Source organism: Vulpes lagopus, chromosome X (assembly GCF_018345385.1).
Source record: "Vulpes lagopus strain Blue_001 chromosome X, ASM1834538v1, whole genome shotgun sequence".
Classification (NCBI taxonomy): Eukaryota; Metazoa; Chordata; class Mammalia; order Carnivora; family Canidae; genus Vulpes; species Vulpes lagopus.
The window spans coordinates 88,106,944-88,179,032 of NC_054848.1; the positions used below are offsets into that span (position 1 = coordinate 88,106,944).

At 40.7% G+C, this 72,089-nt stretch overlaps 3 pseudogenes; all 3 read right to left on the reverse strand.

Annotated features, from left to right (window-relative positions):
* Nucleotides 1–13,642: 13,642 nt before the first annotated feature.
* On the reverse strand, nt 13,643–14,101 carry LOC121482827 (annotated as a pseudogene).
* Nucleotides 14,102–34,536: 20,435 nt separating this feature from the next.
* LOC121483541 lies at nt 34,537–35,651 on the reverse strand (annotated as a pseudogene).
* A 5,279-nt stretch (nt 35,652–40,930) lies between these two features.
* On the reverse strand, nt 40,931–41,718 carry LOC121483178 (annotated as a pseudogene).
* Nucleotides 41,719–72,089: the final 30,371 nt, after the last annotated feature.

A 72,089-nucleotide genomic window follows, 5' to 3' on the forward strand; every position in this document is an offset into this window, starting at 1 on the left:
CTGCATGTCCATCTGCCTTCTACAGCGGTGAGGGGCCCTCTCTGCCTTCATCTGGCTTTGGGGCAAAGCTTGTCACATTTGATCAGATTAACATTTCATCAAGAGCCTAGGTAATTCTGGGAAATGCTTTGCGTTAGCCTCTTGACCTCTGATTTGGGATATAGGGGAATCTGTACGTGGGTGAGCCAAGGGCAAGGTCGTCATGAGCAAATACCACAGGAAAAAAGTGTCAAGAACTGGAGGTGCAAATTAGTATAGGTTCAGAGAAACTGGACGATTTTTCTCTTCTTTGGAATAAAAATCAGTTAAAACTTCTCTAATCAGTTCAATCCCTTCCTTTGCCTTCTCTGTAGCACCCTCTTCCCAAACCTTCACCCTGCCTCCCCAAACACATTCACATGTACACTTATATATACCCCCTCATGCCCACATATGTGCACCAAAGAATGCAGGGATAAGTTGGTTGAGAGTAAGAAAAGGAAGGAGTTCAGAATTCAAGTTGTTGAAGACCCTTTGAGAGATCTTGAGACAAATGCTAAAAGCAGTCTGGTAGGCAATGGAATCTTGACCAGTCCCTGTCATCCAGTAGAACAAACTGAGCTACATGAGGTTTCCTTTTTTTTTTTTTTAAGATTTTATTTATTTATTCACGAGAGACACAGGCAGAGGCACAGGCAGAGGAAGAAGCAGACTCCCTGTTGGGAGCCTTATGTGGGACTTGATCTCAGGACCCCGGGATCATGCCCTGAGCCAAAGGCAGACGCTCAACCATTGAACCACCCAGGTGCCTCTGCGAGGTTTCTGTTTTAAAGTCAAAGACTATGCCTGCCCTTAACCTTGCTGAATTCAATATCACCATTTACTCAGACCTATAAATCCTTTATTTCCCTAAGAAATTCCATGAGTTAAAAAGCCAAATACTTGGCCCTTATTAGATCCAGACCTTCCTTCATCTATATTTTCAAGGACTTGTCTGCACTTTGGGGTTTTATTTGCTAAGACCTGATCTGACTTCAAATGGGAATGGACAGGATATAAATATTGGAAACATTTCATTTATTCATTCTCTGCCTCTGTTTAGAGGGTAGATGAGGATAACTACATAGCACAATTTGTTAAAGCTAATGATTCTCTGAGGCAAGTGAATCAAAATTATGGCTCCCTTCCTTAAGTCTAGGGAACTCCTAGTATAGGATAATCCAGCCAGTGTTTATCGGGTGCCTCAAAAGGAGATGCTCAATTACCATCTGAATCAAACTGTTATTAGCTAATTTTATCAGTTAAGAACCTAGATGATTAGAAAACATTATTGGGATGCCTGGGTGGCTCAGTCAGTGAAGTGTATGACTCCTAATTTTGGCTCAAGTCATGATCTCATGGTCGTGAGATCGAGCCATTGAGTGGGGACCCTGCTTGAGATTCTCTCCCCCTCTGCCTCTGCCCCTGCCTCCTTCGCCTCTCTCTCTCTCTCTCCTCTCTCTCACCTCTTTCCTCTCTCTCTCTCTCCTCTCTCTTGGAGGGAAGAAAGGAAAGAAAGAAAGAAAGAAAGAAAGAAAGAAAGAAAGAAAGAAAGAAAGAAAGAAAGAAAAAAAGAAAGAAAGAAAGAAGAAAGAAAAGAAAGAAGAAAGAAAGAAAGAAAGAAGAAAGAAAGAGAAGAAAAAGAAAGAAAGAAAGAAAGAAAGAAAGAAAGAAAGAAAGAAAGAAAGAAAGAAAGAAAGAAGAAAGAGAAACCTTCATCTCTTTGGCTGGCATAGGAAAAGTTGGTAAAGAATCAGGATTCAAGGGCGCCTGGGTGGCACAGTTGGTTAAGCATCTGCCTTTGGCTCAGGTCATGATCCCAGGGTCCTGGGACCCAGCCCCAGGTTGGACTCCCTGCTTAGTGGACACTTTGCTTCTCCCTCTCTGTCTGCCCATCCCCCTGCTTGTGCCCTCTCTCTCTCTGTCAAATAAATAAAATCTTTTTTTTTTTTTTTTTTTTTTTTAAGAATCAGGATTCATTCTTAGAAATGGATATGTCTGCTAATCAGGATTCTGGAGTAAAAAGAAAAAGTTGCCGCTTAGACCAGATTAATAGGTGAAGCTTGTTTGACTTCCCTTGACTATTTGCTGGTAGTCTTATGCTGCTCTCTCCCTTTAGTGCACAAGGAGCAACATTAATACACTCCTCTCTGCCAAGTTGGATGGGTGGAGTGATAGAGATAGAAATAAAAATAAACCTGGAGAATTGAAACTTGGTAGAATTGATCCATAATAAATGGCCCTGGTTGCCTTGGCAGGGGTTTTCTTAAGGAGAAGTCCTATAAATGTGTCATAGATAGAAAAGATGTCACTGGAATCTTGTTAGAAAGGCTTGAGTCTTCTTCAAGGTCAGCGAAGGAATGAGAGTGACTGGAATGCAAGAGCGGTAAAAAGTTGTGATCTATTCAACTGAATTGGAATGTCCCCGGCATGACATGAGGTCATGGTGAAAAATATTAAAGGGGAATGGGAATTAAAAACTGGGAATGGGGGCGCCTGGGTGGCTCAGTCGGTTATGCATCTGCCTTTGGCTCAGTTCATGATCCCCGGGTCCCAGGATGGAACCCCACATTGGGCTCCCTGATCAGCAGGGAGTCTGCTTCTCCCTCTGCCCCTCCCCCTGCTATGCTCGCTCTGTCAAATAAATAAATAAATAAATAAATAAATAAAATCCTTTTTAAAAACTGGGAATGAACAAAGTGGGGGGAAATGGAAATTAAAATATGGGGCACACCTGATTGGTTCAGTCAGAACATGTGACTTCCGATTTCAGAGTCATGAGTTCAAGCCCATGGTTGGCATACTTAAAAAAAATATCCTAGGGGAAGGGAGGGGGGAAAATAAGACAAAATCAGAGAGGGAGATAAAGTGTAAGAGACTGAACTCGAGGAAACAAACTGAGGGTTCCTGGAGGGGAGGGGGGTGGGGAGATGGGGTAACTGAGTGATGGGCATTAAGGAGGACACGTGATGTAATGAGCACTGGATGTGATATGCAACTGATGAATCACTAAACTCTACCTCTGAAACTAATAATATACTATATGTTAATTGGTTTTAAATAAAAAAACAAGGGAAGTCTGAGGAACTTCTACAGCCAAGAGAAGCCTAAAGAGATATGATAACCAAATGTAATGCGGTATCCTGAATGGGATCCTGGAACAGATAAAGGACATTAGATAGATAAAAACTAAAGAAATCAGAATAATGTATGGACTTTAATAACAACATATCAATATTGATCCATTAGTTGTAACAAACCCATGATAATAATGTGAGATGTTAATAGGGGAAATTGGGTGTAGGGTATATGGGAACTATGTACCATCTTTATAATTCTTCTATGAATCTAAAACCTTTCTAAAGAATAAAGTTTATTTAAAAAAGAAAAAAGATGGAAATTAAAATGTGGGAATAATTTGCTGGTTTTCAGAGAAGAGGGGGCTCTGGCTTTGGCTATAAGTTACTGAGAGAAAATAACCCTGCAGTAGAGAAGAATATTCATCTAGCTATGTTTATTTGATGAAAATAAAACTATAGAATTCAAGAACAACCCTCATCATTTGTTCAGATTCTGTGCTCTCCAAGCAATCTTCCCATCTATAATAGGTTCTCAAAGTGACGTGCCCATCCAGAGGGAATGCCCTGAATAGACAAATGTGTCTTATTCCACTAGATCCAGCTATAAATTAATAAATGACTCCCTGGTTTATATGTCCACCTTTTTCAAGCATAGTTAGCATAAAGCAGTCTCCCAGGACGTGACTATTTTGGGTGCACTAAATAAACTGAGTTTCTCGATCTGCAAAGCTGAAGTCTGACCTTGAACCCATGAGGAATTTGCAGTCAGCCTGTCCATTAAGCTTTGACAAACGTGGCATATTAAGCATTCTCATAGTTAACATGTCGCTCTCACATGGCCTATAGGTCACACTTCTGCTGGAAATCAATATGCAAAAAACCCAGAGTGTTGCGGGATTGGGGGGCAGTGTGCAGGGGAGGCATGCGGGGAGAGTTGACGTAGTAGAAAGAGAAAGGGCTTTAATGTCCTAAGATCTGAATGTGGACAAGATACCCATTTGGTATACTCCATTTGTATATGGTAAATGGAGAGTGTTCCATAAGATACAAGTTTTGTTACTGCCATCCCAGGCTAAATTTATATTTTACACATACCTGAAAGTTAACCCAAAGGCATAAATGTCTTGGGGAGACATTTTGGACCCCAGCCAGGAAGTAAAGTGGCAAAAGAAATTGGGGGACCCAGGCCCCATCAGGATTTTTGGAAATCACATTCCAGTGGCGCCCAAAACTAGGTCTTCTATTTGTCCACTAAGCCCACTCAAGGGGGATGAAGCAATTAGGGAAGTGCTGGTGGCATATGTTTTGAGTAACTCCGTGGTTCATGGAAACATGGGACTCCCAACGAAGTGTCACAAGATATCTTCAACTCTCATCCAGGGAAAGTTTTCTGGAAGCAATGAAGATAATAAGAGCTAACATTTGTTCAGCACTAACTTTCGTTAACAGAGTCCCAAGCACAAAGTCTTTCTAGGACTATTTTCATATGTGTTTGTTTATCTCACTAAGAACATCCTGTGGATGATGATACTGAACTACTAATGTGAACTGATTGGTTACTGTGAGCCAGTGCTTCTACATGCTTTATCTCATTCAGTGCTGTCGATAAACTGATGAATTAGGTACTAGTATCATCCCTATTTTACAGACTTAACCCTTGGCTTAGGGCACACAGCTATAACTGGCTGAATGTTGATTCAATCCAGGTTGGTGATTCCAGAAACCATTCTAGTACCATACTACTACCTCCAATTTGGCTTTACTGTTTATCCCACACAAGCTATTTAATGGGTTTTTAAAAAGATTTATTTATTTATTTATTTATTTATTTATTTATTTATTTGAGAGAGAGAGAGAGAGAAAAGGAGAGTGTGCAATCTTGGGGGAGGCAGAGGGAGAGGGATAGAGAGACTCTCAAGCAGACTCCCTGTTGAGCTCAGAGCCTGATGTGGGCTTGATCCCAGGACCCTGAGATCATGACCTCAGCTGAAATCAAGAGTCAGATGCTTCACTGAGCCACCCAGGCACCCTTGAGCTATTTAATGTTTTTAAGGTACAGCTATAAAACTGAAATAAGGGATCCCTGGGTGGCGCAGCAGTTTAGCGCCTGCCTTTGGCCCAGGGCGCTATCCTGGAGACCCGGGATCGAATCCCACATTGGGCTCCTGGTGCATGGAGCCTGTTTCTCCCTCTGCCTCTCTCTCTCTCTCTCTCTGTGACTATCATAAATAGATAAAAATTAAAAAAATATATTTAAAAAACTGAAATAACAATTCCCACTCTCACCCATTCAGAACATTGTGGATTTGTCATTTTGACCCTGAGAATGATGAAGCCCCAAATTAAGACTACTCCTTAGAGTAGTCCTGGAATATCTAATTTCATAATTTCCCCTGGATTAAATAACAAATAGAAAACTTTCCTGTTTTTATCCGACTCATAACTATTAGTGATAAAAAAAATCACAAATTAAGGCTGGAAAAAAGATAACTATATTTGATTTAAAAATTATTATAGAGGAAAAACTAAGAATTGCATCTTTTCACTGAGAAAACTGCAAAAATTGACCTGATAAATTAGACTTAATAGACGTCATCAAAGCAAAGGAAACAAAATGGAAAATGGATAAAAATGCACTAAGAAAAATATGTAATTAACTGTAAACTGAATAGGGAATCTTACAAAATATAGATCCATAAAGTATGAGCTAGGCATAATGGACTGTGTAGATGGCCACAAAAGTAAAACTAATATATATGTAATATTTCATTATACCCTTATAAAGATTAATTGATTCTGATGAAAATAATATAAGCAAATTAAAAGTGAAAATGGAAACATTTTGCATATTTCAACTTGAATGCATAGAAAAATTTATAAAAGCGAGAGAAGGGCTTAATGGTGTTCTCTCCAGAAAATACTTAATGAGGAAAATTCATCAATATTGTTAGAATTAAGAAGCATGAGAGCAAAATGCTTTAAAGAGTGTGGGCTCGGGGATCCCTGGGTGGCTCAGCAGTTCAGCGCCTGCCTTTGGCCCGGGGCGTGATCCTGGAGTCCCGGGGATTGAGTCCCGCATTGGGCTCCCTGTATGGAACCTGCTTCTCCCTCTGCCTGTGTCTCTGCCTCTCTCTCTCTATGTCTATCATGAATGAATAAATAAAATCTTTAAAAAAAAGTGTGGGCTCTGGGTGCGCTAGGGTGTCTCAGCAGCTGAGTGTCTGCCTTTGGCTCAGGGTGTGATCCCAGGGTCCTGGGATCGAGTTTTGTGTCGGGCTCCCTTCAGGGAGCCTGCTTCTCTGTCTGCCTGTGTCTCTGCCTCTCTCTGTGTGTCTCTCATGAATAAATAAATAAAATCTTTGAAAAAAATAATAAATTGGTCTTCATAGAAGCATATAATGTGATTTAGACACATATGTATTCAGGCATTTGCCCTTTGAATCAAAGATGCTGTGTCTGGACACATTTCCACCAGGTGTTTCTGTATTCTGCTTATCTTGATCCCTTTGTTAAGTATGTGCTTCCCTCAATAATGCATTCTGGTGTTGAATTATGTAGCAATGTTAAGGCCTGAGTGTGGTGAAGGGGAAAAATCCAAGGGGAGAAATGGGCCAGAGAACATCTTCCCTCCACCACCAGTATTTTTCAATCCCTTAATGAAAATGCTCAGATTTTTCCACTTGCTCTCAACTCAGAATTTTTTTGACCCTTCACAGGCCTGTCACCCTCTCTTCAGCCCCTTCCCTCTTTGCTGACCACCTTTCAGGTTCAGTTCATTATCTATCTCCTCCTTCCTTTACTCACCAAGACTGAATCGGTGAGTCTGAATTTGCATTGCCTTCTTGATCTTGAACGTGGAACTTCAGACCTCATTATTTGTATTGGTCTCTGTATCATGTATTCTTTTAGTCCAGAGTTCTCAGCTGCAGCTGCCCAGTGGAATTGACCCGGGAGCTTTAAAAATACTGACACCCGGGCAGCACCCTAGATATTCTTATAAATTGGGTTTAGACTAGGATTTTTAAAAGCTCCCCAGGAGATCTTAACATGCAGCCAGGGTTGAGAACCACAATTTTCGACCCTCGTGAAGGTGAGCTCCCTTATAATAGAGAATGGTTTCCATTAGCAGCCCTTGAACTTGTTCAGATGCTGGTGTACCTGCAAGTTATGGTGCTCTTTGAAGACTGCTATAAAATATTGATGTATTTGATTGATTCATATAAATGAGGGACAATTTTAGCAGCAAAGAAACTACTGTGGTTTGAGTATAAAATATAAAAGCACAGCCCTGAGCACCTTTAACCAAAACAGGCTTTTGAACTAAACATGATTGGCTGATTCCCAGTTTCCCCCTAATATTTTTTGGCTTCTTGTTCCATCACCTGTTGGCATTCACTAACAGTCTAGCAGTAACAGGTATCAAAGAATTAAACAAAAATTATGAGCTAAAAAAGGGGATTGAATCCCATCTTTTTGCTTTCTTTTGCCTGCAAAGTGAGATAAGCCTACTATTACTAGATTTCCGGTCTTGGAATACTTCCATTCAGGTGGCAAAATATCCAACACATTAATAATTGCTGGCATTTATTAAACTCTTATTACATGGCAGATGCTCTGCTTTAAATCCAGTCTTTATAACTTATGTACTTTATAGATTATAGAGATATAGATTATTTTGTAAGGATAGTTTTTGTCTAAAGGGATGAATGCTATGCAAAAAGTATTTCATTTAGAAATAATTTGTCTAAAGGTGGCCCCTTAGATCTCAATTTTGTGGGATTCTTGGGTTTTTTTTTTAAAGATCTGTTTGATTGATTGATTGATTGATTGATTTGACAGAGAGAGAGAACACAAGCAGGGGTGGGGGCAGGAGAGGCAGGCAGAAGGAGAGGGAGAAGTGGGCTCCCCACTGAGCAGGGAGCCTACTCGGGGCTTGATCCCAGGACCCTGAGATCATGACCTGAGCCAAAGATAGATGCTCATTCAGCTGAGCCACCAGGCACCCCTTAGATCTCATTTTGAAAGGATTTTCTATTTTACTAATAACAGTGGCATGCACACAAATTTGTAAGTGCTACTAGTTATACACGTAAGTTATTATTTATTTACATACAAACTTCGGAGCCTTAGAAAGAGCTCCACACTTGGTTAGCAATCAGAAGCCTACAGGTTATAAACTAAATGTTGACCTGCAAATGTGGAGTCGGTGGTAGGCTGAATAATGGCCCCCCTGAATTACCCAGGTCCTAATCTCTGGAACCTGTGAATGTTACCTCATAGGGCATAAGAGGCTGTGAAGGCGTGATTAAATTAAGGTCATTGAGATGGGGAGATTAATCAGAATTATCCAGGTGGACCCTAGATGCAATTACATGTATCCTTACGAAAGGAAGCAAAAAGATTTGACACAGAAAGAAAAGGCAGTGTGCCCATCTCAGCAGAGAATGAGGGGATGGGAGGAGAGAGAGACAGGGAGGAAGGGAGAGAGGGAGAGAAGGAGATAAAATGCTGTGCTACCAGTCATTGTAGATGGAAGAAAGGGACACAGACCAAAGAATGCAGCTCTAGAAGCTGAAAAAGGCAAGAAAACATTCTCCCCCTAAAGCCTCCAGGGAACATGGCACCACTGAGGCCTTGATTTTAGCCCAGTGAAACTGATTTTGGATTTCTGGGTTCCAAAACTGTAAAAGAATAAATATTGCATTGTTTTAAGCCACCAAGTTTGTGATAATTTGTTACAGCTGCCATAGAAAATTAATACAGGATTGTTCCCTGCTTAGATATGGTCAGCAAAAATGAAGGTCATGATTTTAGGTATAGGCCATTACTACACTTATAAAAAAAAAAAAATGGGGGAGGGACACTTTAAAACCAAGGAAATATTGACTGAAACTTTGTTTTTAAGTTGATGTGGTATGCAATGGAAAACTGGGCTTGGGATCCCTGGGTGGCGCAGCAGTTTGGCGCCTGCCTTTGGCCCAGGGCGCGATCCTGGAGACCCGGGATTGAATCCCACATTGGGCTCTTGGTGCATGGAGCCTGCTTCTCCCTCTGCCTATCTCTCTCTGCCTCTCTCTCTGTGACTATCATAAAATTAAAAAAAAAAACTGGGCTTATTGCTAATGTAGAAACTACTTTAACTGAACAGTTTTTGAAGAAATTTGGCTCTATTTTTGGATTGTATCCACCCAGCCTGAGATGTGCCAAACCAACCCCATCTGTGTGGTTTACATCAGGAAGTGTACTTTTTTAAAAGGATGTTTTGGAAAAAAAATGACTAAAATCCTTACATGGTAGTTTAATTTCAACTTGAACTTCTTTATGAAAAATTAGAAAGCAATAAATAATATATGGATTATCAATTGTATTGCATTAATTAAACAATGAGGCCATTAGACCGAGGTGATTCTAGTACCTTCGCAGCTGTTATAAGCAAACCAGAACCTAAGCATGTGAATGCCTCAAGATTAAGAAATCAAACCCTAAAGACAACCAGTTACAACCAGCCACCTAGGTGTTTCCAACTAAGGTAAAAACTTAAGCTATAGCCAATCAAATCATTTCATTGCTCTGCTCCCACCTTTATTCTGTAGAAGTCTTTGCCCTGGCCACTTCCAGCTTGGCACGCCTAATTTAAATCCATTTTTATTCTCAAACTCCTAATATTTTTAATATGCCTCAATTTATCTTTGAATAGCTTCTAAGTGTATTTATGGGTCAGATAGGCTCTCAATATCTCATGACTCAGGATACCATCAGATTAACCAGTGCATGAGGAATTTGGGTTTTTCCTTCCCAACTACACTATATAAACAAACTAAAAGAGTACGCTCACATCTTGGTAGCGACAGGATGGCATGCTCCTCACATATTTGGCTTCGCTTAAATTTTCTGGAAAATAAACTCACTTTATCTAGAAGTCAACATGGAAGTTGGTGGGTCATTAGTAATTAAAAAGGGGGAGTCCAAGTGAAGAATACAAAAATAAAACATCTTTTAATGAAACAGGTGTTCTCCTGGGAAGATTTGTGGGGGTTGGGCTGGGGAGTGAAACGATTTTTCAAAAAGCTTGGATAATTTGAAAATGACTGACCCCATTAAGCGTCAGTTTAATGACCATTATAGAAGGCTAATAAAAATAAACAACTATCCCTAAAGTACTAAGCCATAAATTCTCAACCAGTGAGTCTATGTTTTGCAAAAGAAGAAAAAGATATCTGTGGATTTTTGTTTGGGAAGTTTTTTGGTTTGGTCTTTTTCAACAACAATAATATGCACCCTGGAGATTAATTCTCTGCCTTTCACTTCCTGGTCACAGATTACTTCTAAGATTCATCTTTGTCTTTGTATTCATTCTGTAGCATTTCTGTCTTTTCGCCATAAACACAGATACTGGAATAAGAATATGTAGACCTTCCATAAGCAGGAAGGATGTAAAGCAATTTGCTACATATATACCCAATGTTTCAACCATGTCTAGCGTTTAAGGCTTATAAAAGCAAATTATTTGCCCTTTCTAAATCCACTAAAACTCACTTGCCCCAAAGTGGTCTTAGAGTAGCATAGTTAATGAATTAGATACTGCTGAATTAGTAAATTCATACTCCCCCAAAGAGTATTTAGTAACTCAGCACATCTGCAATTTCTAAATTACTGCTCTTATAAACAAAGAGATAACTGGAGGCTACAATCTAATAGCTCTCTAAACACTTGCCTATTCTAGTGCATCACTGGGTGATATTTTTATGGGGATTCTTTCTATCATGTCACTTGATATAGGAATAAAAAGGTGACAGTAGCAGAAGGTAGGAGCAAGGTTTCTGGCTTGTGTGACAGGAAGCTTGGGCTCTGTTTCTCTAGTGAGGACCCCTGAACCATGGATCTAGCCTCAGAAAAATCTGGATCCGTGTTGATAACCAGGAATCCTATTCAAATTAGTACCCACCCGGCTTCTTGGGAATAAAGCAGAAGATGACTTTCTGGCTGACAGTAGGCTCCTGTGACACAGAGGTATGACCCTCAAACAAAGGAATGGGACATTTAGTTGCTTGCACCTTAGGGAATATAGTGAGTAGTGCTAAGAATGACCTGGGAACCCCAAAGTAGAATAGGGTTGAGAGTCCTTGTCACAGACATTGGTTCCAATTGCAGGACTGTTTTCCAGCAAAACCCACTTGGCTATCACTCAGATGCCCATGGAGGGGTGGGCAAGCTTTTTTTGTAAATGGCCAGGTAGTAAATGGTGAGAGCCTTGGGTGCCAAGAGGTCAAATCAAGGATATTAGTATGTGTTTATATAACAAAAGAGAACAAATTTCCACACATTTAGTGTTCAGTAATAGTGATGAAGGATGGATCTTCTCATTCCGAAAAAAAATCCAGTCTCGGCCCTGAGCTTAAAAAAATCTCAATAAAACTTTAGCGCTGCTAAGCCATTAAACTTCAGCAGCATCAGGAAAATTAGGATACTCAGTTTCTACTCTTGGAAAAAAAACTCATGGAACCATCAGTGGCTAAGTCCAGGAGAGCATACGAAGTTCACCACTGATACTAATAGTTCAATAACACACGATAGACTCAAATATTTTCTGTGAAGTATCTGCTGATGAATAATGCGGTGGATAACCACAGGCTGTAAACATCTTACATTTGCACAAGTTTTGTGAATTTGTTCAACAAAGCCTCTTTCTGTCCCACACAGATTTTTTTTGCCATGAGTTGTAACACGTCTTCAACTTCTCCTTCAAGTTGTCCTGAATGAGTGTTTTCTGAACTTTGAAAATACTCTCTCCCGTAGCTGTTGCACACAGACTATTCATAAAGGCTAATTCTTTAATCACTCCAAACTCTCATTGCCTCCTCAAATAAACAATTAAGCAGCATTGATAACATCTGTCAACTCATCAAGACCCAAGCAAAACCACTCACAACTATTTACTTGTTTTTAATTGACTACTGATGTTGCTCTCACGATCCTCAACTCTTCGAACAACTGTTCTCACCAAAAGGCCAATAGCTTGAAACAGGCTTATTTTCTCTGGACACATTTCTTTAACTGCTGCAATCAAACATGGTTTGATTAAGCCACCATCCGTAAATGGCTTTCTTTGCTTGGCTAAGAAAGGCTCACTTTTATTGTTTAGTTTTCTAAGGAAATTATGCTGTGATGAGATATTCCATTTTAAATGTTTCAGTTTTTGTGAACATTGCTTTCCTGTGGGTTGGGAATATTGTGATGAGTGCTCAGTCTGGTAATATTGACACATGTCGTATTCTTTTAACACAGCTATCGTGTCAATGCATAAGAGATACAATATTTTGCTATCTGCTGTGGACTGTATGGTATTGAAGCTCTAACCCCTAATGTGATTGTATTTGGAGATAGGGCTTTTTAAGGAGGCATTTAAGGTTAAATAAGGCTATAAAGGTGAGGTTCTAATTCTATAAGAATGGCAGCCTTATAAGAAGAGTGAGAGTTCTTCCCGCCTCCCCCATGTACACACAGAGGAAAAACGGTCTACAAATCAAGGAGAGAGCTCACACCAGAGACTGGCCCTACCTATACCTTGATTTTAAACTTTATAGCCTCCAGAACTGTGAGAAATTAACTTCTGTTGTTTAAGCCACACAGCCTATGGTGTTTTATCATGGCAGCCCGAGCTAATACACTATCTAATTTGATAGCTAGGTAATCCCCACTCCAATGTACCTTAAAGCATGAGAATCAAAATCTACTTTCTTTTTCTTGTTTTGACATAGTGGGTATGCACTGTAATTAAAAAGAAAGAAGTGCAGTGTGGAGTTACGCATGACACTTTAAATGCTGTAGAGTTATAAATGTGTTGCTGTGATTTATAGCACACTAAGCAGTAGGATGAAGAGATGAGAGAACCACATTTGGTCTCTGTTGCCACTATTCAACTCTGCTGTCACAGCTCAAAAGCAACCATAGATGATGTATGAATGAATGAATTTGGCTGTGTTCTAATAAAACTTTGTTTATGGGCATTGAAATTTGAATCCATATGATTTTCATGTCAGAAAATATTTTTCTTGTTTTGATTTTTTTCCCAATCATTTAAAAATATTAAAAATCTTACTAGAAGAAAGCAAAGAGCGAAAGATTCATGATGTTGGATTTGACAATGATTTCTTGGATATGACATCAAAACCACAGGCAACAAGGGGCACTTGGGTGGCTCAGTGGTTGAGCATGTGCCTTCAGCTCAGGGCGTCGTGATCCCAAAGTCCTAGGATCGAGTCCCGCATAGGGCTTTCCACAGGGAACCTGCTTCTGATATGATCCAGCAATCTCATTTCTGGGTATATATTCCCAAAAGAATAGAACGCAGCTTCAAGATAGCAGCTCTTTGAGATAGCAGCATTATTCATAATAGCCAAGTGGTGGAAGCAATCCAAAAGTACATGGATAGATGAATGGATAACTAACATGTGGTATATACCTACAATGGAATATTTTTTACCATATAATTATTTCTAACGTCCAGTGTTTATAATATGAGGGCCAGAGCTTTCTTCCCAAGTTTATACATTTTTGATTGGATTGTGAGGCCAATAGGGATATTCTTCTTGTCTAATTTGGTTTCTGGGAAGACTTCATTTAGGTCCTCAATGGTCATCCAATTATATGGAATTATGTTCTTTACCCTCTCCAGCTCTTTCTCATATTCCTCAATCCTGGTCTTTGAGAGAGATAAAAAGCACAACTTTTCACATTTTTTTTTCCTGCAGCATCCACCTGAACAGTATATTTATTCTCTGGCACAGGAAACTTCTTCTCAAAGTCATCTGCCAAGCCAGCATTTACCCCACTGGCCTTGTAGTCAGCCCTGAGGTGGATTCTCAGGGAGAGTAACCAACGTGGAGGTGAGGGTCTCATTCTAGGATTTCTGGAAGTCAGCAGTGGCCTTCTGGTTTGGTGGTATGATCTCCCCCAAAAGCTACCCAGTCAATGGCTTTTAGAGCAAGTTTTCACCCAGCCATCTTGAGATCCTTCACCAAGCCCAGCGGCCCATGATTCCCCACAATAGAATATTATTCAGCCTTCAAAAGGAAGGGAATCCTGTCACATGCTACAACACTGATAAACCTTGAAGACATCATGCTAAGTGAAATAAAGCAGTTACAAAAAGACAGTTTATGGGATGCCTGGGTGGCTCAGCGGTTGAGCGTCTGCCTTTGGCTCAGGGCGTGATCCTGGAGTCCCAGGATCGAGTCCCGTGTTGGGCTCCCTGCATGGAGCCTGCTTCTCCCTCTGCCTGTGTCTCTGCCTCTCTCTCTCTCTCTGTGTGTCTGTCTCTCTCATGAATAAATGGATAAAATCTTTTTAAAAAGTCTTAATCTTTAAAAAAAAAAACCCAAAAGACAGTTTATGATCCCATTTATATCACGTATGTAAAGTAGTCAAATTCATACAAATAGAAGGTAGAATTGTGGTTACCAGGAGCTGGGGTGAAAGGGAAAATGGGGAGTTGTTGTTTAATGGGTATGGAGCTGAGTTTTTCAGAATGAAAATGTTCTGGAGATCTATAACACAACAGTGTAAATATACTTAATACTACTGAGCTGCACACTTTTTAAAAAAGAATTTATTTATTCATGAGAGACACAGAAAGACAGAGATACAGGCAGAGGGAGAAGCAGGCTCTCTGTAAGAGCCCAATATGGGACTTGATCCCAGCCCCCGGGGTTACATCCTGAGTCAAAGGCAGAGGCTCAACTGCTGAGCCACCCAAGTGTCCCTGAGCTGTCTACTTAAAGATGGTTAGGATGGCAAATTTTATGTCACAAAGAAGAAAACATTTTTAGATCATGTGCCATCCAAAAAACCAGACAGGAGGCCCACAAGGGCCACAGGCAGGGCCTTGGCCCACAAGGCTGTCATTTGTCAACCCTTCCTCTTTGACCCAGCCTCAGGAAAGTTCTTCCAGGTTCCATGCCTGAGGCAGCTTGAAACTGGAAGAATCACACAGCTTTGGAGAATATAATAGAACACCTGCAACACCAGTGGGCAAAAGATCCCTTTCTTCTTTGAAAACTTGACAGTGGATAGAGTGGTGGAAAGGATGAAGGCCACAAAAAAGAGATTGGAGAATGGTGGGAGGATTTGTGAATGGTGAGGAATTCAAGAGCCTGCCTGGGGGAAGAAGAGGGTGTGTGGACCTTGAAAATCCATTGCTCACTTTATCCCCAGGATGGTGTAGTTTATTGGAGGAAGAGTTAATCCATTCACTGGCTGTGTCAATTTAGGCAAGTCAGTGCCTCTTGCCTGCCCTTTGAAAGGGGGTTGGGTTGGACAACATCCCTGGCATTTCTGCCAGCCTTAAAAACCATGAGACTGACCAAGCCATTACAGTGCCAATGTCTTTCTCCCTTCACTCGAACAGCTTTTAAAGACCAGGAGATCCTCCGTGTCTCTTACAGAGTCAATATTTTTGTTGTTTAGTAAGTAGGGGCAAAAAAAAAAAAACTAATTAGAGTCTCTGGAGTCCCGACTAAGTCCATTTCCACAGCTGGGCCTTCTCTGGATACCTCAACTCCCCTTCCCCCGGGAACCTGAGGAACTGCACACAAGGAAGGGAATTGGGAGCCATCGCTAATGGCTCCAGCAGTCCCACAGAGGCAGTCTCCTCCCGTTCAAGATCTCTGGTAGCTTTTCCCGCTCTTTCACAGGAATGGCTGGGGAATGGGTCTTGTTTATAGGAAGAATGTAAATCTTGCCGTTCACTTTGAAAAAAACAGCCTTCTGTGTGACAGCCTGGTCAAGAACAAGAGCCACATTGCTTTGGCTTTCTCAAGACTTCCTCTCCTCCCTCAGAGGCGGCTGCACAGGGGAAAGCAGTGTTCAAAGGGAGTCGTGGAGCTTCCTCCTGCCAGTGGGTCACCAGGCACTGGGTTCCAGAAAGGAAGAGGCTGCCTCACTCTTGGCCTCCAGGGTGTTTGGGCAGGGGGCCCTGGTGAGTCAGTTGGGCCAGTAGCTGCCTCACTTGCTTTGCTGTTTGCTGTTTGCAGCTGTGCCGTGATGTGTTTATTTGCATTCTCTGGGCTCAGAACTGTCTTGCCTTTGTCTCTGGCCCAAGGAAGCTCCAGTCAGAGCGGGGAAAGTTCAGCAGCACTGTTCCAGTTAAATGCACTAAAGTGAGAAATCGTGAGTGAGCCTTGAGACCACAGGACCAGGTTAGGCTTTTCAAAGAAAATGCCTTTCTTCATGGCATGGTGTGCTTTTGTTTACTGCTGGGGCCTGTTGTCCTGTGAACCTCAGGTTTGCTCAGAAATGTTCCAGGGGTGATTTCATTGCCATGATGTTTTGTCCCAGAATAAGGAAACTAAAAACTCATGGGCTCCCTTCGTGCGTTCATCGCCATGCTACACCCGGGGCTTTAATAAGAAAAACTAAAATCTTAACAAGTCAGAAAACAACAGATGTTGGCAAGGATGTGGAGAAAGGGATAATCCCTTACACTGCTGGCGGGAATGCAAACTGGTGCAGCCACTCTGGAAAACAGTATGGAGGTTCCTCAAAAAGTTAAAACTAAAGCTACCCTACGACCCAGCAATTGCACTACTGGGTGCTTACCCAAAGGACACAAATGTAGTGATCCACAGGGGCACCTGCACCCCAGTGTTTATAGCATCAATGTCCAGAATAGTCAAACTATGGAAAGGGCCCAGATGTCCATTGACAGATGAATGGATAAAGAAGATGTGGCATATGTATATGATGGAATATTACTCAGCCATCAAAAAGAATGAAATCTTGCCATTGGCAACGACATGGATAGAGCTAGAGAGTATTATGCTGGGCAAAATAAGTCAATTAGAGACAATTATATGATTTCACTCATATGTGGAATCTAAGAAACAAAACAGAGGATCATAGGAGAAGGAAAAGAAAAATAAAATAAGGTGAAATCAGAGAGGGAGACAAACTGTAAGAGACTCTTAATTCCCCAAAACAAACAGGATTGCTAGAGGGAAATAGGGGTGGGGGATGAGGTAACTGGGTGATGAGCATTAAGGAGGCCATGTGATGTAATGAGCACTGAGTGTTATATGCAACTGATGAATCACTGAACTCTACCTCTGAAACTAATAATACACTGTATGTTAATTAATTGAATTTAAATAAAATAAAAATTTAAAAATAATAAAATAAAAATAAAGAATTATTGTGAATGACATATTAATACTGCCCTGTAGACCTAAGGTGTGACTGGTTTATACCCCGCTTGCCCCTACGCATTTTTGTTTCACTCAACAAGCCCTGTGAGGTAGCCAGAGTAAGAGTTTTCTCCTTACTTTACCAAGTAATGAAAATAAGGCCAAAAGAAATTAAATAACTCGCCCAGGGTAGCAGTTAAGCCAAGACCTAACAGATGTTGCAGAACGTGGCACTGCCCACATTTTTTTCAGAAAAGCAGATGTTGCCTACCACAGGGCCAAAAGTTCAGCCTGGAGGCAAGAGGAGTCATTCAAAGCATGAAATACTTACACACTGGTTGTGAAAGCGCTGCTGCCATGAGCCCTTCCAGTGGTTGTCCTGATGGCACCAGCCGCACACCCTCCCCCACCAGGGTCCCGCTGGCGTGTGGCTGCCCTGGCGCCTGCTAGCTTCCTCCTGCAGGCTCCCATCCTTATGCATCCAGGTGACCAGAGGTGCATAACATCACCTAGAGGAGAGGCGGTTCTCCGGTTCTTCGGTTCTCCGATGTCTGCCAGCACTCCCCTTGAATGCCTCCATTTAGCCCCGATGAGAAAGTCAGCCTCCCCAGTACAGCATACCAGATATTTATTTATTTGTGTATTTATTTATGTATTTATTTTTATTTGCTAGACAGTGCATGCGAGCAAGGAGAGAGACACAAAGCGGGAGAGAATCTGACTCTGCGCTGAGCTCAGAGCCCCACCCGGGACTCCATCCCAGGACGCTGAGATCAGGACCCGGGCAGAAATCAAGAGTCAGACATTTAACCCACTGAGCCACCTGGGCGCCCCCTGAAATAGTTTTGGTATCGTTCAGACTTATAATCAAGACAAACCAACAGCAAAACTCTAACATAGATCCCTATTTCCTGTCTTCCCCCTCAACCCCACTCCACAGTGGGTGCTCTGCTCCCTGAATAGGTGTCTGGGTGTTTGGTTCCCCACCCCCCCTTTCCCCACCCCTCCCACACAGTCAGCTTCAATTCACTTCACTCTGGCGTCTAGGGGGGCTAGGTCTTCTCAGGCTTTTCCTCTCTTCCTTGTATCCTACCTACTCATCTAAGCTGTCAGAGCCTGAGTTTTGAAAGTGACTGGCGTGGGTTACTTACAATACTTCAAGATACCAGGTGTGGGAGGTGGGACAGGAGTTATTTTTCGAGTTATTTTTTTTCTGCCCTCAAGCCATCTCATGTAATAAACACCTACAAAACAAAATGGTTTTTTGATTGTTCAGTGTTTGCGATGAGCATTGAGACATTTCTAAGATCCACTTTTAATATTTGATTACCTCCCATACTACAGGAAAATAGTGAGTCATCTTTAAATACAAGAGATATGTTTGGGAGGAGGGCATGCCCTTCGAAGGCATGACTCTTTAAATGGAAATAAGATGCTGTATTTCTTTTTTTTAAGATGCCGTATTATGTGGTTAAGACTGCAGGCTTTCAGTTTCTTTTTACAAGTGGTGAGAAAAAAAAAGAGACCTCTATAGATGAAAAGAGACTTCAGAGACCTATTAACCAAATGCTGTTATATGAGCTAGACCTTGTATGAATCACGAAACTGCTGTGGGAAAGAAAGAGAATGAGACAATTGGGGAAATATGAACACGAACTGGACATTTGATGAGACTAAGGAATGATTATCATGGTGGTGTTGCATGTTTTTAAAAAGTGCAATTCTTTCTAAGACATACATTGAAATCTTTACAAATGAAAATATGAAATTCTGTGTATGTGTGTGTGTGCGCGTGTGCGTGCATGCGTGTGTGCATGTGTGTGTGTGTTGGATGAGGGCTGGATGGGATATGGATGAAAAAGATTGTCCATGAGTTGCTAACTGTTGAGGCCGGGTAATAGGCACATGGGCTTTATGGTACTACCTGTCTACTTTTCTTTATGTCTCAACAGTTTAATAATAACAGACTTTTTAGTCGAGAGCTGAGATTGAAGTAGGATCTCCGTGAATGTGAAACTTGGCTCTACTTCCTAGCCATGTGATGTCATTAGAGACATTAGAGACATGTCCCCTCTCTGAGCCTAACTGTCCTCATCCCTAAAGTGATGAGAGCATGAAAATTGAATAAAATAATAGATGGAAAGACTTGAGCACAGAGCCTGGCACATAGTAAGCAATCAATAAATAGTAGATCTTATTCTAGCCAGTTATTTTGTCCAGTTTTCTGAACCTATAATTGCAGGCCCTAAGAGAATCTATGCCCTAAGAAGTTCTTGCCACTAAAGTAGAAGAGTTTTGCAATATGCAAGATGTCTACTGCTATTTTCCAGATGGGGAGCATGTCTGGGAAAGAGAGGCTCTGGTAAGTAGCACAAGTGGAAATAATGGCAAAGAATCAGACAATTGGTCCTGAGAAATAAGAAAGTCTTGGGTGGCAGTGCTAAGCCTTTAAAAGCCTCCTTGAGAACACACAGCACCTGCTATTTCTTTTCTGTTTCCCCCTCTCCTTCCCACCCACGCTGCCTCATAGTGAATGTTGACTGCCTAACCAATTCTCCTCAGAGTTGTTTGGAATATGGATGGGAGAAAGACTGGTTGCTCCTGCAGCCAGCTAGGAGTCCATCCTGTGCACCGTCCTCATGCCTCACATAGGACTAGAATGCTCTGTAATAGTCTGGTAACTCTTCTGACAAAAACTTACCAGATGCTTACTGTGTGCCAGGATACTGCTGGACACTAAACATATAAGATCTCAATGACCCAACTGTATTTTATTTTTTAAAGATTATCTATCTATCTATCTATGTATGTATCTCTCTATCATCTATCTTTTTGAGAGAGAGAGAAAAAAAAGAGAGAACGAGTGAGGGGAGGAGCAGAGGGAGAGGGAGAAGCAGACTCTCCAGTGAGCAGAGAGCCCAACTCAGGGTTCAATCCCTGGGATCATGACCTGAGCTGAAGGCAGATGCTTAACCGACTGAGCCAGGTGTCCCTGCCTGGTGCCCCTGCCCTAACTCCATTTTAGACACGGGTAGACTGAGGTTTGGGAAGATGAAGTGGCTTGCCTGCTTCATCTTCCTAAAACTAGTAAGTAACAGAGTTGCTATTCTGAATGCAGGGCTATCAGACACAGAAACCATGTTCCCTTAATTAGCTTGACCGTGGTAATCATTTCACTCTGTATATGTGTGCCAACACATCATGTCATATACCTTAAATATGTACAACTCATATGAAAATAATAATACAGAAACCTTGCCCCTTACTTCTATGTCTTTACTGTAACTTCACACCCATTATCAGAATGAGGAGTAGCAACAGAAGGATTCTAGGTGCTATCTTTCTCCCTCTCAGAGCTTCATTAATATCTCAAAGATTCCTTCCCAGCGTGGTTTATATTGTAAAAGTAGTGATGTACAAAGGAAAAGGCGCTATCAGATATGCCGGGTGCTGCACCGAGTAGTTCCATTTTGTTTTCATGAACTTGAAAGATACGCAGAACCAAAGCCTTGTTTTGCTGTCAGGTCATGGTGCTTCCTAAGGCCACGTGGCCTACGTAGAAGAGAAAGTTGCTGAACAAAGAGACCCTTCATGTGTAGGCTCAGTACCCAGCCCCTGCGGCACACGAAGGTTCCAGGGTAAGGGAGCAACGTGGATTCCATTGAGCTCGGCTGGAAGGGAGAGGTGGGCTGCCAGACAGGCCTCTTGCCAGCTCTGAGTCATTGCAGGCTTCCCGAGCCCAGCCAATTTACCTGCTTTTCAATAAGATCTTTATTTGTCCTTCTATTCTCGTCAAAAGCTGTTGTCATTTCCTTTTCTGTCTGGAGACACTGGGAACTGCCTCCAGGCTGTGTGACCACGCTGGTCCCTTGTGCAACCCCCAACTCATCCAGATGAAACGTATCTTAGAATTCCCCTTGTTTGGCCTTTTCTTCCTTCTCGGGCAAAAAGCGTCCTATTTCTCACATTTCCAGAGCTTCAGCTATTCAAAATCTTTCTTGGGTCAGCAAGCAGCTGGGGTGTTGGGGTCAATGAAAAGTGCTGTCCTGGTAGCTCTGGTATCATCAAGTGGTTGCATTTGGAGACATATGGATTCACAGGATCAGAACCTGGTAGATCTGCCAAGCAGTCAGAAACTGCCAAACGGGGGCCAGATTAAAGTGACTGCAGCTCGGTTGTGAAAACTTTCGTTTTGTTCATTCAATTCTTCTTTTATTTTTTTACTCCAGAAACACTTCTTAAATGCCTATTAGAATATCAGGGTCTTGGCCCCACCCTCAGGAAACTCATCTTGAGGGAGGGTAGATGGACACGTAAACACACAGTAATAATACAGTGTGGCCAGTTCTGTATCAGAGAGCAGTTTAGAAAGTACATTTTATTTTTATTTTTTAAGATTTTATTTATTTATTTGACAGAGGGAGAGAGAGAAGCAGGCTCCCCACTGAGCAGGGAGCTGGATGTGGGGCTCGATTCCAGGACCCTGAGATCATGACCTCAGCCGAAGGCAGCCACTTACGTGAACCACCCAGGGTTCTGAACCACCCAGGTACCCCTAGAAAGTACATTTAAAATCAATAGTCCTGGTTTAAAGGATATGAAATCTCCTATGTTCCCTCTAAAGCATAAGGACAATGGATGTACGTAGGTACATGGCACCAGAACCTCACAGATGGCCAGCAGAATATCTTTTTTTTTTTGTTTTGCCAGCAGAATATCTATATCTAACTATTGGGGTTCCAGAAAGCCAGGATATTGTGATTAGCTAATGAGATAGAATTTTATCCTTAAAAGCATCCTATGGATTTAACACATCATGCTCAGCTCATGCCCAGTAATTTCTTTTCATCATCTCTATTTACCAAACTTTTTATCAAACAATTTAATAAATACCTCAAATATGTGTATATTATATATAATATATAATAAGTGTACATATATATGTAATCTCATATTACAAAAATTATTTTCCTCATTATTAAAACTAGGGGTCAGGAAGTTATCAACTGCTTTTGTAAATAAAACATTATTATTATTTTTTTAATAAAACGTTATTGAAACACACACACATACAAAAGCATCCTATGGGGAGGGCAGGTGACAAGCAGGTGGACAACTAGGATTGCCCATTGGGACTGAGGAGCTAGCCATGAGGGTTCTGGTTCAGGATTCAGACTCCTAATCCATAAGAGGACCTGGAGAACAAAGGAGACCTCGATCCCAGAGGAAATCTATGGCTGAGTCTGCAGAGGAAGGGCATAAAGTAGGACTTGAAGACAGGGATGGAGGTAAAAACAACATAGGAGTATATTACCTATCTTCCAGGTGGTAACTAGAATATAGGGAAGCCACGAAGCAGGACAGGAGCCCTGCTGACAGTACCAGGGCGGGCATAAGGATGTGCTTCTCAGATCTCTCACTGCTGGTAGAGGAACCAAGCTGCTGCTGTGCTCTGAAATCATTACTGGATTTGCACTGAGGCCACACTTCCTACGGGCTGCTCCTGGGCAGGGAATGGGCATAGCAGGGACACTAGACAGCCCTGTTCATGGGAAATACTGGATTCCTTTGACTGCTGACTTTGTCTCAAAGATGCCATGATGGTCACATTAACCTTTTTTTAGAACAGCATGCAGGTTAAAACACTTCCTTCTGACCGACTTTCCTTCCTCCCTTCCTCCCTCCCTCCATCCTTACCTCCCTCCTTTCCTTCTTTCCTTCCTTCCTTCTCTCCTTCACTCAGGGTCAGACCTGCTTTGCATTGCGCTACATACTGATAGCTCTCCCAGACTTTCCCCCTGCTTTCCATTTCCTATTATGGGGGTTGCCCCCAATAAATTTCTTATGCTTTTTTGTAAAAGATTGTATTTATTTATTCATGAGAGACACAGAGAAAGAGGCAGAGACACAGGCAGAGTCGGGAGCCTGATGTGGGACTCCATCCCAGGACCCCAGGATCATGACTTGCACCGAAGGCAGATGCTCAACCACTGAGCCACCCATGTGCCCCATCTTATGCTTTCTTTAAAAAAAAAAAACTTTGCTTCTTTATTTATTTAGAGAAAGATAGTGCAAGCAAGGGGAGGAGCAGAAGGAGAGGGAGAGAGAGAATCTCAAGCAGACTCCATGCTGAGCATGGAGCCTGATTCGGGGCTTGATCTTGTGTCCTGAGCCCAAAATCATGACCTGAGCCAAAATCAAGTCAGTCGCTCAACCGACTGAGCCACCCAGGCACCCCAAATTTCTTATGCTTTTAATCCTCTTTTTGCCTGCTGCTTGAAGCACCTGGACCAACATATGTGTGGTTTACAGGATCTCAACCAAAAGGAGAGTTGCAAGGACAAAGATTTAATTGGACAGTCACCTAATGTTTTTCACATTCCATTCTGTGAAAAATGTAGATTCATTGGGTAGGCCTCAAGGCCCAGGCACAGTGCTAGGCTCTAGGAATTCGGTAATGAACACGGTGAACAAGATGTCCCGATGAATTTATCGGGAAAGACAGCAGAGATCAAGTAAGTAATCAGGAAAATGTTTTTGTCACTTAAAAAAAATCTACTGATATAGCTCAAACATTTTACCATGGCTTACAAGTTTTCATGATCTGGCTCCTTTTCATGATCCATCCTCCTTTCTCATTGTGTCCATATTGCATGCTGCACCAGCTAGCATGAAGTACTTGCATTTCCCAGAACTCTCCATCTTCTTCTTACCTCTAGGCTTTCCCCCAAGATAGCCCTCACCCACCAGCATTAGGCCACATCTATCCACCAAGCTTAGTACAATTTTCTGTGAACAACTGACGGCACTCCTCCTCTGCGTTCCTGTAGCACCCTGCACCCTGGTCATTGATTTCACCACAGGCAAGTAAGTGGCAAACTACAGAAAAGAAAGATGCTAGGCACAAGAAATACATATTTCATCTTTCCAGATTGGTTGGCTCATATTTAAGAAACAGTATCTCCACTCTTTCTGCTCAAGCCAAACTTGACTTCTGTTTTGTTGCAGAGACTGCTAACTGCCTCCCCACTATCTGTTCTTCCCTGCCTCTTCACTGTAATGATGTGCCCAGATATAAAAATATCTCACTTCCTAGTCTCTTGCAAATAGAAATGGACAGTGAGATCCAAGCAGAAGTTGTGGGGCAGGGCTTCTGGGAAGCCCTTCTTGCCTTGACCCTCCCTTCTACCCACTGCCTGGTATTTGAATGTGATGCTTAAAGTTCCAGCAACTTGGGACCATGAAGGAAAGGTCAAGAGAATTACAAACAGCCCTGACATTCTTGAGCTGCTAAAGCAACACCAGTAACCGCCTACCTTTGGACTTCTCATTACACAAGACAAATAAACCCTCATGTGTTTCAGCCACTGTGATAATTTTTTTTTTACTCACAGATTAATGCAATTCTGAACCAATCCACCTCAACAAGTTATGTCTCCTTCTCCTTAGCTGTACTTCTGCCTGGAATGTCTCCCTTCCTACCATCCTTTCCCCTCAATCTCTGCCTACCAAACCTTATCCATCCCTGAAGACTCAGTTTGAACAACAGCCACTTTATTTTTATTTTTTATTGTTTTTATTGGAGTTCAATTTGCCAACATATAGCGTATCACCCAGTGCTCGTCCCCAACAGCCACTTTAAAGGATTTTATTTTATCCTCCCTCAATCTAGATGTGCTATTTCCCTCTTTTGACTCATTCTTCTTGTACTGTATCTGGACATCTGGACCCCGTTTGTGGATTTATTCCACAAATTATAAATATATGTATAAATAAAATTATAAATATATAAATATATATTGACATTCATCTATATATAATTCTGTATGATAGGTATTAATGCTCATACTTGTTTATTATTTTTAAAGATTTTATTTATTTATTCATGAGAGACACACAGAGAGAGAAGCAAAGACACAGGCAGAGGAAGAAGTGGGCTCCGTGCAGGAAGCCCGATGAGGGACTTGATCCAGGGACTCCAGGATCATGCCCTGAGCCAAAGGCAGACTCTCAACTGCTGAGCCACCCAAGCATCCCTAATGCTCATATTTGTATTATACATTTCTTCGTATTTTTCTGCAAAAAAAATAGCAGACACATTGTAGATATTCAATAAACCCTTGTTGAATTAAATATAAACTTACAATAAAAATATAACTTCTCTGGGGCACCTGGGTGACTCAGGTGGTTTAGTGACAGACTTTAGATTTTGGCTCAGGTCATGATTGAGGGGTCGTGAGATCTAGCCCTGTGTCAGACCCTGTGCTCAGAGTGGAGTCTGCTTGGGATTCTCTCTCTCTCCCTCTCCCCTGCTTCTCCCCCTGCTTGTGTGTTCTCTCTCTCTAAATAAATAAATTAATTAATCTTTAAGAAAGAAACAGAATTTCAAGGATGCCTGGGTGGTTCAGTTGTTGAGCATCTGCCCTGGTCTCAGGGCATGGTCCCTGAGTCCCAGGATCGAGTCCTGAATCGGGCTATCCCCAGGGAGCCTGCTTCTCCCTCTGCCCATGTCTCTGCCTCTCTCTCTGTGCATCTCTCATGAATAAATAAATAAAATCTTAAAAAAAAAGGAAAATCATAACTTCTCTTTATTTTCTTTAAAAGATTTTATTTATTGGGGCATCTAGGTGGCTCAGTAGGTTAAGTGTTTGCCTTCAGCTCAAGTTAAATCCCTGGATCAAGCTTCACGTCTGGCTCCCTCTTCACTGGGGAGTCTGCTTCTCCCTCTGCCCCTCACCCCACTCATGCTGTGCTTCTCATTAGGGATTTTATTTGAGATGAGAAAGCACAAGTAGGGATGTATTACACATCTTTGTATCTACCTAGCACTGTGCCTGACATATAGCAGATACTCAGTAAGTGATTGGCTGAATGTCATCTTACTTGACATGTCTGCAACATTTAGAATTATTGACCACAGCCCTCATGAAACATATATTTCCTCTCTGTTTTCCTGACACTGGATTCTCTTTGTTCTTTCTCCCCCCAATAAGTCATTTTTAGTTTTCTTGGCTGAGTCCTCTTCCAACAGCCCTTTCAGTTCTTCAAGACACAGATTTTTTTCCCTCTCTTTTCACTTTTATTAAATCTCAAAAAGTTATTATTACCACATTATCTCCTTGAATAGATCATTCCTTTAACATTCTTTCTACTCCGGTCTTCTCAAACTTCATTAAGATGCATTTTGGACATTTTGCCATCTTCAATGACTCCTAACCTCTTTCAGGCTTTTTTTTTTTTTTTTGTATCTTTATCTCCTTGTACTTTTGACTACATAATATCATCTGACCTGTTTTCCAATCCACAGATTCTCTTTGGCTCTGTTTAATCCATCAAGGGAGGTTCTATTTTGTACTTAAATTATCATATTTTTTTATTTCTCAGAGTTCCCTTCAGTTCATTTTTTTCAAACCTATTACTCAGTTTTCATAGTTGATTTCTTTTTTTTTTAAGTTTTAATTTTGGGGCACCTGGGTGGCTCAATGGTTGAGCATCTGACTTTGGTTTGGGGCCTAATCTCGGGATCCTGGGATCAAGTCCCTCATCAGCCTCCCCACTGGGAGCCTGCTTCTTCCTGTGCCTATGTCTCTGCCTCTTTGTGTGTGTCTCTCATGAATAAATAAACAAATAATCTTCAAAAAATTTTAAAAATAAAGTTTTAATTTTAATTCCAGTTGGTTAACATATAGTGTTCTATTAGTTTCAGGTGTCAACAGTGCCATGCATCACTCTGTGCTTGTCACAAGAGCACTTCTTAATCCCCGTCACCTATGTCCCCCATCTCCTACGCATCTCCCCTCTGGTAGCCATCAGCTTGTTCTCAGTAGTTAAGAATCTGTTTCTTGATTTCTCTCTCTCTCTCTCTCTCTCTCCTTTGATCATTTGTTTTGTTCCTTAAATTCCACATGAGTTAAATCATATGGTATTTGTCTTTCTCTGACTTGTTTCACTTAGCATTATCTCTCTAGTTCCATCCATGTCCTTACATATGGCAAGATTTCATTCTTTTTTAAAAGATTTTTATTTATTTATTCATGAGAGACACAGAGAGAGACAGAGACATAGGCAAAGGGAGAAGCCTCCCTGTGGGGAGCGTGATGTGGGACTCGATCCCAGGACCCCAGGATCACAACCTGAGCTGAAGGCAGATGCTCAACTACTGAGCTACCCAGACATCCCAAGATTTCATTTTTTATAACGGCTGAATAATAGTCTATTGTGTATATAATATCACCTCTTTTTTATCCATTCATCAATTTCATCAGTCGATGCACACTAGGGCTCCTTCCATATCTTGACTATTGAAAATAATGCTACTGTAAACATAGGGGATATTCTTTTGAATTGGCGTTCTTGTATTCTTTGGGTAAATACCTACTAGTGCAATGGCAGGATCATGAGGTAGTTCTATTTTTAACTTTTTGAGGAACCTCCATACTGTTTTCCAGAGTGGCTATACCAGTTTGCAATCTCACCAACAGGGTGCGAAGCTTCCCCTCTCTCCACATCCTTGCTCACACTAGCTGTTTCTTGTGTTGTTGATTTTAGTCATTCTGATAGGTGTAAGGTCATATCTCATTGTAGTATTGATTTGCATTTCCCTGATGGTAAGTGATGACGAACATGTTTTCATGTATCTGTTGGTCTTCTTCAAAGGAACATCTGTTCATGTCTTCTGCACATTATTTTTAAAAGATTTGTTTATGTATTTGAGAGGGAGAGAGAGAGCATGAGATAGAACAGGCTCCCTGCTTCTCTCCCTCTGCCCATGTCTCTGCCTCTCTCTGTGTCTCTCATGAATAAATAAATAAAATCCTATAAATAAATAAATAAATAAACAAACCTACTTTGTTGAGTGTGTTTATCATGAATGGATGTAGTACTTTCTCAAATGCTTTTTTCTGAGTCTCATAGTTTCTTTCCTAATTATTTAAAAATTCTTTCATTTAGCATATCAAATGTACTTATTTTATATTCAATATCTGATAATTTTGGGACACCTGAGTGGCTCAGCAGTTGAGCTCCTGCCTTTGGCTCAGGGTGTCATCCTGGATTCCCGGGTTCGAGTCCCACATCAGGCTCCCTGCATGGAGCCTGCTTCTCCTTCTGCCTGTGTCTCTGCCTCTCTCTGTGTGTCTCTCATGAATAAATAAATAAAATCTTTTTTAAAAATCTGACAATTTTTATATCTGCAGATTTTGCAAGTCTGCTTCTGTAGACTCCTGTTCATAATGGCTTGCTTCTTTATAGGTTTAGTGATTTTTTTTCATTGTGAGCTCATGATCTTTGGAATTGTATTTGTGGGAATTCTTTGAGGCCATGTTAAAACTCTTCCAGAGAAAATTTTCATTCACTAGTGCAATGTGTCCCAAGGCATCATCAACCAAGGAACACTATAAACTAATGTTTCTATTTGGTGGTTTTGAAGACACAGACATGGTATTCTGCTCACAAAAGTGCTTGAGTGTTAGCATGTGGTTAGGAATTCTCAGAGGAAAGAACTTTTCTCCAAACCTCATGCCTGATCCCTAGGTAGGTATCTTTATGTAGAGAGGGAGTTTTTTTTTAATTACTCACCGAGGGAGTCACCCTTAGAGGATTTTAGCTTTATGGTAGGGTCTCTAGTCAGCCCACCTACCTCAGTTGGGTCTCACACTTTATCCCCTGCCTCTGGTCCTACCACACGGTCTTTTAATACCAACTGTAGCCACCAAGGATAAGCAGATTTGGCCCAAGACAAATTCTAGCTTGATTGCCTCTAGAAAATCAGGCCCTGTTGTTTTCTCTGTTTCCTTTGCTTAACTTTAGCTCAGCTTCACTTTAAAAACAACATGGAGGGGCGCCTGGGTGGCTCAGTCAGTTAAGTGTCTGCTTTTGGTTCAGGTCATGATCCCGGGGTCTTAGGATTGAGCCCTGCATTGGGTGCCCTGCTCAGCAGGGAGGCTGCTTCTCCCTCTCCCTCTGACCCTTGCCCCGGTTCATGTTCTCACTAACTCTATATCTCTCTTTCAAGTGAATAAATTTCTTAAAATCCTAAAAAAATTAAAAACAACATGGAACATGTTTTTTTAAAGATTTTATTTATTTATTTATTTGAAAGAGAGAGGGAGAGCATGAACAGTGGGAGAGGGAGAAGCAGACTCCCCACTGAGCAGGAAGCCCGACTCAGGGCTCAATCCCAGGACGCTGGGATCATAACCTGAGCCCAAGGCAGATGCTTAACTGACTGAGCCACCCAGTTGCCCCAACATGGAATATATTTTATCCAGATTTCCAGGTACTCTTTTCCCCCTCAATGTTGCACTTGCTGGGGCAGAGGCTAAGCAGGCATTCTTTATTAAGAGAGTGTTCTCCATACACTTATTCTATTGTCAGAAACAGAAATAATTTTGTCATTTAACAATATTCCCCTTGAGCAGTCTCACTTCTGTTCAGACTAGATCCTCTCTCGGGGGGTGACTCTTATATCTACCTTCTTGCCTTTTCCCTGTGTTTCGGGTATGACTAGCCACTGCCTACTGCATAGCCTCTTACAAATCACCTAATTCAAGGTCTCCTCCCACCTCCAAATTTACTCTGTTCTGCGTCCCCTGTCTTAGGGGCACAATAAACTGCCTAATCAATCAGGGTAGAAATATTGTCATCCCCTTTAAACCATCCTTTTCCTTCATAGTCAGTTACCAACTGCCCTGATTACCAACTGTTTTAGGGTAGCTGGTTCTACCCCCATTGCCCATGAAAACATCCTGGTTCACGCTCCCACCGATCCCTCGCCTAGACAATATCTCTAGACACATGACAGGTCTTTGGCCTTTAATCCATTGAGATATCCCTTCCATTATTGAAGGTGCCACTGAAACTCTCCAAATCACAGATCTGATCATCTCACTTGTCTGTGCCAAAACCATTACCGACTTCAGAAAGAAAAAATTCCTGACTTCTGACTTGGTGTTCAAGCTATGTGAAAATGGGGTGCCAACCTTTTTTTAAAAGATTTTATTTATCTTATTTAGAGAGAAAGAGAGAGAGGGAGAGGGAGAGAGAATCTCAAGCAGACTCCCTGCTGAGCATGGAGCCCAATGTGGGACTTGATCTCAAGACCCTGAGATCACGACCCAAGCCAAAATCAAGAGTCAGTTGCTTAACTGACTGAGCCACCCAGGCACCCTGTGGTGCCAATCTTTATAGTGCTTTAATTGAGACCCTCTATTCTGTGATACATGTAATGCTCCTGTTAGATTGTATTTGTCATTCTGTGACTTAACTCCTTTACCTGAAATACTCTTTCTCTCACTTCCACCTACCAAAATCCTACTTTTCATTTAAGGTCCAGTTCAATATTTGCTCCATCCATGAAGTCTTCCTGAAAATTAATTACTCCTGAGTCTGTAATAGTTTGCTGAATCTTTTATGTCTCTTCCCACATCGTGTCTTTTATTAGAGGCCATTGTGTGTGTTTCTGTTTTGTCTCCTAACCAGACATCAAGTCTTTGAAGGCGCTAGAGCATAGTGGTTATATACTCCGGCTCTGGACTCAAATAGACCAATAGATCAGACTCAAACCTTGAGCCCATCACTAGCTGTGTGACTTTGGGCTCGACTCTCTGAGTCCCAACTCACCTATAAGAGAGGGTATAGTAGTTTTGTAAAGTAGAAAGTATCTAATTGATGTAAAGCCGTGAGCACAGTGCCTGGCACAAATTAACTATTGAATAAATATTCGCTCTTATTATTAAAGGCAGAACCTGCTGCCTGTTCATCTTTTTATCTTTCCAACATTTCCTGCAGTGTCTCCTCTTCCACCCTCCCCCCTTCCTGTTCTAGGGCTTAGTCTGGTACCTTGCACAGACTAAGTATCCAGTAAATTCTTCTTGAGTGAATGCTGAAAACATCACACAGTTTTTATAGAAATCATTTCATTCAGTCTGGGCCAAAACAGTTGACATTTGTATGAGACACCAACAGACAAATGCTTATGGGCTGTCCCAGCAAGATATATCAATGGCACATCCTGTCTGAGCACCAAAGAGCAGCCCCTTTCAGTATTGTGTGAAGAAGCTGGCTTTGCTAGGAATGGTGAAAGAGAAAGAAGAGGTTTCATATCCTAGGGAAGTGTTTGGAACTTAATGAGAAGTGTGGGCTGAGAAAATGACCCTGTTCTTTGAAAAGCAAATGCAGCTACTGAAAGTGAGGCCTAGGCCATGTGTAAGCAACAGGGGCCAGAGATTTGCACAATCTTTTTCCTGGCCTGTGGTGAATTTGGAATCAAACCCACTCAGCATTTTACTCTCTATAGACACAGCACATTTTTTCTCTAAATCCTCACTCTCAGCATGCTTCCTGACCAACATTCCTGATAAAACCAATGAAACCAAATGGGGCTAGATATGAAGTTGGTCTGCTCCCTCTTTCTCATTCCAGCACCAAAACAGTTTGTGCTCTGACTTTCCATTCCTTAAAACTACCGATATTCCAAAAATAAAAATAAATAAATAAATAAAAATAAATAAGAATTTAAAAAACTACTGATATTCCAGAAGGATCAGTATTCACTGGGATTCCATATTTTTTTCTGTACTATTTCAAAGATGAATGTACCATGTTTTATGGCAGACCTATTGTAATATTCTCAGTAAGATTCCCGTAAGGGTGAAACATTTTAAAATCCAATTTTGGTCATTCAGCTCTTCCTGAACTATGTCTTGCCTAGCTGCAAACCCATCAAAATGCCTAACTGACACTGTACGTGTTTTCAATTTTATTTGTCTTCTAAATTTGAGAAAGATCCAGACTTTTGCTGCTTTAAGCTAACTATTTTAGGAATGTTGAGCTTTATCATTCAGAGATGATAAAAATGGAATTTTTCTTTAATAGCCTAGAAAACTCAATGGTATTCCTGAGATCTGATTATTGCCCCTTGGGTCAAGAGGTATGGCATAGCTCAATGACATCATACGTGCATGCACACACAGAAAATGCAGTGGAAAGACTTTGTTCTTGAATGAAAGCTATACATGGCTGCCAGACTGATCTTTATTTATACATGTAACCCTTCATTCCTAACCTGACTCTTCCTTTGGAAAAATCAGTGGCCCCAGATACTGTGAGCATTATTCAGTTTCATCCCGTAAAACGTTTTTGCTTTCCTAGTATCTGTCCCCTTCCTCCCTGAGACCTGTCTTGCTCTCGGCTAGCTGTCAAATAATCACTGGCAAGGTCTTGGCTGATAAGGTTTAAATGGGTTTCCAACAGTGGTGTGTGTGTGTGTGTGTGTGTGTGTGAGAGAGAGAGAGAGAGAGAGAGAGAGAGAGAGAGGAGACTGAGACAGAGACAGACAGGGAGGGAAAGGGGAAGGAGAGACAGAGGAAGGGAAGTGAGAAAATAGTGGGGGTTGGCTGGGGCAACCATTTTAAAGATCTAGAGAATGAAGCTAGGATATTGTGTTCTGGCTGGGACTTTCTAGTATAAGAAGTTTACTTTTTTGGCTAGCAAGAACTTTAATACTAACCACTTTTCAATACTTTCAGGAATGTTTCTCACTGCAGAATTTCAGGGGAAGTAAATTTGGGGGCAGCTCTATAAGGCAGAGTGACCGCCTCGGTGATGTCATGGGTGAGGTGCTGCTACACAGCATCCCCGGCTCCAATCATTACTCAGAGCTTATTGAATCAGAGACGCAAAGAGTGGGAAACTTTCTTGCCATATCTTATAATCTGGACAGGCCACTATGAGCTCAATTTGCTTCAAAATGTTGGATTTTTTTGGAGCTGTCTTCTTTTCTCTTCTAGTACCAACATGTTCTAACATTATCGAAGAGGTAGACTTTGAGGTGAATACAAACCTACATCTACGCTATAGTTGCCATCCATCACCATACAGCAACGTTATTATAATATTGACTCTATTCTCTAGGCAGTACTTTTCATCTCTGTGATTATTTTATTTTTAGTTTTTGCTTTTCAAAAAATTTTAATATATCACAAGGCCTGCTTTAGTGACATGCTAGTCCCATCAGAAAATAATTCCAATAATCCTTTGTCAATAATCCAATAATAACATTCAAGTTGACCAGCCAACTCTATTTCTAAACCTCTGTGTACATATGTGTCTTTTAAACCAAAGCCACGGGGCTCAGGTGACTCCTCCTTTTACACCATGCTTTCCACCTGTTAACTGACCAGTGTCTGCCCCCACCTGCAGAAGGGTGGGCAGGGCACATGGGAGCCCTATAGTGGCAGTGAGGGAATACCAAGTCTCCACTCAGTAGGAGATCCTTATTTCCAGACTAGTCACCTCAAATCTGGTTCTCCATGACCAGAATGTTTTCCTCCTTTAGGAAAAAAAAAATACACATATCTGCACACCCATATATATATTTTTTTGTTTTTACATTTAAATATAAAAATATTACTGTGCTTTGTGTTATAAATGGAGGACCAAGCAATAAGAACTTTTTCTGGGCAGCCCCAGTGGCGCAGTGGTTTAGCAGCGCCTGCAGCCCAGGGTGTGATCCTGGAGACCCTGGATCGAATTCCATATCCGGCTCTCTGCGTGGAGCCTGCTTCTCCCTCTGCCTGTGTCTCTGCTTCTCTCTCTCTCCGTGTCTCTATGAATAAATAAATAAAATCTTTAAAAATAAAAAAAACTTTTTCTGCTAAGGTGGGTCAATCCATCCTTACGCTGAGCTTGTCTTCAGGTGAGGGCCATCTCGCCCCAGGTAGGGGAAGCCCTGCACCAGGAGGACAGGAGGCATATTCCCGCTTGATTCTCTCATAAGTCTCACTTTTAATAGAAAGTTGGTTATAACCTTATACGAAGTGGAACTTCCCACCAGGAGGGGAAATCCTAACCTAACCCCAGAGTAAGTAACCCTCCCCCGCTCAACACTCAGCTACCTCAAAGAAAGAGCCCTCCCCCTCCCTTCACAAACACTATTCTGTGTTCGGATAGCTACCCCTATTGGACAAACACACCTGATTAAATGGGAACAGTGGTTATGTCTCCCCACCTCCTCTCTACTAATGTACTAGACAGCTTCAGTGACAGGGGAAAAAAGGGGGGGGCGTGTAAAAAGATTAAGAATGTAACCCCTCTATCCTGGCCAAAGAAAGCAAGAGATATTAACTGGGCATAGGCATAAAAAAAGACCTTGACATTCTGCCCTTTGAGTTACAGCTATTAGGACAGTCAAGAGAGGGGCAAACACGGAGGCAGGATGGAGAATTAGGAGGGGTTCGATGGCTGCAAGTCTAGTCCACTTAGTTTTTGTACTGGAAGGGTTCATCACCAGTTTCGTTGAGAAGATGTGCGGATGAGGGCTTCTGTCACTGAAAAGGGGTTGCAGTTGGCAGAGGGGCGACGATCTTCAAAGTAACCCTTCTTCTCCTGGCAGACAGTCCAGGGAATGCAGGTGCTAGCACCATGGTTGGCCATGCTGGCGGAAAAGTCATTGATGTTGGATGTCTCATGGAATCCAGTTAGGCGCTGGGCATTATGCAAGCTTCCCTTGGGATCGCAGCTCGGATGTGGTACTGGTGCCGCTTGCTCAGTTTCTCAATGGACTCCTCAATGTACTTTAGACCATTCTCCTCTCACATGGTCTTGGTGCTGAAGTTTGTGGCAGCCTGCACCATTCCAGTTTCCAGGAATGGGCTTAGGATCAAAGGTTGCTATCACTCTGAAGTCTTCCATACATGATGAAAGATGAAACAGGCCACCCAGAGATGATCTCCCATGTTGATTCCTTCACAGGGTCCTAACTGGAATTCCCACTAGGCAGGCATGACCTCAGCATTTGTCCCAGCAATCTTGATGCCAGCGTACAAGCAGGCCGGTAGTGAGCCTCCACGATATCCCTGCCATAGGCTTTGTCTGCTCCCACGCCACAGTAGTTTGGACCTTGGGGCCCAGGGAAGCCACTGGAAGGCCAACCAAAAGGGTGCCCATCTGTGCCCATGACAGTATATTCCTGCTCCATTCCAAACCAAGGGTGCTGGTTGCCCACAATGTCCATTATCCGTTTACAGGTATGCCTTGAATTGGTTTCTGCCGACTTACTGTTGTATTTGAAGACTTCACAGAACACCAGCTTGTTGGAGTCCTTGCAGAAAGGGTCGCGAAACATGGCAGCAGGGACAAGATACATGTCACTGTTGGAGCCTTCAGATTTAAAGGTGCTAGAGCCATCAAAATTCCATTCAGGCAACTCTTTGACACCCGTGGGCTCACTGTCCAAGGTCCAGGTCTTGCAACATAATCCTTCTCCAGTCCAGTCAATCCAAATATACATAGCTTGCACTTTCTCGCCCTGAGGCAGGGACATGTACACATGCTTGATGCCTTTGTTCAGGTGGGAACTCGCGGAGGTGGCCATGGTGGAAGTTGTTCTGGGCGGCTAGCAGGCTAGCAGGAGCAGGGCGGGCAGGCTGCGAGAGCGAGGTGTGGAGAGGAGAGGCCCGGTGTGCTGCTCAGAAGCTCCGCTCTACTCCCATTCTCAGCCTTGCCGACTTATTTATTTTATAATTAAAAGTTTATATCTCTTAATCCCCTTTATTGATTTTACCCCTCTTCCCACCCCTTCCTCTCTGGCAACCAGCAGTTTGTATTTAAGAGTCTGTTGTTTGTTTTGTTTTTTTAGATTCCACGTATAAGTGAGATCATATGATATTTGTCTTTCTCTGATTTATTTATTTCAACTTAGTATAATACCCATGTCCATCCATGTTGTCACAAATGGTAAGATCTTATTCTTTTTTATGGCTGAGTAATATTTCACTGTGTGTGTGTGTGTGTGTGTGTGTGTGTTGTGTATGTGTTTTATCCATTCATGTATGGATGGACACTTGGGCTGCTTCCATATCTTGGCTATTTTTGTAAATAATACTGCAATACACATAGGGGTTAAGAGCACCTTTGCTTTAGGTATCAGGCCTATTTGTGGTAACATTTTGTGATTTACAATATTTTTCCTTGTGTAGTCTTTCATCTTATGGGACAGACACAAGCATAAGGGTAGATGAGCCTTTCCCAACAGTTGAATTAGGGCCTCCTGAAGTCAAAAAATCCTTCCAAAACTTAATAGTTCCTGTTTTCTGCTCCTGCCTGCTTTTGCTAATATATCTCCAGAGAAAGACTGTTGATCTTCAAGAAGTGCCATTTTAGGGGCACCTGGGGGGCTCAGCCCATTAGGCGTCTGCCTTTGGCTCAGGTTGTGATCCTGGGGAGCCTGCTTCTCCCTGTCCCTCTGCCCCTCCCCCACTTGTGTTTTCTCACTCTCTCTCAAATAAATAAATAAAATCTTTAAAAAAAGTGTCATTTTGGATAATGGAACATTGGATCGGGAGAAAGGGGCAGCAGAGACCCTTTTAGCACCCCTCAGTCATACAGTATAAGTGTCTAACACTTCATATCCTCAAAAGCCACATGCACAGTGAAGAGAAAGGGAGCTTCATTGCTACCACACCATTCTTACCCTGCCTGTATATCCTAACAGTTGGGGGTACTTTATTTTTTTTTAAGATTTTTAAAATTTATTTATTTATTTATTTATTTATTTATTTATTTATTTGACAGATACAGAGTGCACAAGCAGGGAGCAGCAGGCAGAGACAGAGGGCTGAGCAGGGAGCCTGACCAGGGCTTGGTCCAGGACCCCAAGATCATGACCTGAGCTGAAGGCAGACGCTTAACTAACTGAGCCATCCAGGCACCCCTTGGAAGTGCTTTAAAAACACTGCTGCCTGTGTCCCACCCCAAGAGATTCTAATTTAATTGGTCTTGTGTGCAGCCTGGGCAGCCAGATTTTTTGGAAGTACCCCCTCCCAGGTGATTTTATAGGTAGCCGGAATCCACAACTACTGTGTTACAGTGTGAAGAGTCCTTTGCTTGCTGACAAATGGCATCCTGTGAGAGGATCCCACCAGCAATCTATTGATGTAATATTAGGGTTTGATGGAGTTTTCCTCTTTCAAAAATCTTTAGAAGAAAAAAAACAGGTGAGGGCCAGAAATGATGATCAATACTCATCAAGTTGAATTCTGATACTAAACCTTCTTCTGATTGAACCTCAACAAATACTAGTAATATTAGCTTTTGTTCTTCAGCATTAGTTATTAATCTCCAGATAATACCTAAGGCTAGAGTATTGCTGTTGCCTGGGACTGAAGGGATTCCCAGTAAGTGGAATTTCAGTTTTCAATATGAGCGTTCTGGGGAAACTGCGATGAGCAGGTCACTTTAGGTACATAAGAGAAGAGGATATAAACCATATAATTATTTGCACTCATACCCTGAGGAAAACAAATTGGGAAAATGTTCAATATGGAAGTCAGGCTTTTTGCAAAAATCTACCTCTTTTAGGGATAATTGCAGTTATTCTGTTTTATTTTGCTGGTACAGTCCTCCAAAGAAGTTCACTATAACCATTGTAACAAAAATAGCAAATGCAAAACAAAGCAACAAACTAAAGAAACCCACCAAAGCTCCATAGTCACCAAGGACTTTTTAACCTGTATTTGTGTACCTTGGAGTTTGGCTCCTGCCTAGTGATTGTCGAGAGGCACTTGGGCAGTTGGCGTGATGGATGGTGTCAGCACAGAAGTCCAATTGTGATATAAAGCCCAGAAAGAATCCATCTCATCATGGGGACGTTGTGTGGAAATAGAGAATGGATCCATAACTGGCCATCACACAAAAGCTTTTCAGTTGGAAGGTACCCATGAGTGGTAAAACATGTCATGTTGGTATGTACACATCTGATGCGCCTGACTCAAATCTGTTTTCTATAGGACAAAGCTATTCTGTTATTCTTGGATGGAAAAGGTTTAGAGTTGACAGATGGATCCTACATAAACTTAGGAGGTATGCAGATTTTAGGGTACTAACAAAGGCATTTTTAGGACAAATTAGTCATAAGAGTTATATGGGTTTTATGGTAGTTTGTGTGTTTTGAATACAAAGTGGCAATGTATATAGTGATTTAAAGTTGATTTGGGGGGATCCCTGGGTAGCTCAGTGGTTTAGCGCCTGCCTTTGGCCCAGGGTGTGATCCTGGAGTCCCGGGTTTGAGTCCCACATCGGGCTCCCTGCATGGGGCCTGCTTCTCCCTCTGCCTGTGTCTCTGCCTCTCTCTTTCTCTCTGTGTCTCTCATGAATGAATAAATAAAATCTTTTTTAAAAATTTGACTTTGGGGATCCCTGGGTGGCGCAGCGGTTTGGCGCCTGCCTTTGGCCCAGGGCGCGATCCTGGAGACCCGGGATCGAATCCCACATCAGGCTCCCGGTGCATGGAGCCTGCTTCTCCCTCTGCCTGTGTCTCTGCCTCTCTCTCTATCTCTCTGTGACTATCATAAATAAATAAAAATTAAAAAAAATATTTAAAAAAATAAAAAAATAAAAATTTGACTTTGGAATCAGGCAGATGGGTTCAAAATCTGGTTCTTCTTCAGACCTTGTCATGTGACCCTGGGCAAGTTATTTAACCTCCCCAATTTTCCATTTCCTTATATTTATAGTAGAGAGACTTATACCTATCGTTTTGTGTAATTCACACAACAATCCAGCAAGGGAGGTATAGTTCTCCCTAATGTCAATGGGTTTCTCCACCTTGACACTGTTGACATTTCGGGTGGCATAATGCTTTATTGTGGGAGCCTGTCCTGTGCATTGTAGGATTATGTAGCAGCATCATGGGCCTCTATCCACAACTACCCCCTCCAAATTGTGACAAAAATATCTTCAGACATTGCTAAAAGTCCCCAGGGCGGGGGGTGCTGGTGGTGGTGGTGGTGGTAGTAGGAATACATGCCTTGGTGGGAATCTGCTGAGTATAAAGTGGAACAAGTGTCAGACCTGGCATAAGTAGGCACTCATTAAGTGATATCTATTATGATCATTAATACTATATCAAAATTAGAACTTTTATTATTGATGCTAAACCTTAAAGCTATGTCAGTATATTTAATTATATCTAAGAATAACCTCTCAGACTTCTTCTTTTAAAAAAATTTATTTATTTATTTTGACATAGAGAGAGAGAAAGAGAGAGAGAGACCAGGGGAAGGGGCAGAGGGAGAGAATCTTCAAGCAGACTCCCTGCTTAGCATGGAGCCTGACACAGGGCTTGATCTCAGGACCCTGAGATCATGATCTGAGCTGAAACCAAGAGCTGGACACTTAACAATTGAGCCCCCCACCCAGGCACTCCAGACTTAGTCTTTTAGACTGTGTAAACCAGTCTTATTATGCTAAGAGGATTATGAGAAAATATTACTTTTCTACCTCATATCTCCAGCATCTTCTAGTCCTGCAACTCTAACATGTTTTAGATTTACTGATGTGTTGTACAACCACTTAAATATCCACAAATACTACTTAAAAGTAGCTCACTTATAAGTGAATAATTGTCAGGAATGGTGACATTTGCAACTTTGAGGCATTTAAGGCACAACTCTTTCTTCCATCTAATTTGTTTTCCCTTTCCTCACATGCATGCTCTGCAGAAACCTCAACTCCTACTTCACTAATAAGTTTTGGCCATCCAGTGCAAGCTTCCTCTGCTACCAATAGCCCATCTCCCACTCTTTGTCCTATCATTCTTGTTCTTATTAAAGGAAGAAGAGTCTGGGACACCTGGGTGGCTTAGTGGTTGAGCATCTGCTTTTGGCTCAGAGCATGATCCCAGGGTCCTGGGATCGAGTCCTGCTTTGGGCTCCCTGCAAGGAGCTTGCTTCTCCCTCTGTCTATGTCTCTGCCGCTCTCTCTTTGTCTCATGAATAAATTAAAAATATAAAAAAAATAATGAAATAAAAATAAAAGAAGAAGAGTCTCCTCGATGAGTCTTCACTCTTGTGCTACCCTGTTTCTGGAAAGACCTTGCAGTAGCATTTATGGCTTCCTTAGCCACATCTGCACTGTATTCCTCTCTGTTGCCCCCCCCCCCGCCCCCCATCAATCATCCAATGAGATAGGCTTCCTCCATTAGAAAAGCCCTTTGCTACTGACTTATGAAATTGCAGTCTTATTTCTTTGCTGGGACACACATGCTTCCTTCCCAGGTTTTTGTTTTTGTTTTGTTTTTTTTTTTTTGATGTTTTGTTTTGTTTTTGTCAAATCTCTTTTGTTTGATCAGCCCTTAAATGTTTGTATTATTCAGTGTTACTGTCTTCAGATCTCTCATCTCACACTACACCAACTTACTTTACCCTCACGTAGGGATATCTCATTTTCTCTCAAGGATTCAATTACCAACTACTTGCTATTGTCCCCCAAATCTCTAACTCTGAACTAAATCTTCCTCCTGAACTTGAGATACGGTTAGCCAATTGCCTACCACATACCACCACTACGATGTCCAGTGAGCACCTTATCAATATGTTCAGGAGCACTTGGGTGGCTTAGTGGTTGAGCATCTGCCTCCGGCTCAGGAAATGACCCCGGGATCAAGTTCCACATCGGGCTCCCTGCGAAGAGCCTGCTTCTCCCTCTGCCTATGTCTCTGCCTCTCTCACTCTGTCTCTCATGAATGAATAAATAAAATCTTATAAAATAAAATAAAATAAACATGTTCAAAATGGAACTTATCATATTATATTCTCAAAACTACTCCTCATCCAGTGTATTTTATTTTTTTTTCCATTTGAAAGTAGTCATCATTTATTAACTGACCAGATTACAAAAATAATCATGGTAGATACCTTAGTTCATCCTTCTAATAAGCCTATTGATCTGGTCTTCCCTGTTGCCAGCATCTCCACCTTCTACAAAATGGGTGGTCTTTTTCTTCATTCTGCTGGTGGAGAAGATAATTTGAAGGGCCATAAAAAGTTGTTGGCTTCTTTGAAATGTTTTCCAATAGTATAGATCTCGTGAATCAGATCCTCCATGCAGATGATGCCATATTTACCAAGAAACCGAGCAATCAATGTGTTATCTGTCAGGGCTATTCGCTTCTTGTTGATCTTGCCATAACCACGCTTGTAGATCAATTCATTCACTGACTTCAGGTTTGGGTACCCCCATGCTATATATGGTTCCACAATTCTTAGCATGTTAACTGAAGCCTTGTTGAGCTTAACAAAGGTGCCATTGAAGATCTGGCGAAGGCAAAGAAGCTGCAACACCTTTGGAACCTTTGGGCTCACACCACTGATACCTCTGACCCTGATGACAAATGCCAACTTGGGTTCTGCAGGCACGTAGAAGTTGCCGGCTTTTCTTGCCATCCTCGCCATGCGAATCTCAGTTCTGTACATCTGCCTGTATTCCTTGTGGTAATGCTTAGCCTTTTCATAGATAAGCTTCCTCCTTGCCTTTCAAAGCATCTTTTGGGCAAACTTTTTTCTCAGACGCTTGATCTTCAACTCCACGAAGTTCCTTCACTTTTTCTTAAGGGTTTCCGGCACAGCAGGAACCTTCTTCTTCTTCTCTTCTGCACCCTCCATGGTTCCAGGAAAAAGAGGAAGTTCCAGTGTATTTTATATCAGCATCCATCCACTCAGTTGTCCTGGCCAAAAATATTGGCGTCATTCTTGGTTCTTCTCTTTCCCCAAATCTCCCACACCAACTAGTCAGCAAGAACTGTCAGTGCTACTTTCGACATATTTATTGAGTCCACCCACTCCTCTCCGTTCCTATTAACACCATCATCTCTCTCTTAAACTGCCCAAATAGCCTCATTATTGGTCAACCTGACCTTAATCTTGCCCCAGTGTACATGCAGTCAGAGAGATCTTTTTTTTTTTTTCTTCAGAGGGATCTTTCTGAAGCAAAATTGATTGTATCATTCTCCTGCTAAAACCCTTCTGCAGTTTCCCAATACCAATCTGGATTAAATTCAAAGTCTTTGATGCGGCTCTATAACATTCTTGCGGCTCTATAACATTCTTCATCAGCTGACCCCTGCTGACCTCTTCAACAATCTCTCTACAAAATCTCTATTTCTTTCAGTTGTGTGGTCATACTTCCTTTTCTCTCTGGATCACCACATTGGGTATTTCCCGCTCAGGTCGCCCCTTGCCTCTCATTTAGCTAATTCCAACTCATCCTATAGGTCCTGGTTTAAATGTTACTTCCTCCAAAAAACCTTCCAGATCATTCCAATCTGGGATAGGTGGCACACCTTATGTGCTACATTAGTATCCTATGTCTCCCTATGTTGCACTTAATAGTTTGTCTTGTAATTGACAGTTTACTAGTCTTTCTTCTAGACTGTATTCTCCATGAGGGTGTTTTTAGGCCTCTGATGCTAATTATACAGGAGATGTGCAAGAAGTATTTGTGAGATGGAATTGAATTCAGTGTCACCAAGGAGCCTTACCAAATGCAAAGCTTTTATTGTCATTTTTAATCTTTCTGAATACTCAAATTATTTGATCCTTCCCTGTGTTCCTAAAATTATTCTTTGTTTTCAGCAACACATTGTCTGTAGATTCCCTTTCTACGTTTTTGACAATTTCTAGTCCTTCTTGTTTGCTGACCCCTTCTCTGTCCCTTAACTTTGGACATTTCGCCCAAGACTCTATTCTTCACACTTCTACTTTTCTTCTTCACATTCATTGTCTGGAACATAAAAGCATTAAAAAATATTTGTTTCCTTCCTTCCCTCACTCCTCAGAAACTCATTTAATCTCGTGGCTTCAAATATCTCCCAGATCCATGTTTTAATCAGAGTAATCCAATGGAATACTGGTCACCTGACACTTCAAATCAACTAGAAATAAATACCGTAGCACCCAACCACCCCAATTCAGTTAGTTCTTGCAATATAATCTCTGTGTTTGCCAGTTGAAACTAAGAGTCTCCTAATCACTGGGGCTCTATACATCAGGCATCTCTAGCTCCTTCATCTACTTTATGGGATGTATGTTCTTAGCCATGACAACTTAACACCATTTCCTTTGAAATGTTGGTCATGTATTGACTCCTTTTTCTCTTTTATCCTTCCACTATTCTCTCATCTCGTCACCCTTAGGTTACTATAACAGATACTATAAAAGACATCTTCCTGGTTGACCTTCCTGACCTCAATATCACCCACTTTCAAATATGTTCTGTATACTGTTGCCAGGCTAATTACTCACACACTGCTTTCGTGGCCTGGGGCTTTTCATATAGTAGATTCGATAAATATGAGAACAGCAGTTCACTCCCCCTCAAGAACTTACAGTGACTACAAATCATCTGCTAGGTCCAAATTCCTCTCTCTGACTTTTTTTCCATCCCTCTGGCCCTAACCAACTTTTTCAGCTTTCACACAATTCTCTACTATTCTACGCATCCTCCTTTGGTGACTGGCTAAGCTTCTTGCGTTTCCCCAAACATAGCCTACTTCTTTCTGTTGTATTTGCTGGATCCCCTACCTTGACCAAGCCCACTACCTTGCCAGTGCTAAAAGCCTGATATTTTTCATATTGAATGAAAAAGTCGCTTTTTCTCTTGATAAAATTAATATAGCATGATAGAATTAATGCTTATTCTGTGCCCCCTTTGTTCCTTGTTTGTATTTAAAACATACATTACTTTCTTGCTGGCATCAACAATATGCACGTCTGGACTGTAAACTCCACGAGATCAGGGACCCTTGTTCATCCTTTAATCCCTGGAAGCATCCGAACCAGTGCCTGGAATGCACATAGTATACACTGGTTAATTATTCTTGGAATTGGATTGGCCACATCTGCAAGTTCCTTATCCACCCTCTTCCCCATATCCCCACTCTTGGTTTTTATTTCTTTAATAGTCAGGCAGCTCTCTTTGAATAAAATCCAGCTGGACACACTCAGCTCTGGTGAGACTCTCCCAAGTTTCGGCAGAAGCAGCTTCTGGATGTCTGCCTAATTTCCAAGACTCATCAGGATCTGGCTCTCCAATTTATATACCCTTGCTTCTCATTTGTTTCTAAGCATGTGTCTTCCATTCCACATTATGTTAAATCTTTCAGCTCAGTCACTGTTCACACTCTTGCCCATTCCAGAAATACTCTTCCCTTATTCTGATCAAATCCTCCCCAAACTTCAGACTCAGCTTAAATCTTACTTTATCCACAATGTCATCTTTAACTGTTTGAGCCCACGTTTATCTCTCCCATGTCTGAATTCCTTTGGCAGAGATAATGTAATATCTTATGATATTCTCGAACTCCATGATGCATGTGTCTCGTTATTTTCAGCAAGAGTATTGGCTCTTCCAGGGCAGGACCATATTTTAATCTTCTTTGGTAATAGTGCTGCGGATTATTAGGTTGATAAGTCAACAGAGCTATTTTCATCCCTGTTGCTAATTTCTCCTAAGTTGAAAAAACCCTTAGAGCCCCACAGCCTACTTTTGCCTACAAAAGAGCCACAGAACTAGGTTTGTGAGAACGCCTAAAGATCAGTCACTATGACACAAAGTAACAGATTTTTAAAAATCAACTTTTTTGACAACTAAATCAGAGTTTGTTCACAGTCTAGCTGGCTGTCATGCAAGAGGTTAAGACACCTGGGAAAAGAGTGATTTAAAAATGGTTGATTTTTGTGGCCACTAGAGAAACGTGATTGAATAGGCCCCAACAAATTAATCATTATCTTTATCATTTTTTTAATTATGGGAGAAAAAGCCTAAGTTCTGGATGATGAGGTTTTTCTAGGCCTAAAATCCACATGGATGGTATTTGAACTTCCACCATAGATTTAGTCCATTCATGAATTTAAGAAGTTGTTTAAAAAAAGGCCTGACTTACTAAGCCTGCTTTGAGCCAGAGAAGTATGCTTTAGCTCCACATACAACACAAGGAAAAACTGAACAAAAGGCATAGTGTAGCTTAGGCTTTGTGTGAATTGCACTCTGTATTTTTACCATGTGCAGGGGGTGGGGGTGGGAGTGAAAATAATAGCGTTTCTCCCCTTATTTCTGTATTTTAGGTTCATTTCTTATTCTAAGGAATCAGTTTCCTCTTAGGCATTTTGATATTTTTCTCACACAATGAACTGGTTAGGCTAACTGCTTTTGAATTTTCCTACTATTTCTTTAAAACCACTATAATAAACTATGCTATTGACCATGTCAGAAGGCAGATGAGATCAGACACTTTATGGAGGTCTGGCTTGCTTCTTACAGTCACTCATTTTTATATTTTTTCTATTAATAAGGATAAAAAGTTACATTCTTTCTTTGGTCTCTGTTTTGTCTTTTCCAGCTGCCACAGAATGTGAACTATTCTATCATCAAAGTTCCTCTGAAAGCCTTTAACCCTTACCAGTCGCTGGTCACTGCTCTAATGGGTCACTCTAGTCATTATTTTGTATGGACCGCCCATGACTACTTACAAAAGTATTCAATTAGAAATGTTCCCTCAGGGCAGCCCGAGTGGCTCAGCGGTGTAGCGCCACCTTTGGTCCAGGGCGGGATCCAAGAATCCTGGAGACCCGGAATCGAGTCCCACGTTGGGCTCCCTGCATGGAGCCTGCTTCTCCCTCTGCCTCTCTCTCTCTCTCTCTCTCTCTCTCTGTATCTCTAATAAACAAATAAAATCTTTTAAAAAAACTATTAAAAAGAAAAAGAAATGTTCCCTCAATTTAACAAAGCTTTCTGGTTTTTTTTAAAGCACTTAGAAATAATGTCCATGCAGAAACTTGAATATGAATGTTCATAGTGGCATTATGCATAATAGTCAAGAAATGGAAACAACCCAAGTGTCCATCGACTGATGAATGGATAAACATGTTACATAGCCACACAATGCAACAGTACTTGGCACTGAAAAGAATGAGGTACTGACAGATGTATCTACTGTATAGATGAACCTGGAAAACACTAAGCGACAGAAGCCTGACAACACATTATTGTGGGGCACCTGGGTAGCTCAGTGGTTGAGCGTCTGCCTTGGTTGTGATCCTGGGGTCCTGGGATCAAGTCCCACGTCAGGCTCCCCACAGGGAGCCTGGTTCTCCCTCTCCCTATGTCTCTGCCTCTGTCTCTGTGTATCTCATGAATAAATAAATAAGATCCGAAAAAAAAAAAAGAACACATTATTGTATGATCCCATTTATATGAAATGTCTGGGATAGGCAAATCTATATATAGAGAAAGTAGATGTTTGCCAGGGCCAGGGGGAAGGGCTGAATAAAGGGTGATACTAATAGGTATGAGTATTCTTTTGGGGTGATGAAAATACTCAAATTAGATTGTGATGGTGGTTGCACAACTCTGTGAATATACTAAGAAACTTAGAATTGTATATTTTAAATGGGTGAATTTGAATGGTATGTGAATTATGTCTCAATCTAAGAAAAACTTAGAAACCCCACTTGAGAACAAGACTAGATCCCGATTTCAAATACTGGTTTTGCATCAGAAACTCCGGAGGTAGAGAATCTGAAACCTACATTCTTTTTTCTTTTCTTTTCTTCTTTCTTTCTTTTTCTCTCTCTCCCTCTCTTTCTTTCTTTCTTGGGAGAGAGACAGAGGAGGAGGAAGGGGCAGAGGGAGAGGGAGAAAGAATCTTAAGCAGCCTCTACCCCCAGCGTGGAGTCCAATGCAGGGCTCGATCTCATGACTCTGAGATCATGACCTGAGCCAAAACTAAGGGTCAGATGCTTAATTGACTGAGCCACCCAGGTGCCCCTGAAATCTACATTATGACAAATTTTGGGTGATTATTGTATGCAAGTAAAGTTTGAGTATCACTAAATTAGAAGATACAAACCTCCACTGTCTCCATGAGGTACAACTGGAAGTGTCTCCACTCACGGAGAGGTTAGAGCCACTCTCAAGTGAGTAATACCTTCCTTGTTTTTTCTGTTGTTATTGTCATAGTTTGAGTATTAACGTTTTGATGGATCTTTCTTTGTGTACCTACTTTTAATTTCCAAATTGTTTCTTTTATTCCTGTGAAAGAAACGGTGAAGACACAGAAACCACGAATTCTGTTTCCTACTAAAGTTGGACAGTTGTTATCACTTTCACTTCTGAAGGCTTTAGTAGAAAAATAATTCCAGTTTTCCTTCCTTCCACAGTTAAGGAGGGAAAACCGAGATTCACATTGTACAGCAAGTTAGAACTCTGTGAAGTTAGAACTTAACGATTTTCTGTCTTGAGTGGCTTTTGCTCAGCTATCATCAAGGTTTTTTTTTTTTATTGTACATCTGTCTGTGATTTCCTAGAAGATTTGATTTCCTAAAAGATATGTAATGATAACCATATAGCACATTCTAGCTCTATGAAGAAAAGTCTCTTCTTCCTATGCCATTTTAGAAATTGAAGTTCTCAGGACGCCTGGGTGGTGCAGCCGTTGAGTGTCTGCCTTCAGCTCAGGGCTTGATCCCGGTCTGGGATCGAGTCCCGCATGGGGCTCCCTGCAAGGAGCCTGCTTCTCCCTCTGCCTGTGTGTGTGTGTGTGTGTGTGTGTGTGTGTGTGTGTGTGTCTCTCATGAATAAATAAAATCTTAAAAAAAGAAACTGAAGTTCTCTCTCCTATTGTGCCTATCCAGAAAATGAATTCTGTATAATAAAGCAGTGGATCAATAAATACTATTGGAACTTAAGGGCTGAATAAATCCTCTGATTATCATTATGGAAAAATCCTTTTCCTGTCAGCAATTCCAGCTGATCTTGGTGATCTTAGTATCAGAAGTAACTCAACAAACTGGTTTGACATTTGATGGATGACTGACAATATACTAATTTTAATGATTGGGGATGCCTGGGTGGCTCAGTGGTTGAGCATCCGCCTTCAGCTCAGATCATGATCCAGGGGCCCTGGGATCAAGTCCCACATCCGGCTCCCTGCATGGAGCCTGCTTCTTCCTCTGCCTATGGCTCTGCCTCTCTCTGTGTTTTTCATAAATAAATAAATAAATAAATAAATAAATAAATAAATAAATCTTTTAAAAAATGATCAGATAGAACTGGTTTAGGGAAATATAGGGTAAATATAGCACGAGTCTACAAATCCTATAGATATTTCACATTGATGGAGTTCCTATGCCATTAACTATGTAATAATTCATGTGGTAAAAATGTTAGGACACTCCTAGATCATAAGTGTTTTTCAAATTAAAAAATGATATCCGCAGAGCATAGTTTAGGAAGTTTTACTCATATATGAGAAAACCATTTCTTATTTCCTGAGAATCTAAACATATGAAATTTAAATGAACACAGGATGGGGTTTAATGATGTATAATTACTTGAAATCTGATTTTCATGTGTGAATGGTTAGCAGTTAATGCTCATATAGTCAATAAAATCCAATATACATTCATTGATCTCCTCTAGTGATGCCAGGAAGTGCACTAGGTAGGCATTGTACTATTAGATGAATAAGAGATGGTCCCTGACCTTGAGGAGTTCAGCAGAGGAAGTAGCCAGTCTTACTGATTCATAAACTATACCCATAATAATAGATTACGGTTCTAGGTACTAAAAAAAAAAAAAATTCCTGGGAATGAAATACTTGGCTGAGTATTTGAACTTGGCAAAAGCTAAAAAATCTTCCCTTTCATAAAAGTCACAATGATATGTAGGCCTTGATAATAGCATGAAATTCTAAATGCTAGGCAATAAATTATGTTGGGTTTTGGATAAACTATTTCTTATAATTGTAACAGTTAGACATACAGATTGCACATGTCCTGTCACTTAGAGAGTCCTGCACATTCCCTGCATTTTCATGAGTTTAAATGTATAATCTTCGCACTTTGTTATTACAGTGCTTGACATTTAATTTCTGAAGTCTGAAAAAAAGAAAAAAAATAACCAGAACACCAACCAATGTTAAAAGTCCTCAATAATGTTTATATTTCAGTAATTCGAGGAATATCTGCTTTAAAAAAAGAATTGGTTGGGAGATTTTTTTATAGTCTTGAGTCTATTTTTGGTCTATTGGAAATAACTTGGATCTACAAGATCATGCTGCTCTTTGTGAATGGAATTTTGGATATAGCAGATTGTACTGACTACCCTTGCCAGTAAGTCTAGCAGATTGAAGACTGAAGTTTCTCTCACTAGTACTCTTTTCTTCTCTTTTTGTATCACAGAATTTTCTAGATCTTGATATTGTATTAAAAATTTTTTTTAAAAAATACTATTTATTTATTCATCAGAGACAGAGAGAGAGAGAGGCAGAGACACAGGCAGATGGAGAAACAGGCTCCCTGCTCCATACAGGGACTCAATCCAAGGACCCTAGAATTGTGCCCTGAGCCAAGGCAGATGTTCAACCACTGAGCCACCCAGGCACACCTGGAAATTGGTCTTAACTAAGGTAGCTGATGGAAATAATTTCCCTTTTAACAAAAACTGTATGGAAAGAAAAAGTTAATTTAGGAAAATATGTCACATGACAACATTTATCAATATGAAGCATCAGATAATCCTTAAAGTCTAAAACCAGTTTCCTCCAAAATATTTCACAATAAATACAACCTGACTCTATTTTGAAAACCAAAATTCTATTTCCAGCTACTCATACTTTTTAAAAAATAGACCATTTTAAAGAGTATTTTGGGGTTCACAGCAAAATGGAACAGAAAATACAGAGATCCCATATACCCCCTGCTCATATGCACACATGGACCTCCCCCATTACCAATATCCTGCACCATTTGTTACAGTTCATGAACCTGCACACACATATCTTTATCACTCCAAGTCTGCAGCTTACTTTAAGGTACATTGTTGGGGCACCTGGGTGGCTCAGTCAGTTGAGTGTCCTTCGGCTCAGGTCATGATCTCAGGGTCCTGGGATCGAGCCCGCATTGGGCTCTCCAGGCTCTCTGCTCAGTAGAGTGCCTGCTTATTCCTCTCCCTCTGCCTGCCACACTGCCTACTTGTGCTCTCTTTCTCTTTGTCAAATAAATAAATAAAATCTAAAAAAAAAAAAAAAAAAAAGATTCACTGTTGATGTTGAGGGCACCTGGGTGGCTCAGTCAGTTAAGCGGCTGGCTCTTGATTTCAACTCAGGTCATGAACTCAGGGTCCTAGAATTGAGACACATGTTGTGCTCTGTGCTTAGCTGGAAGCCTGGTTGAGGATTATCTCTCTCTCTCTCTCTCTCTCTCAAAAAAAACAAATAAATCTTTTAAAAAAATGATTCACTATCGATATTGCATATTCTATGGGCTTCAACAAATGTATAATGACATGTATCCACCATTAAGTATCCTACAAAACAGTTTCACTCCCCTAAAAACCCTCTGTGCTTTATTTATTTGTTCCTCCTTATCCACTTTTAAAAAGCCAAATTGTTCCATATCTCCTATCTGACTAATCTGGGGTTTCTCAACCTTGGACTCTTAACATTTTGGACCAGATAACATTTTTTTAAAGGGAATATCTTGTGCATTGTGGGATGTTTTGTGGCATTCCTGTGGCATCTATTCAGTAGAGGCCACTCTCTTTTGTGACAGCCCCAAATGTCTCCAGACATTGCCAAATGCCCCTTGGGAATGAGTAGCAAAATCATCCCCTGATAAGAACCACTGGCCTAATGTAAGTCATACTCCACTTTCAAGACAATGTCTGTATTATTCTGCTACAACTTGTACAGTTAGTCATTAAATGCCAGTCAACAAATATTTATACTGCCTACTATGTGCTAGGCCCTAGCCAAGAGCTATTAAATTTTTTTTATGTATTAGAAGTGTTAGGGCAGAGGATGAGCTGTTAACAATAAATGTAAAAAATGCATAGCTATGCATGGTAGCTACATTGAACCTTGAGGCATGATCATCAAATCAGTTCGGCCATCTTTAGAATCTTCTGACCATTCACAGCAGCATGAACCCAGAGGGAAAATGCATTGCTAGATCTTTAAGATTGCTTAACTGATTGGACCTGCTTTGCTGTGGTCTGGTTCAGCAGTCACACAAAAGATATGGATGGTGCCCCTACAGGGAAATAGTTCTGAATAATTAGCCAGGGGAGGTCAGTTCGACACAAATCTCCACCCCCACTCCACCTCCACCACCACTTTCCCGTGACAGCACAGAATTTTTGCCTGATATCCAATGGGCAATCGCCAAGCACCACAGTCGTCCTTTCATTTAGCCTCTGTGGGTAGAGACAGAAGGTGGTGATAAGCTGGAATCCTTTCTCGTTTGCTCAGTACCTATAATGTTCTGGTTGCTAAATGCTGGAATGTAACTGTACAATGGGAGATTTTACTTGGAGATTCTCCTTGTAAAGATTTAGGCATTAAAGGAGTCAGTTTGTGAGATAACTGGCAGAAATGAAAGAGGGAACTGAAGTGATAGGCCATGACATACCTTAGCACAACTTAACCTCTCTGCATATGGCTTCAAATTTTGGGTCTCCTCCACTTTCTCCTCTTTATTCAGGGGGCAGACTTACTATAGTCATTTTTATTTCTCCTCACTTTTGTTTATTTGGCTTTACAAAACTATTTTATTTATTTATTTGACAGAGAAAGAGCACGCACACAAGCAGCAGGCAGAGGGAGAGAGAGAAGCAAGTTCCCTGTTAAGCAGGAAGCCCAATGTGGGGCTTGATCCCAGGACCCTGGAATTATGACCCGAGTCAAAGGCAGACACTTCACTGACTGAGCCACACAGGTGCCCTTATTTAGCTTTTTTTTAAAATGAGGGATCAAAAATAAATTAATTCAGAATTGACTCACTAAAGACTATTTACCACATTTAACTTAGTTTTGATATCCAAGGCACTTCCTGGAGGATATGCGATGACAAATTCCTTAGTTCTTAGACTGAACTGGTAGGTATATTCCACATTTGTGGACCTGAGAGTTGATCTTCTCATTTGTAAGTAATTTGTAAGATCTGTTGGCTATTATAATTAATATAAACTGAACCACAATGTATGGCTGGGAACTCAGCAAAAGGAAGAAGAGGGAAGGGTTTGAAAAACGAGGCAAGTTTGAGTTGTATTCAAAGGATGATCAGGTTCTGGAGTTGGGGTAAGGGACAGCAGCAGGGCTAAACATTTGAGGGTAAGACCTGGTATCAGATGGTCTACTGGGATTAGAGCAAGATACCAACTAGAAGAGGAAGCCACTCAGAGCAGAATCCAGCTCCCAGGGACCATGATGGTAGAAAGGATTTCTTAGAGAATCAGAGCACTGACCGATCAGGCTGGTACCCTCAAGGTGGGAATTGTAGCCCTAATCAGAAAACCCAGGGCAAGGGGCGCCTGGGTGGCTCAGTGGTTGAGCATCGACCTTTAGCTCAGGGTATGATCTTGAGGTCCTGGGATGGAATCCTGCATCGGGCTTCTGGCAGGGAGCCTGCTTCTCCCTCTGCCTGTGTCTCTGCCTCTCTCTGTGTGTCTCTCATGAATAAAAAAATTAAATTAAATTAAAAAACCAAGGCAAAAAGTCAATCATAGAGCTTAGCCCAACACTGTTGCGTCAGAGAAGAGGACACAGGTCAGGGAACATACACCGGACAGAGGAACTTGGACAGCCATGTCTATCTGTCACTGGTGCTGGCAGAACGAAATACCCAATATCCTAATATCTCGCTCTCTCAGGCCGTATTCGGCAGACTACTCTGAGCCTCTGGCAGAGCAGGGCAGGGAAAGGCCGAGGTTAATAGAAGGCCACCTCCTACACTTTGTCTCATTCAACTCCTCTATCTGCCAGTGCTTCAATAGCACAAAACCATCATACTTGTTGATTGCTAACTTCTCTCTGCTACTTCTATCAGAATTGAGTGCAACTTCTTAGGGAATTAGACATGATCAGGCCCTAATTATTGGGGTAGGAGATTTCTGCGTATCCGTGGAGTTTAGACACCAAACCAGGGTTGGCAAACCTTTTCTATAAAGGTCCAAGAGTAAATATTTGAGGCTTTGCAGGCTGTGTAGAATCTGTCATAAGTACTCAACTCTGTCACTGTAACATGAAAGCAGCCATGGACAATATATAAATAGATAGGTGTGGCTCTGTTACAATAAATCTTTATTTATGGACCTTGAAATTTGAATTTCAGAAGTGTTCATGTGTTGTGAAAATATTATTCGTCCTTTGATTTGTTTCAGCCTACAAATGTCAAAATCATTCTTAGCTGGTGAACCGTGCAAAAACAGGCAGCAGGCCATAGTTTGCAACTCTTGTACTAAAAGAAGTGACTTATTTACAGAGAAGTGATTTAACTAATTCTGGTCTCCAATACCACAATCAGGGCCACAATATCCTACTGATAAGATTAACCTTGCTCCAGGCTCTGGTAAAAATCAGGCCACAGACAGGAACATTATAATAAACTCTACCTATTATCCACTCATAAAATCAGTCTGTTTGATGGTTCTGCTCTATTTCTACACTTTGTTCTGGTAATAGAGCTCTGATATGGCTGTTATTGATAAAAACCACTTGAATTGCATGCCAGTCCCTATAAATATAGTTTCTTGTATGTCTGAGTTTTGCTTGGCATCCAGTTCTTACAGAGCTAGAGTCTCACCATGACTCCCAACCCAAAGTGCTCCTGGAGGTGGGAGTGTTGCATTTTTTTAACTTTTGAAATTTTTAAAAATTGATATAGAGGTGATATATAACCTTATATTGAATGATTCAACATTTGTACATATTGTGAAATGATCACCACAGTAAATCTAAATAACATCTATCACCATACAGAGTCATGAATGTTTTTTCTTGTGATGAAAACTTTTAAGGCCTACTCTCCTAGCCACTTTCAAACATATAATACATGATTATGAACTATAGGCAATATACTGTATATTACAACTCTGTGACTTATTATTTTTCTGGAAGCTCTGTTACTGGAAGTTTACCTTTTGATCCCCTTCACTCATTTTGCCCCACCTTCTGACCTCTGACTCTGGTCACCACCAATCTGTTCTCTGGTTCTATGAGGTTTTTGTTGTTGTGGTTGTTTTGTTTGTTTGTTTTTAAAATTCCATATATGATGAGAACATACATTATCTTTCTTTGAGTTATTTCTTTGAGTGTAATACCTGCAAGGTCCACGCATTTCATTGCAGATGGTGACATTTCCTTGTTTTTATGACTAATAGTATTCCAGGGTGTGTGTGTGTGTGTGTGTGTGCGTGTGTGTGACATTTTCTTTATCCATTCATCCATTGATAAGCACTTAGGTTGGTGGGAGTGTTGTGCCTATGGTCAACAGCCAGGTTCCTATGATTTCCCTGATGTCAACTCTCTACCAACCCGAATCATCCTCTTGTGGTTGGTCTGGTTCTAGGTTTTGCTGACCTGGCCGATCTCAACAAGCTTAAATGAGGCATATAGCATTATATGAACAGAGAGACACGTAGGAAAAGAAAATATATAATAATAATATATATCCTGGGGCACCTGGGTGGCTCAGTGGTTGTCTGCCTACAGCTCAGGGCGTGGTCCTGGGATCAAGTCCTACATCGGGCTCCCCAAAGTGAGCCTGCTTCTCCCTCTGCCTATGTCCTGCTTCTCTCTGTGTCTCTCATGAATAAATAAATAAAATCTTTAATAATAATAATAATAATAATACACATCCAAAGGGTGTCTTTCAATAACTTTTGTTATAACCCCAAAGCAAATGGTAAAATCTTTTGTTTCGTTCTATCCTTTAAGAATACTTGTGCTTAAACACAAGTATTGGGGCGCCTGAGTGGCTCAGTTGGTTGAGTGACTCTTGGTTTCAGCTCTGGTCATGATCTCGGGGGTCATGGGATTGAGCCCCACATGGGGCTCTGTGCTCAGCGCAGAGTCTGCCTGTCCCTCTCCCTCCCTACGTTCCCCTCCACCCTCTTTCTCTAAAATAAATTAATAAAATCTTTTTAAAAATCACAAGTATTGGGAACTAAAATTTTCTCTTGCCACAATGGCTGCTCAACACTGAGGTAAAAATTATATGTACCCAGTAAAATTCTTAGTAACTACATCAAAGCACAGTAAAATAAAAAGTGTTTATTTTTGGGCTTTGCAGTCCTGTCAAGTCTCTAAGTTCATTTTTCATGGTTTTGGCTCATTCTTGACTAATTAAGACTGTTCCAAAATTTTATGGAATATGCAAAGTGATTCAGTTTGGTATTTTTAATAATTCTCTATCACATGTACTGAATTCTACACTATCATAGATTTCCCCAACTATCAATGTATAAACTACTTCTTTTTTTTAAGATTTTATTTATTTATTCATGAGAGACACAGAGAGAGAGAGAGAGAGAGAGAGAGAGAGAGAGGCAGAGACACAGGCAGAGGGAGAAGCAGGCTCCATGCAGGGACCCCGGCGCGGGACTCGATGCCGGGACTCCAGGATCACGCCCTGGGCTGAAGGCGGTGTATACTGCTGAGCCACCCGGGCTGCCCTAAACTACTTCTTCAAGATGAAACTATACATTATAATATAGGTGATGCATTTCCGCTTTTCGTCAACATATCATACATTCTTTGCAAAGGCAATAGGAAAGAACTGTATGGAAAGCTCCTCAGGGATCCCTGGGTGGCTCAGCGGTTGAGCGTCTGCCTTCGGCCCAGGGCGTGATCCTGGAGTCCCGGGATCAAGTCCCACATCGGGCTCCCTGCATGGAGCCTGTTTCTTCCTCTGCCTGTGTCTCTGCCTCTCCCTCTGTGTCTCTCATGAATAAATAAAATATTTTTTAAAAAATGAAAGCTCCTCATTTTGAGTTCTTACATTTTCTGGGATGAAGTCTAAGAATGTGTATTACCAACCTAAGTGTCATACCTGGTCTTTCATCAGCAGGAAAATGGGTCATCTGTTCTGTGCCAGGATTTTCAAATGTGGCCAATTATGAAAAATATGCATTGCCTGTAATTCAGTGACACTCGAGGATGGAGATAGCATGACCAAAAGATTTAGAGTGTCTATTATTAAAGACCAAACCTGAATATAATTCCAAAAACCAAATATCTAGACATAGTGCATACTTTTGGTTTCAAAGTAGAAATATGGATTTACACTTATCTGTTAGTCTCCGCAACCAGGACAGGCCTATATACTGCCATCAAATTGGCTCTTTTTGACTACTTTGGTTATATGTATTCAGCTATCTTACTTGGCACAGACTAACAGATTGATACTTTGGGAACCATTCCAGGTTTTTTGTTGTACAAATATTACCTGAGAGCAAAATGTAGTGAATATATATTTGTCATGTGGGAAAATGGGTCTAATTGAACCACACAATTATTTTTAAAATTTAATTTTAAATTCCAGTATAGTTAACATATAGTGTTATACTAGTTTTCAGGTGTACAATACAGTGATTCAACAATTCCATACATCACCCAGTGTTCATCATGACAAGTGCCCTCCTTAATCCCCATCACCTATTTAACTCATTCTCCCACCCACCTCCCCTCTGGTAACCATCAGTTCTCGAGTTAAGAGTCTGCTTAATATTTCTCTCTCTCTCTCTCTCTTTCTTTCCTTTGCCCATTTTTTGGGCTTGTTTCTTAAATTCTATATATCAGTGAAATCATATGGTATTTGTCTTTCTCTATTTTGCTGAGCATTATGCTCTAGCTCCATCCATGTTGTTGCAAATGGCAAGATTTCATTCTTTCTTATGCCTGAATAATGTTGTATTGTATATATATACTATGTCTTCTTTATTCATCAGTTGGTGGACACTTGGGCTGTTTCTATATCTTAACTATTGTAGATAATGCTGCTAAAAACATCAGGTTCCATTTATCTCCCTTTGAATTAGTATTTTTGTATTCTTTGGGTTAATACCCCGTAGTGTGATTGCTAGATCATAGGGTAGTTCTGTTTTTAAGTTTTTGAGGAGCATCTATACTGTTTTCCACAGTGGCTGCATCAGTTTGCATTCCCACCAACAGTGCAAGAGAGTTCCTTTTACTCCACATCCTCACCAACAATTGTCTCCTGTGTTTTTTATTTTAGCCATTCTGAGAGGCGTGAAGTGATATCTCATTGTAGTTTTGATTTGCATTTCCCTGATAAGGAGTGATGTTGAGCATCTCATGTGTCTGTTGGCCATCTGTATGTCTTCTTTGGAGAAATGTCTTTTCATGCCTTCTGCCCATTTTTAAATTGGATTATTTGTTTTTTGGGTATTGAGTTGCATCAGTTCTTTATATATTTTGGATACTAACTTTTTATCAGATATGTCACTTGCAATATCTTATCCCATTCAGTGAGCTGCCTTTTAGTTTTGTTGATTGTTTCCTTCACTGTGCAGAAGTTTTTTTATTTTGATGAAATCCCAATAGTTCTTTTTTTTTTGCCTCGCTTCAGGAGACATAACTAGAAAAATGTTGCTGTGGCTGATGTCAGAGAAATTACTGCCTGCCTTCTCGTTCTAGAATTTTTATGGCTTCAGGTCTCACATTTACGTCTTTAAACCATTTTAAATTTATTTTTGTGTATGGTGAAAGAAAGTGGTCCAGTTTTCTTTTTTTGCATGTTGCTGTCCAATTCCCAGGTATGTTATTATTTTGGGTGCAATTGTAAATGGAATAGTTTTCTTAATTTCTCTTTCTGTTACTTCATTATTATAGAAATGCAACAGATTTAGGTATATTGATTTTGTATCCTATGACTTTACTGAATTCATTTATCAGTTCTAGTAGTTTGTTGGTAGAATCTTTGGGGTTTTCTACAAAGAGTTTCATGTCATCTGCACTTAGTAAAAGTATTACTTTTTCCTTACCAACTTGGATGCCTTTTATTTCTTTTTGTTTAATTGCTGTGGCTAGGATTTCCAGTACTATGTTGAATAAAAGTGGTGACAGTGGACATCCTTGTCTTGTTCCTGACATTAAGGGGCAAACGCTGTTTTTTCCCCATTGAGGATTATGTTCATTGTGAACCACACAATTCTTAAACACAGGGCAAAAGAAAGATACTTTGAGTAGCAAAAGAAACATGGGAAAATACAGAAGAAATGAAGGATGGTGCTAATATAACCAGTTTCACCTTCCAACTGCTTTCATTGGTTTCAAACCATATGCATGATTCTCTGTTCACTGTTTAGAGCTTGGAACCATAGCAAAGAAACAGAAAGTCTTTGCTTTATTCGATTATTTGGTTTAGATAACAAGAACTTTTTAGTCTAATATTCAAACTTAGAACTACAAAGTTTTTGCTTAACCTCATTTATCTTAGATTGATCTTACATCTGTAACTTCTTTCTCCCATAATGAACATTATAGTGATGTGGAGGGACCTATGGGGTCCCAGCAGTGTTTATTAAGATGTGAAAAACTGGGATGCCTGGGTGGCTCAGTTGGTTGAGCATCTGCCTCTGACTCAGGTCATGATCCCAGGGTCCTGGGATCGAGGCCCACATTGGGCTCCCTGCTTACTAGGAACCCTGTTTCTCCCTCTACATGCTTGCTCTCTCTCTCTCTTTCTCTCTCAAGTAAATAAATAAATAAAGTCTTAGAAAAAAAAGATGGGAGAACCTGGAGTCTAAATGGTGATGGGAATAAGTCAGAAGATCATAGGAAATTGGAGAGAAAAGAGAAAAGGAGATAATAGTATAAGATGTCTGATAAAGTGGGGCGAGAGGTACTTCACCTGTAATCTCACTAGACAACAAATAGGTTATGCACACAGGAATCACGCAAAGTCTGTATCATGTGGGTAGTTCCCTTCCCTGGATTCTGTGGGAACATAGGTTTTTCCTTATTTTGATCTTGTCACGGCCATTTAGGCTTAGGAAGAGTATCATATGTTGGTTGTCTGCTGTGCATGGCAGAGGCAGATTGAGGAATAGAACTGGCATGGATTCCTAGGCCGATGTTCTTCCCACACACCATACTGTTGTTAAATACCGATGGTTTTAAAAAATTACTCTCATTATTTTTTTGATTGCTGCTTAAGAATTTTTTCTACATTTCAGTACATTCGGTCTGTTTGATTTGGAGCTGGTTCTGCATATGAAATTAATCTGAGGGGCAGGATCTTCCCCCATTTAGGTGTTTAGAGGAGCCCCCTTGCTCCCACTGCCCCCTTAGGTCCCTTTCTGCACCATGAACTCATAGGAAAATAGGAAGGAAACTGATAATGTTAATATAACCAGTTTTACCTCACAACCTTTTTAAAAATAGATTTTGTTTATTTATTTGAGAGAGAGGGAGAGAGAGAGAACACATGAGGGAGGGGCAGAGGGAGAATCTCAAGCAGCTTCCCCACTGAGCAAGGAGCCTGACGTGGGGCTCAATCCCTTGACTCTGGGGTCATGACCTGAGCCAAAATCAAAGAGTCACATGCTGAACCGACTGAGCCACCCAGGTGCCCTTCACCTCACAACTTTGACAATGTTTTCATGGGACCATTGGCTTAAAATCATTTCTGCAGTTTTTTGTTCACTGCTTAGAACTATGACCAAAGAACAGGCAGCTTTTCCTTTATTATACACATTTCTGTTTATAAATTTCCCATCAGCAAAGTCAATTATAAACCCGTAGGGAGTATTTATAAATTCCTTATGAAGTCGGTACTTTTCAGTACTCACTTTTATCCTTTGACTACTTCATTTACCACTTTTCTAGAATGTGAGTCACCCATTCAGGTGCTCAACTCTTTCATCCCTCAAATTGTGTTTATTTTTTGTTCTTGACCGTAGTAGCTTCACTCTGTTTTAATAGGACCCCATAAATTCTTTATGGCCATTAACTTGCCCTGTATTTTTTTCTCTCTCAATATTGGCTGAAAGGTTCTTGTGTGACATTTTCTGAGCCTGTGTTGCTACATGGACTGGTGGGTTGGAAGTTACCCTCCAATTATGATCCTCTCCTTTAAAATTAAAGCATTAAAACTCAAAAGTCTCAAATAACTCTGTATTGATTATGCCTAACCTTAATTTCTTTGATGGCAATCTGTAATTTCTGAGAGTCATGCCAAAAGTTGCCACTGGCAGGCCTTACACTGTAAAAGGGACATGCACTGAACAGAGAACTGATACCAGAACTTTCTTGATCAGTCTTATAATTCCTCAATGAAAGATTCCCCAGAGGGTGCCTGGGTGGCTCAGGATTTTTTTAAAGCAACTATTCGGTTGCATATTTCAGATAAAATATGCCTTCAAATGATATATTCTTTCACTGATTTGGAAAATAGACTTATTCCCATGACAATAGAGGATATACTTCTGTTTAATTTTACATTGAACATTCTTTCATTTCAACTCTTATTTATTGAATGTCTCCACTATAAAACCACAGTGAGCGAGGGTTTGAGAGTCGGGAATATGAGGATCAGAGCTGAAATATGGAGATTATAAAAAGTTCAGGTGAATGTGGTGAGACCCCCAACTAAGTTGAGGGAAGGAAGATTAGAAAGGATGAACAAGTCTATATTATTTGATCCAGACTCTGAGGTAAGTAAATGTTATTTGAAGATCTGCCATTCATGTTCATACCAGATATTGGAATGTTCTTGAATATTACATGCCCCAAAATGATGTGGATAAATAGGAAGAAAGAGCTGACCATATGTGTTTAAGGGGATATTTTGATGAAAGATAAATATTTATTCTGAATTCTTAAGAAGTGACTGTGAGATAAACAGCTGTGGAGAGCTCATTAGAAAGATCATCACACAGGGGCACCCTGGGTGGCTCAGTCAGTTAAGCGTCTGCCTTCAGCTCAGGTCATGATCTCAGAGTCCTGGGATGGAGACCCACTTGGAGCTCCCTGCTTAATGGAGAGTCTGCTTCTCCCTCTCCCCCCTACTCATGTGGTCTCTCTCACACGCTCACTCTCTCTCTCAAATAAATAAGTAAAATCTTAAAAAAAAAAAAAAAAAAAAAAAAAAGGAAGGGGGATCCCTGGGTGGCTCAGCGGTTTAGCGCCTGCCTTTGGCCCAGGGCGCAATCCTGGAGTCCCGGGATCGAGTCCCGCATCCCGCTCGTGGCATGGAGCCTGCTTGTTCCTCTGCCTGCATCTCTGCCTCTCTCTCTCTCTCTATGTCTATCATAAATGGATAAATAAATCTTTAAAAAAATAAAAATAAAAAAAGGAAAACTCCAGATGGTCCCCTCATTTTCTGATGTCTTTATTCCCATGAACTAAAGACTTTTAGCATCATCTTCCCCCACAAACTATAGTTGAGAACTCTTACTAGCTTTTTTTCCATGTTTTCATCTTGCACAGAGACACTTCTCCCTTGAGCCACCATCTTTACAGCTTTATGCTGTGTTTCACCAATGTTGGCTCCTTCCTGTTAGGCTTCTCCTTTATATGCTTTGTGCCTATGCTGCCTTTCCTTTGTTGCTCTTGCCAATATGATATCACCCATCAGCTGTGCCTGGTGTGATTGGCCATGACTGGACATGACGAAAGGAGGCCCCAGTGAGGATCAAAATGGAAAACTCTCAGATCCTGGAGTACAGGTAAAGCACAGTAGAGACTGCCTCAGTTCTGGACCAGCAAGAAGTCCAAGGCCTCAGCATAGAAATTGGACCTGGGTTATATGACTACCTGAATAGTAGAATTATTGCCTGCTATCACAGTATGAAGTGTCTCTGGGTGTTGAATATGGGGGCAGAAAGGGTATAAAATGTAGCAAGCCCAAAGTTCACACTTCCTCAGGCCTCTGTGTGGGATGGCTAGTCTATAGAACTTATGACATGCCTCTGAGAGATGCACGGGAGGCCACAGGGCAGCCAAGTCAACTCTGGTATCTTTATCTCATTTTTATCCTTTGGGCTTCTGATCTACTTTTAGAGTAAGCCAAAGGAAAAGTGGCCTCTAATGTGGGCCAGATTCCCCGATTTTGCCTCATGTAACCGGCAATCTGCTGTTCCTTTTCATATTTCCACTGCTCTGTAGAATTTAGCAGCAGGTCTACAGGATAATGCATAAGAGGAAGGAGCTCTGTGGGAGACTTTGACTCACTCCTCTCTTCATTTTTAGTTCCCTTCCCTACCCCCTGTGATCCTAATTTCTCTGGACAGTGATCCTGAGCATGTGATTACACTCATATTGAGTAAAATCAGTTATTATTATTTCAAGAAATATTTTTTTGAGGGGTGGCTAAGGGAGAGTCTGAAGCAGAATTCATGTTGAGCATGGAGCCCAATGCAGGGCTCAATCCCACAACCCTGAGATCACGATCTGAGCAGAAATTAAGAGTCAGATGCTTAACCCACTGAGCTACCCAGGAGGCTGGCTCCTGCCAAATTTCTTTTATGTATCAAGAAGCAAGCCTGTCACTCCCACTGGAATGGCTACAATCAAAAAGACAGGCTATAACAAGTATCAGTAAAGATGTGGAGAAATTGGAACCTTCATACATTGCTGATGAGAATGTAAAGTGGTGGGACTGCTGTGGAAAAAAGTTTGGTGGCTCCACAGAAAGATAAATATAGGCAGCCCTGGTGGCTCAGCGGGTTAGCGCCTGCTTTCAGCCCAGGGTGTGATCCTGGAGACCCAGGTCAGGCTCCCTGCATGGAGTCTGCTTCTCCCTCTGCCTGTATCTCTGCCTCTCTCTCTCTCTATCTATCTATATCTCTCTGTCTCTCATGAATAAATAAAATCTTTTTTAAAAAAGCAAAGGCATTCTTTAAAAAAAAAAAAAGATAAATATAATTACTATATGACTCAGCAATTCCATTCCTAGGTTTATACCCAAAAGAATTGAAAACAGATATTCAGTAGTGATTCTTTTTTTTTCTTTAATTTTTATTTATTTATGATAGTCACTCAGAGAGAGAGAGAAAGGCAGAGACATAGGCAGAGGGAGAAGCAGGCTCCATGCACCGGGAGCCCGACGTGGGACTCGATCCGAGATCTCCAGGATCGCGCCCTGGGCCAAAGGCAGGCGCTAAACCGCTGCGCCACCCAGGGATCCCGAAAACAGATATTCAAACAAAAACCTGTACATGAATGTTCAAAGCAGTACTATTCACAATAGCCGAGAAGTGGAAACTCTCCCAATTTCCACCAATGGATAAAGTAAATGTGGTATATTCATACAATGGAATATTATTCAGCCTTAAAAAGAAATGAAATTGTGGCACATAAAACATGGGTGAACCTCAAAAACGATATGCAAAGTGAAAGCAGCCAGACACCAAATACCACATGTTGTACGATTAAGTTGATATGACATGCCCAGATCCATAGACAGAAAGCAGATGGGTTACCCAGGGCTTGGGGTGAAAGAACAGATTCACTGTAAATGAGCATGAAAAGTTTTATTGGGATAATGAAACTGTTCTAAAACTGGAAATGTGACTGTTACATAATTCTATAAATTTACTAAAAAGTCATTGGACTCTACATTTAAAATAGATACATTTCATGGCATATAAAGTACATCTCAATGAAGCTAGTGGTTTTTTGTTTTTGTTTTTCATTTTTTTTTAATTTTTTGTTTGTTTTTCATTTTTTAATACAGATTTTACAGGACGCCTGGATGGCTCAGCAGTTAAAGCATCTGCCTTCGGCCCAGGTCGTGATCCTGGGGACCCGGAATTGAGTCCCACGTCAGGCTCCCTGCATGGAGCCTGTTTCTCCCTCTGCCTGTCTCTGCCTCTCTCGGTGTGTCTCTCATGAATAAATAAATAAAATCTTTTAAAAAATACAGATTTTACCTACTTATTTTAGAGCTAGAGAGAGATCACAGCAGGGAGAGGAGCAGAGGGAGAGGGACAAGCAGACTCTGAGCTGAGTGCAGAGCCCGATGAGGGGCTTGATCCCAGGACCCTGAGATCATGACCTGAGCCAAAATCAAGAGTCAGACACCCAACCGACTAAGTCACCCAGGCGCTCCCCCACCTTCGCTTTTTTTTTTTTTTTAAGAAGCAGGCCTAGCTGACTGGCATTCTTGAACTTTACTAGATTGGGAAAACTTAGGATAAGATACAGGTGAAGGGTACACTGTCCAGGGAAAAAAGTGGAACATTCTAATGACGATATATCACACTTTAAATCATTATTAGGCTGTATGTTAACTAACCGGAATTAAACAAAAACTAAAAAAAAAGTGAAACATTCTGAGAGATGAGAGTGAGAGAAAGAAGGAAAAGTAAAAGGCTAGATACCAGTGTTCTTCCCTCCTCCATCCACCCCACCATCATAAGGATGAATCCTGAGGACTTGAGTGAAGATTTGACAAACATTTTACAACCAAGTATTGAAAATAGGGTGGAATTATGCCCAATTTGGTCTATGGAACTCTGAGACACCACCTTTCTGAGATCCCCCTCACTAACAAGAGGTAATCATAACAGAAGAGAGATGGATACAAAGCATATCTAGGCAGAGAGAGAGAGCCATGTCTTCCTCGGCAACTACTTGGCATAGACTGATCTAGAAGTTTCCACATGTTACCAGTGGAAGACATGGAAAATATCTGAATAAAGAGCCAACAGACCTGCCATGGGGCCACAACTAAGGAGCAAAGTGACCCCACGGCAGGGACTGGAGCTAGATGGAGAATGCGGTTGACCTCCAGAAGATCTGAAAGGCAGGCAAAGGTAGAGGTAACACCAAGTCAGCAAGGTGGTGAACAACTCTGGATGTAAATGGACCAAGAGCATAGACCCTATGTTTCACAAGCCCTGGACTTCTGAATAGATGTCAGCAGGATGACCAATGTTGGCGGAGTAGGGACATTACTGAATACATTAGTATAGAGTCCGGTAAAGAACCACACAGAGATGCCTCTGTTCAAATGGCTCCTCCTTCTCTGTCATATCCTGGGGAGAAAGGACATAGAGGTGGGGGGGTTGAAACTCTGAAACACAGAATTATCCAAAAGGACTGATTAATCCAGAAGATGCTATTGTTAGTGGAAGGAGACTGTTTTCTTCATAGTTTAGTATAATAAAAAAACAAATTGACTTAGTCCCCAGCTGAGCACAGTAGACCAAGGCCTGTACCTGGCTGCTCATCCACCTTACTGTGAAGGGCTGTAGCAGAGTCTAGGAAACCATATCAGGCTCTGCAGAGTCCTCTGTGAGCCACTGACATCTTTGGCATTGGAGATTTGATCAAGATGTCCATAATGAAGCTAAAAGCAAAAAAGATCTAAGGCCAGATTATATGGTCCTTTGAAAACCTCAAACTTTGTCTATTAACCACTATAATAGATTTAAGAACCAAGTGGAAATGCTAAATGCCTGAATCCACTTTATACATGGAGACTGGATTCCCTCCAAGCTAGGGCTTTGTAATCTTGGGTCTATGGATGGACTGTAGTTAGCACATGAGTACCTTGAACATTAAGTGTGAAATAGGATATACACATATGTGTGCCTTTCTGGATTGATGTTTTGTAACTTTTGTGAGTTTTCCAGATGGAAAAAGGGTTAACTTTTCATAGAGCGGGCAGATGAAGCTTGAGAAATGGGTGAGCCCATCGAATGTGGGGACAGAGGAAGGTCCCAAGTGGGACACTAGGAAGTCAACTATAAGGTGTCAGACATCTTTACAAAATGATGTGCAGGGACACCTGGGTGGCTCAGTAGTTGAGTGTCTGCCTTTGGCTCAGGTTGTGATCCCGGGGTCCTGGGATCAAGTCCTGCATCAGGCTCCTCACAGGGAGCCTGCTTCTCCCTCTGCCTATGTCTCTGTCTCTCTATGTGTATCTCTCATAAATAAACAAATTAAATATTTTTTTAAATGATGCGCAAATCTTTGTCACACAAATTGCAAATAGCATGACTGAAATTGATGACATGGAGATCATTATTATAGGCCACCGACTGACCTGGGGCTTAAGGATGTAGTTTAGGATGCACAGGAACACTTTGAAGTGGGATGTGAAATCTCCTGTGGGAGAGGAGCTATAGCTCCCAAGGAACCTTACAGAAGGACTTTGACCCCCAAAGGTTACAAACCATTCACTTAAACTCCTGGCAATGATAGTGATTCAGGTTCCTTCCTATGTCAACTCCCATCTTCCCATCTTCATATAACCCTTTCTCTCTCTTCTCTTTCTCTCCCTCTTTGTTTTTCTCTCTGTGTCCTTCTGACAAAGCAGTGCCAAAGAATGCAGTCCAACAGGTGCATTGGTAAACCCTTAATTAACTAGAGATTCATAACCCTTCTGAAGTGCGCTCTCTCAGGTCTCCTGAGTGCTTGACTCCTGAACTGCCATGCAGGAAGAAGATTACTTAAGCACAAAGGCCATGGACAGAAAGGTTTGGGCCGACCACATAATTAGTTTCAAGGTCATATACACGGTGAGGTATCCCCTCTTTGATTGTAGAGGACATTATAAATGAGGAAGGCCATTGGCAGGAAGAACATTTCATGGGGTATTTATCATTATGGATCAGGCAGAGAAAATTGACAGACCTAATGGGTTAATCGGAATTCTTAAGCAATAACCTCAATCCATGATAATTTAGTGAACAGGATTTAGATAGTACCCCTCTTCATTAGCAATACAAATATTTCTTCAATTTGAATTAAATTACAAAAGACGATTATGTTTCTTCACTTGCCAAATTACAAGGATTGAATTCTACTTGGTTGTGTGGATAACACTTAGCCTTCATCATTCCCCAAGAACCATTCACGAGGCCTGAGTAATAAATGTCACTTTGCCTGGGCTTCCATCTTAAAGGAAGCTGATCTCGGCATCAGGGAAAGGTCTCCAGGAGCAGACTGGCTCTCGGATAGGACTGCCTCACAATAACCTGGTATTCAAATGGTCCATATTTAGCACTATACTAAATACTTTTGGGGCCACCTGAGTGGCTCAGTAGGTTAGGTGTCTGCCTTCAGCTCAGGTCATGATCTCAGGGTCCTGGGGTTGAGCCCCACATCGGGCTCCCTGCTCAGCAAGGAGCCTTCTTCCCCCTTTCTCTCTCCCTTTGACACTCTGCCTGCTTATGTTCTCTCACCCCCTCTCACAAATAAATGATAAATCTTTGAAAAAATAAAATTAGGGAAAAATCTGAAAATTAAAAAAACACAAAATAGACAAATGGCCCATTGTCATAAATCTATTTAAGAGGTAAAATCAATAATTGAAGTCAAGTATGCCTGATATAAAACCCATGTTCTTTCCACACAAGCATACAACTATTATAGTCAAATAACATAACTGAATTGATTGATGCACATAACAATCCTGCAAAGATGTCATCTTGACCAATTCTATTATACTCATTTCAAAATTATGGAACTTGTCTTCAAGAATATCTTCTGGAAAAAAAAGAATATCTTTGGAGTCTATAGATTATGATTTCAATTCTTCTCAATGGTGGTAAATTTTAGTTCTTTGAGGGAGAATTAATTTTTGGAAACTGGCAAAATCATTATATTGATTTAAACGTGATTAAACTGGAAATACATGCATGGCTTAAGGTAAGCATCTGACTAAGCTAAGCATCTGACTCTTGATTTCAGCTTAGGTCAGTATTTCAGAGTTGTGGGATAAAGCCCAGCATCAGGCTCAACCTGCCTAAAATTCTCTTCTTCTGCCCTTCACCCACGCTTACACACACACACACACACACTCTCTCTCTCTCTCTCTCAAAAAAAAAATTAATTAAATAAATACTGATAAGTGTTATTAAACTGGATAATACGGTTTGAGTGGAAGTAAGTTGTATTTATAACATAACAAGTTTATTTCCATGCCTAATTTATACACTGGCTCAGTACCTAAAGATTTCATGAATTAAGGAGTAGACGGGTAAACAAATCTTCCAAGAGGATCACACTTTGACTTTGAAGGTCAGCACTTATTAAAAAATATGGGTTCAGGGATCTCTGGGTGGCTCAGCGGTGGATAAATGAGATCATCATTTTATAGTGAAAGGACTAGGGGCATGAGAGCTAGGTGATTCCTATTCTAATCCCATTTCTGTCATGATACTAGTTACATATGCAACTGTCAGCAAGTCATTTAACTTCTCTTGACTTGTTACCTCATCTGTAAAATGGGCAATTTTGCCTGGATCTATAAAGTCATTACTGCTGTCAAATGTACAATTCTATAATTCTGAACAAGGGAATCAGTCAGGGTTTTTGTTTATTTGTTTTTAGTGGGAAAGGAAGGTGGATCTGATAGGCACCTTATTAAAAAAAAGATTTTATTTATTTATTTATTCATTAGAGACACACAGAGAGAAGCAGAAACATAGGCAGAGGGAGAAGCAAGCTCCCCGCAGAGAGCCCAGGATCACGATCTGAGCCGAAGGCAGACACTCAACCACTGAGCCGCCCAGATGCCCCTGATAGACAATTTGAAGGTAAGAATCTATTTGACTCAGCCACTGATTAAATGTAGAGTGCAAGAGGAGTTGTCACAAGACTTCCAAACATCAAAGCTGAGTAAGAGAGAAAAGGCAATGCTATTACATTAGTTCAGTGGAAATGGGACTCAGCAAGATAAGCTCATTTTGGTGGAAGGACATGGTAAATTTAATTTTGGATGTTTGTTGTCCATGGACAAGGTATCTGTGTTGCACAACTCCAAGAGGCAATATTTACATGGCAGTCAATATAAATGGCTCACCTCACTTTGGAGTTGTATAGTACATAGTCTGCACAACCATATACGACAGTCTTGTGTCTGGACATCCATGTAGAAATGTCCAAAAGACAACTGGATATAAGTTTGGTGTTTGGAAAGAAGGATGCCTGGGTAATGTTGGCATACAGTTGCATGGTTAGAGGTGGAGAATACACAGAATGTACATAGAAATGTACAGAAAGAAACACATGCTATGAATAGAACCAACGCTCAACTGTAATCAAATATATGATTCAGATAGATTTTTTCCATATACCTATACTCAAGTATTACAAATGTTTGTTTTATAGTAATTAGGCTATTCTCTATCTCATTTTGTACATAATATTGCATACAATATCACCTGTACTGAATCTTTTATAGCTTAATTACAGATTCCTCACATCCCTAAAATTCAGATGATTCTAAAATTAGCAAAAAACTACAGGTTGATTTGGTTGAAAAAATGAAAAAAGAAAAAGAAATGTATTGCCCAACAAATGCATTCAAAAGTTTTACTCTTACAAGAAGAGATTACATTATAAAATGGGCAAAGTCTTTATCTTCTTTAGTTAAAATGAGGAACTCCTCCTGAATTGCGTTTATTCTTATGTATTCACTCTGCACATTGCTATCTTGAATCTTTCTGGCTGATGGCTAGTCTCTTTTAAAAACTTTTTATCCCTTGGAGGATGTCAGACTGAGACTGAATTATGACACAAAAATTGAACCTTTCTATTAAGAGGACCATCTATGCTACTTTTGAATTAATCCAATTGGTCTTTGTGAACTCTCACTAGAGGATACATGGTGTGACTAAATAACTTGACAATTTGAACAAAACAGATATTTCTGAACCCATTTTTTAAAGGATTTTATTTATTTATTCATGAGAGATAGAGACAGAGAGAGAGGGAGAGAGAGAGGCACAGACACAGGCAGAGGGAGAAGCAGGCTCCATGCAGGAGCCCGACGTGGGACTCGATCCCAGGACTCCAGGATCATGCCTTGGGCCGAAGGCAGACACTCAACCGCTGAGCCACTCAGGCTCCCAGGGGTATGTGTTTAACTATAGGAAACTATCAAGCTGTTTTCCACAGTAGTAGTGCCATTTTATATTCTCACCAGCTCAACATTCTCACCAACACTTGATATTATCAGAGATTTTTTTTTTAGGTTGGCCATTAATATATAGAAACATCTCGTTCTGGTTTTAATTTGTATTTAACTAATTACTAATGATGTTCAGCATTTTTTCATGTGCATTTTGCTAACCATACATCTTCTTGAGTGAAGTGTCTCTTTAAATCTTGTCCAATTTTTGAATTGGGTTATGTTTTTCCTTATTATTGATAAAATAATATTGTTAATACAAGTCCTTTATCAGATACGCAATTTGCAAATATTTTCCCCAAGTCTGTGGCTTTTTTTCGCATTATCTTAACAGTCATTCAAAGAGCAGAAGTTTTAAATTCTGATGGCATTCAATTTGCCAATATTTCCTTTTATGGATGGTCTTTTCGGTGTCACATCTAAGTAAACTTTGCCTAACCCAAGGTCAAAAATATTTTCTCCAATCCTTTCTTCTAGAATTTTACTCTCTTAGGATTTATATTTAGGTCTGTGCTTTCATTTGAGCTCATTTTTATGTAGGATGAAAGATTTGAATCAAACTTCTATTTTTTTGTGTGTATTGATATCTCATTGTTCTAGACTGTCTTTCACCAATGAATTGGTTTTGCACCTTTGTCAAATGTCAGTTGATTACACATCTATTAGAATGTCTAAAATTTTAAAAAGCCTGATTATACCAACTATTGGAGAGGATTTGAGCAAGTGGAACTCTCCTACATTGTAACAAATTAAATATAAACCATTCATATTACCCAGCTGTTCTACTCCAATATATTTACCCAAGGGAAATAAAAATATTTGTTCGTACAAACACACAAATGTTTTTGTTGAATTTATTTGTGATGGCCCTAAACAAGAAACAACTACAATTTCCGTGAAGAGGTGAATTACAGTATATCCATACAATAGAATTCTTAGCAATATCAAGGAGTGAACAATAGATTAACGTGCCATCATCGATGAATCTCAAAATACTTATGTGGATGAAAGAAATAAGACCAATTAACAATATATACTGTATGATTCCATTTATGCAAAATTCTAGAAAATGAAAATGCATCTATAATGACAGAAAGCAGATCAGTGGTTGGCTGGGGACAGGAGTGGAGAGTGGGGAAAAACAGAAAGGTTTACAAAAGAGTAAAAAGAACATTTTTGAAGTGATGGATATGTCCATTATCATGACTGTGGTGTTGGAGATATATAGGTACATGTATCTCCATATATGTATGTATGTCAAATGTCAAATCTTATCAAATTGGATACTTCAAATGTATTTTTCATATTGAGTATTCCAATCAATAAATATGGTATAGCTCTCCATTTATTTAGGAATTTTTAAATTTCTTTCATCAGTGTTTTATAGATATTGGAATAGAGATCCTACACATATTTTTTTAGATTTATATCTCAGTATTTAAATTTTTGGTGTTATCATAAATGGTACTATTTTTCAAAAATTTGAACCCAATTGTTCATTGCTCACATATAGAAAAAAAGAAAGAACATTTATATATGCTACAAATATACTAATTCCCTTAATAGTTCTAGAAGCCTTTTTATAGATTCCTTGGAATTTTCTATGCAAGATAATCATGTCTTCTGTGAATAGAGATAGTTTTATTTCTTTCTTTCTAATCTGTGCACTTTTTTTCTTGCCTCATTGCACTGGCGAGGTCTACCAGTCTGATGTTGTATTACACTGGTAAGAGCAGACATTCTTGATTTGTGCCCAGTCTTAGGAAGAAAGCATTCAGTCTCTCATCATTAAATATATAAAAGCTGTAGGGTTTTTGGTAAATTTTCTTTATCAGATTAATAAATTTAACTTCGAAGCCTGCTAAGATTTTCACTAATATTTTTTTATAAATGTTTGTTGGATTTTGTCAAATGGATTTTCTCCATCTATCAAGATGATCATATGTTTTTTCTTCTATAGTCTGTAGATCTGGTGAATGATTATGATTGTTTCCCAAATGTTCTTCCTATTTAGAACTTTAATCCAATAAGTGTATCTTTGTATGTGGAGTTAGATAGGGTCTCATTTATATTTTTCTTCAAATAATGAGCTGTGTTCCCCAATGTTTTTCTCCTTCAGCCTATTCATGTGGAGAATTATATTGATATGTTTTCTGCTTTTAAACTATACTAGAAAGGTAGATTGCATCCATATTGTGTCATTGAATAGGGAGTTTGTGCTCACTTTATCAAGCACTGTGGAACAATGACACTTTTATGAGAAAAGTAATATTTTATATAGATTAATCTGGCCCAATTGTGTAGGACAG